Source organism: Chelonia mydas, chromosome 7 (genome assembly GCF_015237465.2).
Source record: "Chelonia mydas isolate rCheMyd1 chromosome 7, rCheMyd1.pri.v2, whole genome shotgun sequence".
Lineage (NCBI taxonomy): Eukaryota > Metazoa > Chordata > Testudines > Cheloniidae > Chelonia > Chelonia mydas.
In genome coordinates this window covers 83790486-83850187 of record NC_057853.1, presented here as the reverse complement: position 1 = coordinate 83850187, position 59702 = coordinate 83790486, and the positions used below count along the sequence as shown (strand labels likewise).

General features: G+C 43.5%; 1 protein-coding gene and 1 long non-coding RNA gene across 6 annotated transcripts; both read left to right on the top strand.

Moving 5' to 3' along the window:
- The first annotated feature begins 7589 nt into the window (after positions 1 to 7589).
- Positions 7590 to 34019, top strand: DNAJB12 (DnaJ heat shock protein family (Hsp40) member B12). 5 transcript variants are annotated; one of them, XR_003565752.3, is made up of 10 exons: positions 7673 to 7881; positions 16343 to 16517; positions 18025 to 18170; positions 23181 to 23366; positions 25190 to 25269; positions 27051 to 27160; positions 29071 to 29243; positions 30417 to 30568; positions 32007 to 32052; positions 32160 to 34019. XR_003565752.3 is itself a non-coding variant. In XM_037904219.2 (10 exons), the coding sequence occupies exons 2-9, from the start codon at positions 12664 to 12666 to the stop codon at positions 30536 to 30538; spliced, it is 1002 nt and encodes a 333-aa protein (XP_037760147.1). In that variant the 5' UTR covers positions 7744 to 7881; positions 12531 to 12663; the 3' UTR covers positions 30539 to 30568; positions 32007 to 34019. The 5 variants fall into 5 exon arrangements, 4 of the variants coding, with proteins under 4 accessions (XP_007066804.1, XP_043408053.1, XP_037760147.1 ...); XM_037904219.2 differs by adding an exon at positions 12531 to 12673 and having other exon boundaries at positions 7744 to 7881; positions 32007 to 34019; XM_007066742.4 differs by having other exon boundaries at positions 7590 to 7881; positions 32007 to 34019.
- Positions 34020 to 41347: 7328 nt separating this feature from the next.
- Positions 41348 to 50235, top strand: LOC122466733. Its single transcript, XR_006292486.1, has 3 exons — positions 41348 to 41887; positions 42102 to 42246; positions 50143 to 50235. It is a non-coding gene; the product is annotated as an uncharacterized LOC122466733 (long non-coding RNA).
- Positions 50236 to 59702: the final 9467 nt, after the last annotated feature.

Genomic DNA, 59702 nt, shown 5'->3' with positions numbered 1-59702 from the left:
ATGGAGACCATTTGACGCAAGCAGGGAAAAACAGTCAGTGCAGCATGCCACAAGAGGAAGGTGCTGGCCCGGCTGCTGTATGTTATCATCCCACTGTCCCAACTAGGGATGGGTCTGACAACCTTTCTATACACCTTTTTCCATTCCACCCACATACCTCTGGGACTGTATCTGATTAAGTCTCACCCCTGTTCATATTTGGTATTGCAGGAGACCAATTTTAGGGTTCTAACTCTCCATATAGTATTCCAGTTGACCATAATTACATTTCCAACAGTTAACCCACTCATTTGTATCAGTCCCTTTCCAAATAGTTCTGATATGTCAATGTGATTAGCTCGTATTGCAAAAAGCCCATAATATACTACCATATGTTCGTTTGTGGTTTACCTGTTTATCACAAGATGCATTACTAAACAATCACGAGATATATATTGCTAAATGATATAACTTTAGGTCAAACACCTACATTTTCATAGCCTTCAGATGAGTACATAATACTCATGATAGCTTATGCCAACTGCCAACTTCTACTGGGCCTCACTCTAAGGCCTTTATGCTTAAACCCAAGCCTATTTTTAATACATATATTTTGGTTCTTCTGATTGCTGTCACTGCTTCAATAACTTCCCTTATTATTTCTATAAGTACGCTTAGCAGATAGATTATATTTTACTCAAAAGTATAGAGCCTCCAAGATCAGGTCAGGGGTCAACAGTCAATAGTTGAGTAGCTAACAGGCTTAATATACTGCAAAGGGAATCAACAAACCTGCCCTTAAATAAAGAGCCAATGGGTAAGCAAAGTCTCTAAGGGGGAATACATCACTGGGGACAGTGACTGCCAAAAGCTGCATTCTGTACTCTCGAGGGAATTCTGCACCAAAAAAATAAAAATTATGCGCACAATATTTTAAAATTCTGCAAATTTTATTTGTCAATAAATAAATGTGGCTCCAGCATGGCAGTGGGGAGCACAGGCCACAGTTTGCATTGGGGTGGGAGATCACCCTGAAGCCTGCACCTCCCCCTGTACAGGGACTCGGCAGTGAGGCTGTACCTGACCCTGACACAGTGCAAGGACTGGGCCTGCCCCAGAAACCCTCTGGGGTCCTGCCCTTCTGCACCAAGTGAACCAGTGTGGGTGGGCAGGCTCAGCCCGGCAGGATCCAAGAGTGGAGGAGCTTACTGTGGGGGGATCCGGGTGTGGGGTGAGAGGTTTCTGTGTGGAGCAGTCCGGATACGGGTGGCTCAGTGGATGCACAAGGGCTCATTGGGGGGTTCTGGGTGCAGGGGCGATGGGACTTTGCAGAGGATCCAGATGAAGGTGGTTGGTGCTCAGCAGAGAGCTCTGGGTGTAGGGAGGTAGGGCTTGTCAGGGTGAGGGTTCAATGGGCCTGCTTAACAGGGGAGCCCTAGCTGTTGCTGAGGGGACGCCACATGCTGGGCTCCTGCTTCCCCCCACGATTCCCCTTTTCTACTCCATTCCCCTCCCCTCACTCCCACATTCCCCTTCCCTGCCCTATTCCACAACTATTCCACACGGATGTTTTTCAATGAACTTTTCCCATGCTTTCATCATGTGATGTCAACTTAATTGGGCAACAATCACACAGTGTAATATTTTGTTTATGTTTAAAAATAGACACCACAATGCTTTTATACCTTTCATCTAGCATTTTCCCTTTCTTAAGAATATAAGTGAAAAAACTTGTTAGATACTTGATGCCTTCCCTTCTCAAAGACTTCAACGCATCCACGAGTACTTCATCTGGCCAGGTGCTTTCTTTTCATTTTCCTAAGTACATCTGCTACAACCTCTTCCTCCTGCACGTAATCTATCACACCCAGGTTTGGCATACATGTTCTTAATTCTGCCCTTGCATTCTACTCATTCATCACTCTTTCAAAATAATTACTACAAACTTTGATTGATTCACCTTTTCTTTGCAATAGACCATATTCATTTCTAATGTAAGCATATTCATTCACATTCCTCATAATTTTCCCTCTTGCCGCTCTGGGGTTTCCGCCACCGGCTCCTGCCAGCCGGGGTCCCCCGCAGGTCCCACTCAGCGCCCACTGCTGGCCTGGGTGAAGGAACCCCAGGTGGGCAGCAGGCTGAGACCCCGGCTGGCAGGAGCCGGGGGCTGGAACCCCAGAGCAGGGATGGGCTGAGCCGCTCAGTCGCAGCTCTGGGGTTCCGGCTGCTGGCCCCTTGCCAGCAGGGGTCCCCAGCTGCAGCCCCACTCACCTTGCTTCCGGTTGGAGTTCAGGCCCCCTCCCAGAGAGGGTCCAGGCCTCCGGCCCTGCTCAGCCTGCTGCTGGTCTGGGGTACCAGCGGCCAGCTCCACTCACCTCAGCTGCCAATCTGGGGTTCCAGCCACTGACCTCCTGCCAGCAGGGGTCTGGATCTCCAGCCTTGCTCAGCCTGCTTTCCAGCCTGAAGTCCCAGCAAGCCACCCTGGGCTCTGCTCCTAGCCTTGGATCAGTGCTCTGCAGCCTCCCTGCTGTGGCCCACTGTCCCCAGTCTGGGACAGTGAGGGTTGCACACGAGGCAAGAGAGGGTGCAGCTCAGCACCCCCATCTTAAAATTGCTTATATCAGACCATGCTGTGTTTTGACCTTGTGCCTGCCTTCTATCACCATTTTTTTTCCCACTGAGAGTTGAAGGGAACACTTGACAAAATGGCAGCTCCTAAGAAAGCGAAGCTAGATGTCCGATCATTTCAGCCTGCTTGGACAGATGCATTTGGATTTATTGAAAAGAAGGACCGTGCTGTTTGTGCTTTCTGTTACGAAAGTGTTGTTTGTCGAACATCAAGCGTTCGACGACATTTTGAAATGAAGCATGAGAAAACCTTTCTTGACTAAGCAGACAAGACTGAATAGATCAAAAACGCAGGAGCAGGATATGAGAAGCAAAGCAGTGTTTTTAAAAGCTTAAGTGTAAGTAAAAATCAAGCTACAGAAGGAAGTTACAAGATTGCACAGTGCATTGCAAAAAACGGAAAGCCGTTTACAGATGGGGAATATATAAAAAGTTTTTCTCTGCAGTTTGGAGATTTTGTTCATTGATTTGTCAAATAAAGATACAATCATATCTAGAATAAAAGAACTGCCCATCTCTGCCAGAACAGTTGAGAGATGCATAAGTGAAATGGCAGAAAACATTAAGGAAAAGCAGACGACTGCATTGAAAGACACAGCAGTGTTTAGTGTTGCAGTTGATGAGAGCGTGGATATAAACGATATTCCACGTTTGGCAGTTGTTGCAAGATATTGTGCTTCCGATGAAATCCAGGAGGAACTTTGTTGCCTAAAACCCCTGCATGGCACAACAAAGGGGGAAGATATAGTGGAAAATTTTGTAAACCATTTTGAAGAACGAGGAGTTGACATCAGAAAAATATTTTGTGAGACAACAGATGGTGCTCCTGCCATGGTCGGAAAACAAGGGATTTGTAAAGTTACTTGAAGATCAAACTGGCCGCCCAACAGCCAAATTTCACTGTATCATCCATCAAGAAAACCTGTGCTAAAATTTCTAATTCAGAGCTTAATAATGTGATGAATACAGTGATGCGAATTGTAAATTTCCTTGTTGCTCAATCTGCTTTGCCTCACAGATAGTTTCAAGCGCTGCTAGAAGAGATGGACAGTGCTTATAACGACATCCCACTTCACAGCAACATTCGGTGGCTAAGTCGTGGCAAGGTTTTGGTGCGCTTTGTAAACTGTTTTGATGCAATCAAGGCCTTTTTGTCGGAAAAAAGACAAAACTACCCTGAACTGGATGATGACAAATGGCTGTGTAAGCTCATGTTTCTAAATGATATCACCACTCACCTAAACAAACTCAACCTCTGTCTCCAGGGTACAGGGCAAACAGTTCTGGATCTTTATGAAGCCTGGAAAGCATTTGTTGTAAAACTAGCAGTTTTTTCCAGGGATATTCAAACTTCTACTTTCCGCTACTTCCAACTCATAAAAGAGCTATCAACATGTTGCACTGTCAACGTCGATGAGATTGAAAAGTACATGCAAGAACTGGAATCAGAATTTTCTGACATATTTCAAGGTTTCCAGCAATTTGGCCCAGTGCTTTCTTTTCTAATTAAACCTGAAAAGTTCAATGAAAGCGACTTGGATGTGTCTGTATTTCAGTGGATGGGTGCTGAAGATTTTGAAATGCAACTCATTCAGTTAAAAAGCTCAGAATTGTGGACATCAAAGTTTGTGGATCTGCGGAATGCACTTGAAGCTACCGAGAGAGATCATGGGGCCTCTATTCTGACCTGCTGGACGTCCCTGCCAGTGAAATTTAACTGTTTGAAGAAAACTGCATTTGCAATGCTTTCAGCATTTGGATCTACAGACCTGTGTGAACAGGTATTTTCACACATGAAATCTGTCCTCTGTCCCTCTCAGAGCCGGTTAACAACTGATCACTCAGAAGCCTGTGTGCAGCTTAAAGTATCCAAATACGTGCCAGACACTGGAAAACTCAGCAAGGAAAAACAAGGGCAAGGATCAGATAAGGCAAACTGATAAGATCTGCATTTTAATTTAATTTTAAATAAAGCTTCTGAAACACTTTCAAAACCTTGTTTACTTTACATTTAACAGTTTACATATAACAGTAGTTTGGTTATATAATTAATATATAGACTTATAGAGAGACCTTCTAAAAAACGTTAAAATGTATTACTGGCACGCGAAGCCTTAAATTAGAGTGTATAAATGAAGACTCGGCACACCACTTCTGAAAGGTTGCCGATCCCTGCTATAGATGGTCTCCTCTCCCTTATATCCTCCTACTCAGTTATACAGCTTGACACGGGCCATACTTTTAGCTGTCACAACGCATCTTTTGGCCTCTTTTTTTGCCTCCATGTCTCCATCTTATCACTGCTGAAGCCATTTACCTGCCCCCTCTTTTTTTTAAGGTTACCTTTTATTTTGCTCAACAAATTCTTTAACTTCAGGATTCAAGCCCCAAGTCTCCCTTCTTATCCTGTTCAGCAATGGTTTCATCACTTCTACGACTTCATGTGCCGTTTCCAGCAAAGTTGACTTTATTTTGAATTAGCCAGTCTCTACACATCCCTGTGTAATCACAAAGTCTGTGCATTACTGCTTGTTTAAAGATTTTCCTCCAGTGTCCAGAGGTTCTGCTGCTTCTGAGGTCTCTGCATTCTGAAGTTCATAAGGAGAAGTCTGTGCTGTCTTACAAGGCACTTGCCAGGTATTACCTTACAGCTGATTATTCATGATCTCTCTCTTCCTCTTATTAAAAAATAAATCAATTTGGGACTTGAGAAGGCTTCCCTTCGTCTGAACGTGTGAGTTTGCAATCACAAAGTCCAGTACTAGACAAGTCTGTAGGACCATTTCCCCCTTGGAGTTTCTGGTTCCAATGCCATACCCTCCATGGACTGTTTCAGATCCAGTCTTCACAGTTAAACTTGTGCATTTCAATCTGCTCCAATAATTGTCTCCTTGTTGAAGGGTATGTTTCCAATAAGGCAAAACAACTAATTAAAAAAACTCTTACCTTTTGATCCTCTCCTAACTGTAATGCATACCTATTTACTATGTAGATAGTTACCTCTTGCCAACGCAATTTAACCCCCATCAGTTGGTCCAACCTTCTGGTAACTTCTACCACATGGCTTGGCATGGTTTCATCCAGAATAACTCCAACACCATCTGGAGAAGTTGAACTCCATAAGTTGTAGATTTTGTAACCTTCCACCAGTATCGTGGCTGTGCAACCTTTCCATTTGGTCTCTTATACCCATGCCACATTTACTCTTCTCTTTAAGTCCTCGCTTAGCTTCAGACTTCTTCCAGTTAGTGTTCTTACATTCCAACACACACTTCTCAACTTATTCACCCCTTTAACTGTAGCAGCCCTGGCCCAAGTACAACAGTCAGGCAAGGCTATTGTACATCACCTGCAGGGAATGCCCTCGCCCTCTCGGGAACACTTGGCATGGACATATGAACATATCTGACACCTTTGGCTTGAAATCAGAGTTTTCTTTCTCCTAATGTGACCTGGCTGCCAATGCTGACATGTCTCACCTGCAGCTGGCACAAATATTTTTCTTATCTTCATGCATCAATACACTTTAGTGGGAATAATATGATGCTAAATGTTAGGTTAACTTGAAGTCCTAAATTTGTAGGAATGTAGGGTAATGGCATACAGCAAAACAAAAAAGAGAATTTCTTATGAGGCCCTGCTCCTGCAAGTGCTAGTGCCCATGCTTAACTTTATGCATGTGAATAGTCCCATTGATTTAAATTAAGCGTATGTTTGAGGGACCTAAATTTCAAATAAGGGGAAAGGATCTGGCACAGCAGACAGTCTTAGTAGATTAGCTATTAGAACAGGTAACTTTATTAGTGTCTAATAACACATCAGTAAATCTGGGCTTATATAAAAGGATGGGCAGTTGAAAAGAAAGTCAGGACTATGAATGGAGAATAGCTAGAATGGTGTTTACAGCCTGCTGCGCAACATTTTAAGGGTTAGCAGAAAACAGTTGATGGGCTTCTACAGAAGCTTTTCTACAGTGTTCTTGTCTCAGTGAAGGATAAGAAGAAGATCAAAACACTTATTTTTAGAAAAATATGATTGCATTTAGTCTGACTAACAGGCATTGTTAGAAATGCAATGGTGGGAGCTGTTCAGCCATAAGCCCTGGCCCCGGGAGTCAGGATGGTTGGGTTCTGAGCCTTGCTCTATCAGTGACTCATTGTGCGGGTCTTAGCCCAGTCTCTGCAGAGCTCTAGAGAGGGAGGACGGTGACTGACATTACACAGGTTTCAGAGTGGTAGCCATGTTAGTCTGTATCAGCAAAAACAATGAGGAGTCCTTGTGGCACCTTAGAGACTAACAAATTTATTTGGGCATCAGCTTTCATGGGCTAGAACCCACTTCATCAGATGCTGACATTACACAGCAATGCAAAGTACAGCATGTCAGCGACAGCAGGATCTTCATGACAATAACGTATGGGGGGTGGGGTGGGCGTGAGTGTGTGTGTCTCTTGCCCCCAGCATTAATAACAACATAGCACTCAGGGCATGGCCCCTGAACAGTGAGAGCAGCAGCAGGGTTAGCGCTGCCCCAATGTGGTGATGAGAATTAAATTTTGACAAAACCAGAAATAAGTTTTGCCAAGAATGTTCATTACTTTTCTGTTCCTCTGCGGCCAGGGGGACCCAAGGCATAAGGCAGGGCAAGGATATGGGCCCAGTCCCATTGCAACGCATAGGGCGGCTCAGGCCCTGCAGCCTCCTGACTCCCAGCCCTTCCCTAGACATTGGAGACAACAAAAAGAAAAGGAGTACTTGTGGCACCTTAGAGACTAACCAATTTATTTGAGCATAAGCTTTTGTGAGCTACAGCTCAATAAATTGGTTAGTCTCTAAGGTGCCACAAGTACTCCTTTTCTTTTTGCGAATACAGACTAACACGGCTGCTACTCTGAAACCTGTCATTGGAGACAACGCGTCTCTTCAGTAGCGCCTATGGGGTGACCTAGCTTAAGAGTCTGCGCTGATATACCAGCCAATACGGTAACTCAGCCGCTACTCCTTTCCACACGGTAGCTCTGAGGACGTAGGTCTCCGGTCGCTCTTAGAACTTCCGGCAGGGGGCTGTTGCACGCACTCGGTGGGTGACGCCATCGCCGCGCGCCGGCCCCTCCTCCCGTCTCGGCCACTGCCGCCGCCATGGAGTCCAACAGGGACGAGGCGGAGCGCTGTATTGCCATCGCCGTGGCCGCCATCAAGGCCAGCCAGCCCGACAAGGCGCTCCGCTTCCTGGAGAAGGCCCAGCGCCTCTACCCATCCCAGCGAGTCCGCGGTGAGCGGGGTCCGGGGCGCGGGGGAGCCAGGGCCTGCGGCGCGAACGGTGGCGCTAGTGACCTCTCACCTGCACTGCGCCTGCGCACTGAGCCCCGCCGCGCTGGGACTCATGGGACATGGAGTCCTCGCTGGCCCGGCAGGAAGGGCGGCGGGGGTTCCACTGTGAGGCCCCCCCGTGGGTAAAGCTAGGTTGTGACCGCGGGGAGTCATGGGGGAGCTGGGACAGAAGCGAGACCCTCTGCATTGGGACAGGAGGCGGAACCCCACACTACTGGGGCTTGAGGGACTACAGCTCCCAGAGGGCACCGCGTCGTCAGGCTGGGGGGGCAATAGCCCCCCTCCCAGCGAGACACAGCCCCCCAGCAGAACACCCCCCCCCGTCTGCCTGACCCGCTCCCAGAGACTCCGTCGCTCCCCTGCCCCTAGGGAGCCCCCACCTGCTCAACTTCCTCCACCCCCCTAGCTCTCCCCCTGCCCCCAACCATCCTGCAGACCCATCTCACCCATCGACAGACCGCTCCCCATCGCTGCCCCTCCCCCTGGAAGTGCCCCTAAACCCTCGCAGCTCCTCCCACCCCAGCCTGCCAGGGGAAAAGGCCAGCCTGGCTAATGGGGTCGGGGGAAAGCTGCTGTCCTAGCCCTGTCTGTGTTGCCCTAGGCCTTTGCACCCAGGCATGGGGCAGCTCATCCTATGTCAGTACATGTTTCCCAATCCTGTACGTATTATTTTGCTGCACACTTTTGGGGTGATGTTGTCCTCTAACTGCCAAAGGTGTGACAGACCAAAACTGAACTTCTCAATCAGAAGTGAAGGAGGAAACAAGGCATTCTATTAGGGTCCTTTCCTCTATGTAAAATGTTCTGAAAATGTGGGTTTACTATGGACCTACAAAATGTGTAAACTTCTTTTAAAGCTGGACAGTGAAATAATACCAGATTTGGGTGTGCAGAAGTTTGAGTCTAGAACGAGGTGATGTTTCACATAATGAGGTATAATAGAGAAATAGGGAAGAGTCCTTCCTATGTGTAAAGGTCAACTCCTATTGAGATGATTCAGACTTCTTTAGGATGAGCATCTTTGCTCAATATAAGAGCCTTTATTGTAAAAAATGTTACGTGCTTAAGCTTCGTCCCTTTCTTAACAGTGAAAAGACAATATTTCTGCTGAAAAAGTCTAATTAATTCAGTTTGGTGAAGTATGAAAACAGACACTTGATAAGCTTCTGAGTGAAATTGTGCTTGGAAAATTATTGTGTCTTAAATATTGTGATGTTAGGCAGATTATATGTGGACATGAAGTTGTAGGTTTTGAGGGTGTAGCACTGGTGGCGTGTTATTTGGCAATATATAGGGCCTAGAATTGCTTCCCATCAAGCTCTCACTTGAGAATTGAGGATTAAATAACAAATAATGAAACTCTTCCTGAAAAGTGCAGAGAGAAAAACTGTGAAAGAAAGGAAAGAAAGAGCAGAAATGGCATCATGTTTCATAGAAGCTTCACTCAGGAATGGACTGTTCTCCACTGTTTCAGGAATAGGCAGTAATGTTAAATAATTACTGGAAATAAAAACACCAGACACTGTGAAGTTCTGTCCCAAGTAGATGCTATCTATCACTGACAGTTACCCGGGGGATCTTGTGCCTTCTACTTTTACAGCTTTCTACATAGGGAAAAAGCCCGGAATAACTAGTGCAGAAAAACTATTGCTGAACAGCTATTCCAGACTAGCTCCTTGTGTACATACTTTGGAATTGGATTAACCAAATCCACAAAAAGACATTCTTAGTGCAGAATAAGAGTGTCCACACAGGGAGCTAGTACTGAACAGCTATTGTGCTTTGAATTCACACCCTAGCTATTTCTTATGAACTTTGCTGTGACTTCCCCATGTAGACGAGACCTAAGTAACGCTTGCATAGCTTGTCATGCCATTGAAACATAATAAACTTGTAAACAGTGCTTTTTTTTTGATGGAGGTAGCGTAACCAGGTTGTAAGTTTTGTCTGGTTTTATTTATTTATTTTTTTAAGCAACTCAGAACAAAATACCCCAATCTTTTAAAAATCCATCTGTCCTGCCACTGTTTCATTGCAATATCTAGTCGGTCCCCCTCTCCCCCCAAACACACACAATTTAGAGGTTTTGTGGTCTTCAGGGAGCTCATTTTCAGCCTCCTTCTCCCCCCCCCCCCCCCCCCCCCCCCCCCGAAAGTAGATGACTAGGACAGAAGCAGAGTGTTAAATGAAAGGTTTGATAAAGTATCCCCTGCTCCTCACCCAAATTAGAGGCATGATTACATCCGGAGTATGACAGAACAAGTTCATGTTGAAATCTTTGGTAGGGTGGAGGAGGAAAACTTGTAGTACAGCTGCCTCCATCATAATCAGCATACATGGGTAAACTGGAATCCAATTCCTGCATTACCAGACCTTTCACCCAATCAGGGTAGATGCTTGGAATAAATTCTTAGGTTTAACACACACTAAAACAAAAATTCTACCTGCCCCCTCTGGTTCCGTCCTTGTTTTCCACCAGAGCTGCGAGGTGTGGTTCGCAGCTCAGGTAGACATATGCACTTGAGCCAGTGCACTAAAAATAGCAGTGCAGCCACAGCTGCCTGAATACATATCAAGGACCTCAGATGGGGTTGTACTTGGGCAGCTAGCTCCTGCTACCATAGCCACTTGGCAGTGTGCTAGCTCAAGCAGAGCTAGTGAGCGTATGTCTACCTGAGCTGGGTAGACATGTACCTAGAAGTACTGAAACCCAGCAGCAGACAGAGCCTACGTATTTTTCCCCGAGAGGAGTCCTTGTGCCTTTGACAGCCCAATGTGGCCACATTTCACACCTGCTTTACACCCTATCCTAAGGCTGAGGATGCTCTTTAATTGATGAGGGAGACTGAACCCTAGTCTGCTCTTAAAATGTATATCAAACCAGCCTTGTCACTCAGATGTGTGAAAAATTCACACCCCAGAGTGCTGTGGTTAAACCAAACTGATCCCTGGTCTAGTCATGTCTACACCATGTCTTCAGCTGACCTACCTACCGCTGCTCGGGGAGGTAGATTACCTACATCAATGGGAAAAATCCTATCTGTTGATGTAGGAAGCATCTACACTATGGCTCTGTAATGTCTGTAGTATAGACATGCCTGAAGATGGCATAGACTACTTAAGAGAGAGTGTTATGTAATGGTTAGAGTCAGGAATGAGAATTACTGGGTTCTATTTCTGGCCCTTTCAGTGACTCACAGTGAATGGCACTGAACAAGATGTTTTTTTCTCTGCTCCAGCTTCCCTATGTGTAAAACCAGGATAATACACTTCACAGAGGTTACACGGGACTTACTGTTTATAGAGTGCTTGGAAGGTGCTATGGAAGTGCACTTTATCATTCACTGGGAGCAAGTTATTAGTAACATGCCTGTTATTTCAGTGGCCAGGGTGGGCTTTGAGAGTTACGGAGAGGGATTTGCATGCAGGGAGAAGGTGGGATAAATGACATTACTCAGCTCTGTATTTTGCAACTAACTTTCCAAACTCCCATTGCTTTCTTTCTCCTGGCATCTCTTCTGGCTGTGAGGTCATCTCCCTGTGTTTATGATATTGTGGTCATGAAGATGACTGATGATGCATTCTGCATTATGATATCAGGAATAAGGTGACGAAGCCTGGGTAGGTGGGAGAAAACAGTCTACTTGCCCTTCCTAGTCTGCACTGCTAAGATTCCATAAAGTCCTCTATGATCTAGGCCTGAGGGTGCTATATACAAGTGATGGTCTGTCCCCTAATGTCTCTCTGGGGAAGTTGCAATAGACATAATTGCCTTTATTATTATCCTGAGATTCCATTAGCTGTTTTGCAAGTAGAACTTCCTTGGTTTACAGACCCAAGCTACAGAATTCCCTCATTGAGCATATGCACCAGAGTCCGTTCCTCTGTAGCTATCTTTAGGATTCTCTGCAAAGTCTATTCATCTCATTTCTACATTGTTGGGTTTAATTTGTTTTGTTTTTAAACAGCTCTTCCTTCTCACCTGCTTTATTTTGCAAGTGACTATCTGGCCCATTGAACTGATTTATTTGGGGATTGGTCCTGCTTTTTTGTGGTTTTTTTTTTCTGAGCAGGAGGTTGGACTAGATGACCGCCTGAGGTCCCTTTCAGCCCTGATATTCTATGATTCTATGAACTGGGTTTGTTTAACTATTTTGAACTATGCAGCATCCCAGATGTGTGTCTGTGTAAGATTTAGAAATAAAGAGTAAACACATGCCTTTGACATTTATCAAAAGTGACCAGGAAGTGAATAGTTAAAAAAAGAAAGAAAAAGAAAAGAGGAAAGAAATTATTTTATTGGTATATATTTATTGTCACTTGTGTGAATTCCTGCTCTAAATTTTTTAGACAGAACCAAAATTGGCTTTGATTTCTCAACTTTTTTTTGCGGGGGAGGGGGAAATCTTGGGGGGATCATTTGTTTTGGGAACTCTTTCCCAGTGGGGAGCTCTAGGCTGTTTGTATGCCTCTCTCTGGTCCTGTCTGGTTTCCTCCCACAACTGCAGACATGATGAATAGGCTTGTTCTGTTTCAGATGTGATTTTTGCCTTAAGGTTGGTGTTTAACCTTTCTTATCTAATTACCCAGGAAAAAGTGTAATCTTTTTGTGGAAAAACTCGTCCTAGAAACTGAGAAGCTCTATTCCAGCAAGAATGGATCACCCTCAGAGATGCCTTGGCTTTCTTGAAGAGTTTTGCTATGGTGCTGATCAGGAAAACAGATGCCGAAGGGTGAATAGATACCAGTTTGCTCACCATGTATGGGCATCCTTACCTGCACCTGGAGCAGTCATACTCAGGCCTAAATATCTGGCTTGGGTAGGGCAGAATAGACAGAAGACTTATTTAATGTGGAATAATGGATGGGTCAGTGGAAATGGGCAGATTAGAGTCCTAGGATGCAAGGAAAGAGGGGTCCATTAATTTTTTTTTTTAATGTGCCGCTTAAAAGTTCCTACCATAACCCCAACCATTCTATTATTATGTCTCTCACCTTCCCACAGCCCATATCTGAGTGTAAGCTCTATTTCTTTACATTCTGTGACATGCCTAGTAATATGCTGCTGGGGAGAAATCTTGAAGTCTCTGTAATTACATGATGTTAATTTAGACTTTGTATGGTTAATCTGATTCCTAAAAATCTCACTTACAACTCTGTTAGTGAAATCAGTGCTAGCAAAGATCAAAAAGTCATTTGTGTAGACCATGTGTGTACACTGCCTAGCACAATAATAACACTACCTAGCTCTTATATAGCTCAGATTCTGACGTGGTTCTCTATGTGCTATCACTATATAAATTAATGTCCACAATAGGGAATTTTACAAAAAAACACCACCCATGATGGAAGCCCTGGCATAGACAAAGTGTCAGTGGCTTATGGTAGTTTTACAACTGTTAGTTGCCTTTGCTAAAACAACTTAATTTGGAAAAATGCAAGCTAATACGTCTGAGGAAAAGTAATCTAAACACACATGCTAATGGGGAGGGAGAAAGCTGGGAAGTAATGCTGACCGAACTGCAGGGTTAATAATGGACAGCAAGTTTGACACGAGTTTGCGATGTGCTATGGCTGCATAAAAGGCCATTGTGATTTTTGGGATGCATATGGAAAGGAGCCATGTTATGAAGCAGAGAAGTAGTAGTCCCAGCATGTGACTCTGCTGCAGCTGAGCCTGGAATTTAACATTACTGGAAATATATTGACAAATTAAAGGGAATTCAGAGAACAACAACAAAAAATAAGGGGGAAGGAGGGATTGCCTTTTAAGACAATATTTAAAGAGCTAAATAGGTATAGTTTAGCTAAGGAGTAGCAGAGGACCATAGATCATAGATTCGACACTGGTGAGGCCTCATCTGGAGTACTGTGTCCAGTTTTGGGCCCCACACTACAAGAAGGATGTGGATAAATTGGAGAGAGTCCAGCGAAGGGCAACAAAAATGATTAGGGGTCTAGAGCACATGACTTATGAGGAGAGGCTGAGGGAGCTGGGATTGTTTAGTCTGCAGAAGAGAAGAATGAGGGGGGATTTGATAGCTGCTTTCAACTACCTGAAAGGGGGTTCCAAAGAGGATGGCTCTGGACTGTTCTCAATGGTAGCAGATGACAGAACGAGGAGTAATGGTCTCAAGTTGCAGTGGGGAAGGTTTAGATTGGATATTAGGAAAAACTTTTTCACTAAGAGGGTGGTGAAACACTGGAATGCGTTACCTAGGGAGGTGGTAGATTCTCCTTCCTTAGAGGTTTTTAAGGTCAGGCTTGACAAAGCCCTGGCTGGGATGATTTAACTGGGACTTGGTCCTGCTTCGAGCAGGGGGTTGGACTAGATGACCTTCTGGGGTCCCTTCCAACCCTGATATTCTATGATTCTATGATCTACAAATATTTGAGTACTGTAAATACTAAGGAGGAAGATAAATTTAATATCAAGTAGAATTCTAGGTATAAGAATAGCGAGATGAAGTTGAGAGAGAATTTAGACTGTGAAGAAATTTCTCCAGATATTCAACGAGGTGTATTAGACTAGAACAGTTTTCACAAAATACATTTTGGTAGCCCTCTTGCTTGGGACTTTAAAAACTAAACTGAACAACATATCTGAAAATGTAATATAAGAAACACTCCTGCTTTTGTAGAGAGGGGGACTGTCTAATCTAATTGAGATTTTCTGCATTTAACTGGTATGGGAAATGTGAAAAAGAATGAGGCAGCCTATCTGATGTCACCTATAAGGTTGAGAGAGGCAGCCTGTAAACTACAATCTATGGGGAGTTTTGTAACAGCCAGATCTATTTAACAACGATTTCTGAAAGAAGAAATATTTTAAGGTTCAGAATCTCAACAGGCAATTCAGCAAGGTACTTAGCCTTCAGTGTTCTTTGCTTTTTTATCCTTCATTCTGTGATGATTCTCTTTATTGGTTGTAGGATTATTGATCTGTTTCTTCTTGCCGAAACATAAACTCTGTGTAGCAGATATGATATCTTGGTTCAGCTGCTGGCTTGCATATGTTGTTTGCTGTTACATAAAGAAAGCAATATCCCTGTGGTAGAAGGTCTTAAATTTGCATTCAAGTAGACTCTTGGGCACTGCAATAGATGGAATGTCCTTCTCTGGTACAGATTCTGGATAAAGGATTGCAACCTCTTCAAGTTACTGATATGTCTGTAAATACTATTTTCCATTTCTAGTTTTATTAAGTGTGTATACTTTTTATACAGTAGGGACAAGCCTTATGAAATACGGAAACTACGGATTTGAAGAGTTGTCTGAAATTTAGTAAAAAGATACTTTGCAAAAAGGTGAACGTTGCAAAATTAGATGAAAAAGTGAATTTGTGTGGTGGTTTTATGTCTGCAGAGCACAATGATCTTCAGCTTCCTGCTCTGGCCAATTACGGAACTGCATTGTTGGGCTGTGGTCTAAATTATTATGTCTGCCATGCCCCAGTCTGAAAGGTGGTAGCCATAGCATGGAGTCCTGAGGATGGAAGGAGAGGTTTTAAAGCAGAAGAGCCTTAGAGCAATATACAGAAAATACTTGCACATCCCACTTAAAATGTGAATTTGAAAAACCTCTCTATATCTCATAGCTTTCCTGCAAATAAATGAGACACAGTACCCTAAACCAAAGTGCTCTGGATCTGATGTTGTTAGACTTTATAGTCACAACCCTACCACCGTTGCTGTGTACTGTGGCTGTCTGTGCTCAAAGGAAGTTATTCAGCACATACTGTATTTGAATCATTACAGTGTCTCTAGAACAGAGGAAAATTAGAAGGAAGCTTTATTTGTTTCCCCCTTTTAACAAATTTGTGACTATCCCATGGGATTGTTTTCTAAACCTCCTAGGTAGCAATATTGTATTGTAACTTATCAAGCGTTGTGGGACTGAAAGTCAGGAGGTTAGATGAGTTAAATGGACGGAGGTGAACTTGTTCCAAGGGTACCATTCTCTAAAGGTCATTCATTCCATGAAGATGGAATACAAACTGGGAAATATTTGTTCCTAAAGGAAAGGCAGGAAAACGTGAAAATGAGAAAACAAATGTCTAGTAATTTGGGGACCCTGGTGTGACTTCCAGACTCTTCTCTCCCAGGCTGGTAGGGCCTGGGATTGCTGTTGAGGATGTGTGCTTTGCCCCTGCTGAAGTAGTGGTATCTGGAATCAGTAAGCAGTGCCCCCCTATTTTTGGTTGAAAAGCAGTGGGAACACTGGCATTCCTGGGCTGAAAAGATGGCATCTCTGATGAAGGGGGAAGAACAAATGAAGGATCCTTATGGTTGTGACAGAGATGAAGTGGGCTCCCTCTTTCTCAGTGGGTAAAGGGGCAATGCAGCTTCTGTGATTTGGATGATCTCTAAACTTTTCTCTTTTTCAATTGTTTTTAATTTTAGTGCTGATCGAATCCCTCACCAAGAATGAACAATCAGCCAATGGCCAGTCCAAATCCAGAGAGTCCACAAATGCCCACTTTAGGAAAATGAGTGGAGACTTCCCATCAGCCAATGGGGAGGCAGGTGGGGAAACTAGCAAAGGTTACACCCAAGATCAGGTGGATGCAGTTAAGAGGTAGGCAGTCACTGCTTCATTTTTCATAGGACAGAATAGTTTGTTGTCCGGTGACATTAATGATCTACCCCAATGGTGTTTGGTTTTATTGCATAGTATCAGTCTGTTCTCCAGAGTGTTTCAAAGACATTTAAAACATGCAGAAACACAGATTTTTGAATACCTGGAGAAACTGTGTGTGATGTGTGCTGCTGTAATGACTGACTTTGAATTATCTGAGAATTTTGGGTAATTGGAGAGTTGTTAATGGGCTTATAACATAAAAGTGTTAGAGGGATTTAATAGCCCTGGCTGGAATTGGATGTCCTGTGCATAAGGTTCCCCCCCCCTCCCCCCCCGCCAATATGTATGCCTAGTACAGTGAGGCTCAAATTTCTAGGCACCTTAATACAGATAATTAATATTAAGTAAATTCTGCCAGTGCACATCAGGCCTGACCTGTAGTGCCTGCTGATATTCCAGTCCTGAGTCTCTCTTGATGAGAGCCTGATAGTGGTATTGTATGGTGGTTTCCCATTCTGTCACACTTTCATGTTGTGATATGCTTAGTAAAACTCCTGCTAAAATTGCCTGGAACAAGTTTACCTGGTATGTGCAGTATACTGTTTGAAAACAGGTTTTCAGCTGGCATTTATCCCGCACCCTGTAAATACTAAGAGCAGATAGACCTAACTAGGCATAATCAGTTGCTAAACTCTTTTTAAAGCTATGGTATGTTTGAATTGCACAAGAACACTCATCATCTTGAGCTGATTAGCTTCTGGATATTTTTACTACTTAATCCATTTTTTAAGAAGAGTCCATTCTGTGACCTATATCATATTTTAGCTCTGAATTTTTGCTGTATAGGTTGGGGGGAAAGAGAGAACTCCTTGTGGAACTGCTAATGTACCTTGAACAACAGTAGTATGAACCAGACCACTGTAACACAGGGCTGCATGCCCTGAACAGGCTTTTTTCCTTCCTGTGGAAATCTTCAACAGACTATTTCAAAAGTCAGTTTGGTCTGTGAATTAATTGAATCCGAGAGAACTGTTTTCCCCAGATCCTGTCCCAGTGTTTGAGGGATCACTCTTGCTATCTGTCCCTGTTGTTGGGGGGAGCTCTCAAACCATGGACTCAGCTTCCCTTAACCAGCCCCTAGAACCTGAATTTATTGAGTTTCAAAGCATGGTGTGATGTTTATTGGTTCTGTCAAACCTTTTCTTAAATTGCCTCCACACCAATGCAAGGTGACATTGGGCCACTTGAGGGCACAGTCATTTTACTGGGTTGAGTCTTTTGTTCTTTAAGGACTGTAGATACCTGGTAATAAAAGCAGAGGGCAAACAGATATGTGAAATAAACTGGTTCATACCGAGGAATCAAAATTGAGTAAACGAAAGTTCAGAGGACAATATTAACCAGAACTGGGATTAGGAATGCTGAAAAGTTGATGCATACAAAGGTAAGAAGCCTCCTTACCTCAAACTAACTGCCCCGTCATCTAATTTCTCTCAACTTCTAGGGTAAAGCAATGTAAAGATTACTATGAAATTCTAGGAGTGAACAGAGAGGCCTCTGACGAGGACCTGAAAAAGGCTTACCGGAAACTAGCACTGAAATTTCACCCAGATAAGAACCACGCGCCAGGTGCTACAGAAGCATTCAAAGGTAAAAACGTGTTTCCTGTTTCTTGAACTCAACTCCCTCACAAGCTGACGGTCGTGTATTGGGGTGACAGTCTAAGTGCAACCTCAGCTAAAAGATACTAAAATGATAAATGAAGTCTGATGGGTTGTTAATTTCTCTGTGTGTATTAAACAAAAATAAAGAGGGGACCCTGTAAGCCAGTGAACAAACTCGCCAGCCAGGGAAGTAGAATAAAGCGCCCAAAACAACTGAGTTCGTGTCCTTTTCCTCTGGGCTCATTTTATTAACAAAGCTCAAAATAATACAAACACTGGGGAAAAAAGGCCTCGTCCACTTTCCACCAACTAACTGCAAAGCAAGAGGACACAACTTTCCCCCTAAGTAGCCCTTCCTGGCTATCTCTTAGGCCTCCTGGAAGGAACTTTCCTCAACCTTCATGTTCAGCAGACTGAGCTAGAAGAAATCCTATACAGTTTTCAGCCAGCAGTTACATGATGCTTAGTCAGCTGACCCTTCTCCATCATGAATTCTTCCTGGAGACAATAACTTCCCTCAACCGTCCCGGTCTTAAAGGGCCAGGGCTTGGAACGGAGGGCAGGGATGTGCACTTGCACCTAAGGACCAGCAACCTGTTACAGACTCATTAGGGTGTGTAGCATAGGAGTCAGCAGTTGGGACAGTAACCCTTGTCTCTTATAACTGCAGGTATCAGAAAGTGCCTTAGTATAACTCTAAAAGGCACACCGTTTAACTGAATTTATCACAAGTGGGGCGGGGGAGAGGTTGGAAAAAAGTGTCTGGTGGAAAACTGCCCTCTTCTGAGCTGGCATCAGAGAAACCAATTACATAGTTTAAATTCTCCCACCCAATGAGCTTTCCAAGCAGTCCTCTAATAAGACTCCAGATTTCTCAGCAGACACATCAATATTGCAGTTAAACAAAAATATCATAAATGGAATTACTATATATAAACCCCAAATAACAAACTCAGTTGTGCACCTGAACCAATTATGTAACTAATGCCAGCCAAGATTTTTTTTTTTTAATCCCCAATAACTTAAAACAAAACATAACTAAATGTAAAGATCCTGATTCTCAGACCCTATGTCAACTATTGTAGGCACTGAAAAGGGAAATTTTCTTGGTAATGAGATCTATTAGGTTGTGGAATAGTTTACCAAAAGAAGCCCTGTCACTTGGAATATTTAAAACTAGACTTAAATGTAGCACTAGAGAACATAATATAGGGTGTAGTCCTGATTTTTAGGGATAAAGGCTAAATTACTGAACTTTCACCTCTAATTTCCGTGATTCTTAACATTTTCTTTTGTGTTAATGTTGCATCTTAATTTTATCTGAGCAGAAAGAACTAGAAAGCTTGCGTTGTCAATTTTCTTTCAGGGGACTTTGCAAAGTGAGCATCAATACTCAACAATTGATTGTGGCCCAGGTAAATACTTGGTGTCACTTTGGAAAAATCAGTAGCGTTACATGAGGAATGAGTTTAGCTCATTATGTTAAGGTCTGTAGAAAAAAGCAGTGTGCTAAGAAAAATAGGTTTATTTTTGTGTACGTTAAATACTTAATAATATCAAATTAGACAAGCCTGATAAAACAAACGCTTGAAAAGGTGGGCTCGCTGGCTTAAAAGTCTATTTACTAGAAAATATTCCCTCTAATATTAAGCCTTAAATTTAAGTGTAGGTCTACTCTGAAAAACATCTCTAGTAAAAGTTTCCTGGGGTTCTATGTTCATGGTGTTTCACTCATGCCATGTCAAAATGACATAGTGTACCAATAAAATAAGATTTTTCCAACTGATAACCTTCCTAACTTATCTTAGGGCTTGTACACACTAACACTTATGTCCCTCAGGGATGTGAATAAGCTACCCCCCGAGTAGTGTACGTTACACCGACCTAAGCACTAGTGTGGACAGTGCTATGTCAGCAGGAGAGCTTCTCCTACCAACATAGTTACTGCTAGTTCTGGATGTGGTTTTGTTATGCCAATGGGAGAGCTCTGTCCTGTCTGCATCAAGCGTCTTCACCAGACACGCTACAGTGGCACAGCTGCACTGATGTAGTGCTTATAGTGTAGACTAGCCCTCAGTCTTTTAGGGCCTGAGTTTTCCTATTCCAGAGGCACAGCTGGGTGTGGCCAAGGTCGTTTAGGATTCTGAGGTTGCTGGGGGCCATTTTGGCCTCTAGTGTAAAGTAGAGTAACCCCAAAGGCTACTAATTCGTGCCTGGGCAGCAGTTGCTAAAGGACTGTCCAGCAGCCCAGAATTGCCATCTGCACTCTGACCCTCCCTTCTTCCCCTGTACCACCCAGGGAACTCGCACCTGCCAGGGTAATATTTTCAGGGAGGTTGGGGTTGGCCTCCAGCTGTTTTCCTGTCCTTTTAACAGCACAAAAATTGCATAGAGGTGCCAGAACATTGCCTTGAATTGGGACCTGAGAGTCAAGTCCTATCCTCGGTGTCCTTCTCACTTATGACCACCAGTAATAAAGACTGTGCAAGCCAAATTATGTTCTTGGTGGCACCTGTTCAAATCAGAGTGAAGCCAGTGGGATTGTATAGGTGTCACTGAAGGCATAATTTGACCTGCAGAGTGTTTAATACTGGTGATGTTGGCTAAGAAGAAAGCCACCAAGCTTGATTCTGAGTTTAGGATGAGTTTCTAGGGGCGATGGTGAGAAAAAAGTATCATGTCCAGTTTCAACTAGCTAGCTTGTGAGTGAAATACATGAGGTTCCGGTGGGGGTTGGAAAGTCTATTTTCAAGTGTATACTGCTATGTTATTTGATATTAGGGTATGTTTTTTTTAAAAAATAGATAGGCATAAATTGAGGAGCAAAAGTCAGAGGCAGGGGTTGTTCAGGCCTATTAATTCTTAAGTCTGTGACTGATAAGTGTATTGCCATTAGCAAATAGTGGGCTGAGCCTCTAGCCACCTGGGAGAGACCTTTTATGCATTGGGTTCAGGTCAAATCTGCATGTGTATGCAGACATCCACATAGTGGCTATCATAAATCTTTCTTCAACAGTTTACTCTTCAATCCTTGAACAGTGGCAAAAGGCAGGTTTCTTCACCAGTAATCTTAAATAATCATATTTACTGAAGGCTTAGATGCAAGTTACATGTCAAAACTGCATTAAGCAAGGTGCACTTTATCCTCCATTACTGGGCTATCAGCTGTCAGGTTATCTCTCCTCAAAGCCATGTCTCATTGATTCTCCACTCTATTATGCCTCTGATGTTAACACTTTTCTCATAATGCCCATTAAAGCCCAGCTGTTTGCTTCCAGAGGATGAAGGGGAAAATATGTAGTGCAAATTTTAGTTTTTTTTTTCTTACACTGATGTATTAACTAATGCCTTAACATTCATCTTCCCAGTGACATCTGATAAAGTGCTATGTTTTGCCTTGAGACCTTGTCTTAATCAGTGTTGCAATAGCCCACACTGTCCCTTGGAGTTCCTATCACTAGATTTGGCAGACTTTGGGGGAAAAAATTTAAACCTGACCACTTTAGCTAAACTTCCGGTTTGGAGTGAGCTAGCAGCAATACAGTGCCAAATACTTATTGGGAACGCGACTGCTAATATCTCTTGAGTTTTAATGTCAATAAAAGTGCATACAGAAAACAAAACCTAGACCTCAGATTCTTCCATTTGAATTGCCTGCCAATGTTCCTTGCACCTTAACTCATACTGGCATAACTTTCCCATATAGATAAGCCCTCTTGCTGCTCTGGCTACATGTGCATCAACAGGAAAGGAGGAGTTAGATGAATCTGTCTGAAGGAGAAAGCCTTGCAAGGCTTATATTGAAAAATCCTCCATCAACTCCAGTACAATTAACTTGTATATATCCTCCTCACTCATAAGTTATGATATCACACTATGTAGTTGAGGATGATGAGAGAAAATGGACTCTTGCAGAGTCAGGGACAGAAACTCTCAGGTAGATGGGTAGGTAGATAAGGGAGTTGACAAATGGAGGTGTGTAAAGCAAAGAAAATGCAAATGTAGAAGCAAATGCAAATTTAGCAGCAGTAAGCTGCAAGTAAGCATTCTTGCAGGTTGGTTACAGTGAGGCAAGAGTGGAAGAAGGGAGTCATGAAGAAAGGAGACTAGGGTTTAGTTTCAGTACTTTTCCATTGTCACAATGCTGTGTAAGCTGTTCCTCTTAATTGTCCCCCTTCCCTCTGGCATGTGGAAATTTCTGAGACCTGTAACCTGCATGGACAAAACCTTTACCCAGAATTTCTTTAAGATGTTTTATTTATGTGCTTTGGCCTTTCAGTGATTTGAGCCATGTTGCGACTTCTGTGAAATTATGTTTTTGGACAATAAACTTGGAATCGCATAATGTCATTTTTAGAGTACATTTTCCAAGTAAAGCCATGCTTCAGTATATATTTTCGCATGGCTCAAGAAGTTAATTTGAAAATTAATCCTTACACATTAAAAAAAAAAATGTATTCAGCAGAGTCAGGAACAGAAACTTCTAGGTAGATAGGGGAGACCTGAAGAGGAGCTCTGTGTCGCTCAAAAGGTTGTCTCTTTCACCAGCAGTAGTTGGTCCAATAAAAATTACTACCTCACCCACCTTGTGTCTCAAGTAAAAAAACAACTTTTAAACTCAGTAAAATGTAGAGCCAGTATCCTTGACAGTATCCTTCCAGGAATTTCGAGTTTCTGATTCATCTGGAAGGATATCTCTGTCACCCCAGGATTTGAGCGAAGGAGCACTGTGTGTATTGATCCTGGTTTGAGTTAATCAAGGTCTCAATCATTTCATCAAATGACCTTGTTCTCTTCTTCTATTTGCATCCAGCTGAGAGATGCATTCCTCTAATGATCAGGGATGTTAAGTAACCTTTTAAAGAGGGTGGGTAGTTGACAATTGAATCTATGTAATGGGACCTGTCAGTTTGCAGGTTCAAAACTTCTTCAGAAGAGGGGAATGTATTACCAGGAGAAATAGGCTAACTGTGCTTCCTTTTTGCCAATATTTCAGCCATTGGTAATGCATATGCAGTATTGAGCAACCCAGAGAAGCGGAAGCAATATGACCAGTTTGGAGATGAGAAAGTCAACCCTTCAAGACATGGACACAGTCATACAGACTTCCACCGTGGATTCGAAGCAGACATCTCACCCGAGGATCTCTTCAACATGTTCTTTGGTGGTGGATTTCCTTCTAGTAAGCCTGTCAAGTTTTAATCTTCTCTGTGGGCAGGGGTAATTCCATTCAGCTATCTTTGCTGCCACTCTTGTGACAGAACAATAATGCAGTAATGGTTTATTTGGCAGCCTGTGGTGATACTGAAAGCTGTGTTCCTCTCAACAGCTGAAGTACATGAGAGTTCTCCTTCACAAGTGACTGTCCATTACTGATGTAAACATCTCAGTTTCCTAAATGGTTAAAATTAGAGCTCTGAGAACTCAACCCACAGGACAAATAGCTTGTTGAACCAGCAGGTAGTATCATCAGAGCTGGAATTCTTAGGACCCTCAAATGGATGTTTGCATACTGGTCATATTCACCTTTTTTAATTTGTCTTGAACATTTTTAAGTCACTTTTTTACGTTAGCTTTACAAGCCTGTTTTGAGGAAGTATTAAAACCCTCTTCATCAGAATAAATATACTAACTTCTAGGCCACTAAACACCAAGAAGAGATCTCTTACCCACATTGCGTCTTCAACATCTGCTGTGCTGCACAACTAAGACACTAAAAGTAGCAGGTATCAATCTCCAGTTCTTTCACCCTACTTTCCTATCTCTCCCTTCAGAAAAATCAATCAAAAATATTTATTTCTGTATATACGTCAAGGAGGTGTTGAGTAGTCATGGCCTCCCCCGCTAGCCAAATCTGACCGAAGTGAACTTTTAGGGACTTCTGTAGAACATGATTTAAATTTGTTCAGATTGAAAGTAAATCTGTATCTTGTCTATATAAATTGATCAGGGCAAGAAGTTGTCTCCTAATTTCCTTTGTACACATTTTAGTGGTCACCATTAAAAAATTTACTGTTTTCCTTTTACAAGCACGTAAAGTTACTGTGTTATTCCCTCTCCTAAGTAGAGGAATTACCTAGGAATAGCACAATAACATTAAGTACTTGCAGAAGCATTGGTAAGGCTTTTACTAGTATTCATTATGCTAGCTGTAATGGACTAGGTGTTTGAGTGAAGAAACCACTGAGACAACTGAGAAAGATGACTATTGGGGTTGGTTATAATTTCTTCTTCCCCATTACCTTGTGAATTCATAAACAGGTTAATAGTAAGGTTATTTCTATTATTCAAAATTACAGCTAAGTAAAGATGACAGCTGTAGGAACTCTACACTTAATTATAAAAGAGAGCAGGTTTTTTTCTGATCAGGAAACTAGGAAAAAATTATTATTTTATTAAAAACTTCTTAGTTCTATAATCTAAAATTCAACACTACACAGTATTGAAGAGACTTGCACAATGTCTCCACCCACCCTGAAGTCCTCCAGTTTGGCTACACAAATAGTATGGACCATCCACCAATTACCCTTCAGGCAGGTCTGCTTGGCACTCTCCCACCTTGGGACTAAGTCTTTTCTGGTAGTAACATTGTTCATTTTAGGGCTCACCACTCATTTCCTAAATGCTTACCAGGCAGTGAATCCAAATTCTTCCTTTAAAAAATCTTTTTATCATCCCTGCTGAGTTGGCGTTCACCCTCACAGCCCACCTGGTCAGATACACTTTTTAAAGATGCCTCCATTATTATTTTCTAGAGTGATGCTGCAATGTCATTACTTGGTGACACCTGGCTAAAACTCCAACCAACATCACAGGGCGGCTTAGGTGAAAATTTCTGAATTTAATTGTGATATGTCTATGCCTAATCTGCCCATGTGTTGCATTCTTAATCAGGTAGGATGATGTGGCGTGTGCACAATTCTTCTGATCTCATCATCTGCCAGGCTAGCTGTCGGAAAGTCCCCGTGTTCTGGATTCTTTTTAATGGATTTCTGTTGCCCACAGGTAATGTTCACGTATACAGCAATGGCAGGATGCGATATACCTACCATCAGAGGCATGACAGACGAGAACATCAGGGTGATGTAAGTGGAGACAAGAGCAAGGGGAAAGTAAAAAGGCTTTAATGTGTGCAACCCAAAAAACAGGTTGCTGTTGTAGCCATTGTATGAAATTGGCCACCTAGTTTTCCATTTTCCTAGATAAGTGGAGTGCTTTTCTATTGTAATCTCAAGTGAGTTTATTTTTTTTCTAGAAGAGTTGCCTGTTTAACTTACTTACAGTTGAATTCCCATGACTTTCATACATATGCAGATGCAGCTTATCAGACTGGATCCCATTTACACAGTGGGAAAATAAATGTCATTTTCTTTTTGGCATAGCGTCATATTGAAATAAAATTATAGCATCAGCCAAATGCAGCATGAACTGAAGTTTCTTTCTTTACCTAAACACTTAATTCCAAAAGTCAGATTTCTCTTGAAACAATGAGCAGAAATTAACTGAATAGTGGAGGGTTTACCCACCTTATATGTGAGTCCTCATAACATCTACACCCATTCCTCCTTATTTTGCTACCCAGGATGTGCTGCTTGTTGCATGATACCACAGTGTTAACTTCAGGCCCATTTGAAGCTGTTATAATCTAAGAATGCCGGAAAAATAACCAGGGTGTTGTGATCATTTTCTTAGAGGGGGATGGTTAGTCAAAACATCTGACTTATTCAATGACTTTCCTATACCCAGATCTTCTCAGGGACACTTTGTGAACCAGGCCTGTTCAACGCATGGACTCTCACAAAATACAAAACCAGAGTGGTAGAGAAGGGACCTCCAGACTTGATGAAGCCAAGAGACAGAAAATTTAAAGATTTAAACATCTACCAATTTTTCTTTTCTGTCCCCAACCTCTCTCTGAACTCTGAGATTTCTTGCTCCTGAATCTCAAATTACCATGCCACTACCTTTCCACTGAGCACTGGACAGGGCAGGACTACCAATCTGTTCCTCTCTCTAATTAGTCAAGGAAGACACTTTTATAGTGACAGGAGGCATTTCTGTGCCTCCTTTTGTCACAGAGGCCAAATATACTGCTTCTACAATGCTCCCAGCCCCATCTGGTTAGGGAAATGAGACAGAGGGGCCATAGAGCTAATCCAGATCTCTTTCGCAGCAGTATAGACCATTAATCTCTGGGCTGATCTACAGTATATTTTAAAAAATGGTATTGGGTGTTTTTTCTTAGGTCTTTGGGGCCAGATGTTCTGCACTAGAGTGGGGAGGGAATTTAAGAGATGAGACAGAAAAGGAGGCAAACTCATCTTGCATATCATTGTAAAGGGGGAGCACTTTCTAAGGAATCTATCTAGTGCTGTGGTACTAGTCTCTGCAGACTGACATGGATATGAAATACGCATTAGCAACTGTCCTAGAAATCTTTAAATATAACAATGTCATGAGTCCTTCCAAACTCACATTCGAGGCTTTTTTTTTTTCCACCCCCCAAAAAACGTGATGGTTGTTTGGGATGTGTAGGAAGGCTTAAGCACTTTCAGGTATGCTTTCAAAGTAATGCTCAGGGATTTAACCCCATGACTGCCATCATTGTTGGAGGGAATCACTGGGCAGCGAAATCCCCACAAGCTGCTTTGGAAGTGTTCTCTTTACTCTTATTTTTAAACCTCATTGAACAGTCAGTCCTGTTGCGTCTTTGACTAATGCAAAATGCAAAACACATTTCCCTCTCACATCAGTGGGATCAAGGACACAGTATGATTGGGTTTGCAAGGGAGGGTGAAATGCTAAATAGTCTTATGCATGTGAACTTACTGATGACATTCCATTGTATATTTCTGTTCCCCCTTAGGGTGGCCTTGGGTTGTTTGTCCAGCTGATGCCTATTCTCATCCTGATCATTGTTTCAGCTCTCAGCCAGATGATGGTCTCCAGTCCACCTTACAGTTTGAGCCACAGGCCGTTAGTACCCATAACTCTCATATATATTTAGCTGGGGGGTGGGCTGGGAGCAGGGGGAGCAATTGGAAACAAGAATTGGTATGTTAGTGGTTGGGATCTTTGTGTTTTATTTTCACTTTTTGGTATGTTTTGTTGCCTTTCCTAATGTTCCTCTTGCTTTCACATGCCCCATAACATTATGTAACACCTGTAGTTGTTGAGAAGGATGACTTGGAAATCTGCCAGCACCCATTATCAATGAGCAAAAATAAACCCCTTTAATCCCATTTTTCTTCTTTGAGTGGCTGTGCATATTCCCACTTATGGATATTGTGCCACCTCATGGTGCCTAACAGTAGAACCTTCTCCAAGAAGCAGCCATTAGAGCACTCACGCACCCCCTCCTACCTCTGCTGTTGGTGTCTCTGAATGTTCTGAGGATATATAAGAAGGTGCAGTGCCCTCTACCACCTCAGTTCCTTCCAACTGCTGTGCCAGATGGATGTGAACTACTTCAGTCCGTTCAGATCCAGTTTTTTTCCATTCTTGCTGTCACGATAATTTAGTTAAGTGATAAATATAGATAGTTTAGTTATTTAGTAGCCCAGTTCCGGGTTATGTTGGGACTGAAGAAAAAGAAGAAGCTGGGATTCAAGAGATGTTCTTCGTGCCCGGCTGTCTTCCTGGCCTTGAACAGCCACGTTAGGAGACTGAAATGCCTGGTGGCATGTGTCTGAATTGTATTGCTCGTCTAACTCGGTTATAGGCTCCTCAGGTCATGTTCCTCCTCTGGTTTTTACAGTCAAATGATATATGCTTTGATTCTCTTCACATGTGCCCAAAATGTCATCTCCTTTCTTGACATAACACACAGGGATGGGATTCAAGCTTGTGAAGAACCTAGGGCTCTGTTTTGAGTGGCAAGAAGGGTATGCTTAGGTTTCCCATTTTTCAAATTACATTAAACTAAACAGGAACAAGGCACTCTTGTTCTGAAATAAGTGTGCCAACGCATTAAGTTAATCAGGATCAATCTCATGTTTAGACAAGCCCTTGCTTAGTATATCTGGGTGACCCTACTGAGGGATGTATTTGTACATCTGCACTGTCTGAAGTGTCTGGTCAGTGAATCAGAAGAGAATACCTTTTGGAGGTATTCTCTGTCCTGGCTCTGTCTTGAATAAAGAGGGAAGGAATTGGAGAGGAGGAGGGTACGGGGAGAGGGGAACCTAGCTCCTTTCCTGCAGCAATAGTGGATACTGCAGCATGTTGCTAGGTAGAGCAATGTGTCACTCTTGGGTTAACAGTAATCTGCAGTGAGAGGAGCTGAGGGTCTGTATTCATCAAGCAGACAGCCCTATTGAGCAAGCTTAGCTATCAGCAGTGTCTTTGTTCTACTTTGACCTACATTCTGACTTCATGCTGTGTACAAATATATTTCTGAAATACTGGTTTGTCTTAGTCTTCAGCTCGAGATCCATCAGCTTCAGAGATTCATAACCAGACACACACAGCATCTTTGGGGCACATCCTGAAGGAGAAGGGCTGTGTGTTTGGGAAGGAAGTAGCAAAATGTATTTCAAACACTAGCTGCTGAGGAGCTGCTGAAGATTGTAATGAGCACTTAATTCTAAAGCATATATGGAGTTCTCTGGCAGTCAACACCCAAGATACCCCAGTGTTCTGAAGCACACCTATGTAGCTCAGGGAAGAATTGATTGGTTGGGTAGGTAGGTTTTATTTCCACCTGGTAGAATGTTCCACTATGTCCGTTTCACCAGAGATAAAACTCTCCTTACCAAAACAGCAAGTGTACAGGAAGGATATGTCCTTTGAGTAGATTAATAATGCTTATTAGTTGTTGCTTGTCCACAAATTTCTACTCTGTGTTTGAATAACATTTATTATTTTGGCTTTTCTCCCTGGACTAGGTCTGTGGGTCACATACACAGGAGAGTGACGGAGCACTTGAAAGTAGCTTACTATGTAGCTGAGAACTTTGTAGAAGAGTACACTGGTACAAACCTGAAAAATGTTGAGAGGAGCGTGGAAGACGATTACATTGCAAACCTTAGAAATAACTGCTGGAAGGAAAAGCAACAAAGTGAGTGGCATGGTGGGAGGAATGGAAACCTTTTGAGGACACTTTCTTAAAAGTCTGATTTGTTTTAGAAAAAAGTCCTTAAAGAGGAACTGAGGTACATAAATCTCCGATAGCTCAATCATAATTTCATTGCTGTGTAGGACCTGAGGCAGCCCATCGGCCCTGTGTCTTCAACGGTTTGATGACAAATCGGTCACCTCTGTCCCGTATAATTTTTTTAAACAATAATATTCTAGAAATGATCAGTGTAGCAGCTCCATTCTGTGGAGCTCCTTTGCCATGTCAGTGGGATATGAACAGAATTCTCTGATTTCCTGAGGGATCAGGAAGGTAGGGCCAGGAGACTCTCAGGAGTTTCCTGATGTTTCCTTATTGCCCTGGGGTTATCATTTCATTTTAGAATAAAGAGATTTAGTGCTTACGAAGTGTATATCTTTACAGCCCCGTTATGTCTAACAAGCCATATCAGAGAGTCTACAAAGTGAAAAATGGAATCCTCTTCATTTTCAAGGTTTTTTTATGACTGTTTAACTCTAAAGAGTTATCATCAAAGATAACATTTTATTGACTCCACCCTCAATTGGCCCCTTTCTCAAATGCCTGTATGATAGGTGATTACAGCTGCTTTGAACTAATGCCCAGTTTGGGATTTGTGTGTAAATACATTGGCATTGTTGTTTGTGTGGGATAAAAAAAGATTCCAGAGCTTTCTTGGATCCCCACAACATGCGAATTATCTTTCTCACCAAGAAGTGCTGAATGTGACACCCTGACATTGCTATTCTGAGTCAGCCAAAGTTGTTGCTGCAGAGCAATGCAACGGACCAAGCTAGAGTGATAAACTCTGATCCTCCATATTTCTTCTTTCCCACACTACCAGGCTATCCTTTACGTTACTCATTTAATTCACACTAGGGCTACTTGCAGTTCCCAGCACATATCTAAAACTTCGCTTAGGATGAGCCATTGAAGGCCTGCTGACAAAGATCACTTTTGTTCTGTTCCAAAGGACATCAGGTATTCCGTACCCTCTCACTGTACTTCATCTGGCCTTGAAGAACTTGGGGACAGATCCTTTTCCTATTGAAATCAATGGGATATTGAGGAGTTGAGACATCACACTTCACATCTTGGTGAATGATTGTTTTTAATGTTGGAATTTTTCCTTTTCAGAGGAAGGCTTGCTTTATCGAGCACGTTACTTTGGAGATTCAGATCTGTATCAAAGAGCACAGAGGATGGGCACCCCAAGCTGTAGCAGACTGTCTGAAGTTCAAGCCTCTATGCATGGATAGTCACTACTAGACCACTCAGCGGAGGTCTAAGTACGAGCTGGTGATTTTCCTGTGACACTGAAGCATGACACATCAATGATTTTCATACTTATTTAAATGTCTAATTGAGATCTAGATCTCCATGTGTCTCTCCTCTCAATGTGCATGTGTAACAAGGAAAAAGCATAACCCTCTGTCAAGCATATACACCTTCACTGGGATGGTTGGTTTAATTTGCATGCCAGCACCTCAAATGCTCTTCCAGTTCACATCTGTTTCTTAGCATTGCTGGTGTCAGCTCTTTGGGAGCAAAGTGAAAGGCCTAGCTATGTTTGCGAGTCAGCTGAGTTCTTGTCAAGCATCCATTTGAGACAGTGTCACTTTTTGCTTTGGCTGGTCAGAAGTTGTTCCCCTTATCAAGCATTTATCAGATTGGGCAACTGGCAGTCACATTTCTATTGCCAGTTTTTGTTGCTCTATGCCCTATTTTATTGTACCATGGCACTTGAAGAAATACGATAACAGGGAAGAGATTTCTGTAAGATAGATGTTTCTTGTCCCTCTGTCGTCTTCCCTAGACACTCAGTGAAACCAAACCAAACTCTCACTCTATGCAGCAGGTTGTAAAGGTAACTCACTTCATTGAACTGGGAGTCAGGGAGAAGCCAGCTGAGAGTGCTGGAGACTCATGGTGTCTTCGCAGCACAATAACGTGGTAAACCTGATGAACCAGAGTGGTATGGTGGCAGTTCAAATGGCATAAATGAAAGTAGCACTAGATTACTCACAGGAGCGCAGTGTGCAAATAAATTAAAATTTGGCCCAGGGTGTGGAGTCTCTTCCCTCGGTCATTATTAGGTCTGATTTTTTGCAAAGGCAGGAGGCTTCACCCATCAGCAACTAACAGGATGAATGTAAAACACACAGGCTTTCCCCATCTCTCACAAATTTAATTAAAAGCAGGGGCTTGTTACTGGGGAACAAAATGACACTTAGCACCATATTTTCAGATGCACGCACACCCATTACACCTTAGTTATCTTGTATGTCAGACATCTGGTCACCTAAGTTGTGTACCCAAGTAAGTTAGGAGGGCTAGGGTTGGGTTTTTTGTTTTGTTTTTCGGCAGGTGGCGCACATTTGAAAATTTGGTCCTTAAAGTCAGTTCTGAGCTCAGGTGTCTGCCATTTTTGAGTGTGTCTTGCATTTGGGATTTTTCTTTTTTTGATATGCCCTGTACCCTGTTTTGATAACTGTTCCTCTTATTAAATGGAAATATTTTAATTAACTTTGTCACTCTCTCTCTAACTCAGCATATCTCTGTGTATCCATGGTCTAATGAAGAGTGTAGCTGTAAAATAAAGAACTACTTTAGCATTTTTCAGTTAGACATGTTACCTGTAATTTGGGGAGGTGGGTGGGGAAGGTGTTTTCTGTTAAATGGTTATCATGGATTGGAGACTGACACAGTTACCACTTTTATTCCCAGACTCTTGAAATGCCTGAAGACTTTTGGCGAAGTGCACTGAGCCAAGGTGACAGACTTTATATTTAAAGAATCAAACCTTAAATTAAAATGGAATTGGAGAATTAGCAACGCACAACTGCCCTCTCTCTTCTCTCTCTCTCTCTCCAATGTTAGATGCAGCAGGCAGCAGTTAGGAAATAAAGCTGCCTGTCTTCTCCCCTTCTTTCCAACACCACTAGAGTGCGACAGTCTAGTCTCTCCTAGGATACAGCAACCATGAGAACAAGTGTAGAATATAAAAAACAAACTGCAGCAAGCCATGAAGCAGAAGGAGACCCTTCCATGATTGCACTGGTCACTTCGAACGGAGAGAGAAATTGGAAGATTTTTTTAGGACTAAAAACCAATTAATAAGAAAAGAATCTATTTAGAATTAATTTATAGCTGTATGTATGTTGTACTTTTAAACTATGCAGGGATTGGATTAAATTATTTAGTTTTCTGCCCAATTTAGTAAACTGTAAAGTGTGAACTCTAACCTGTTTTGGGGGGCCATCCAGCCCTGCAGAACTATCCAATTTCAGGTTGTCATTTGATGACACTTTACATTTATTTTATTTTTTTTTATGTTGTTGAGGAAAATATAATTTTGTGACTGAGTTTTTTTATAAAAGAATCTCAAAATCTGTAGAAAGAAGATTTCTTAAAATTGACCAGACTTCTGATTTGTTTTTGCTATATTAATTTAATTGGTGGCAGTCAACTGAGTGCTGGATTCTTGTACGGCAAGGAGAGGATTATCGTAAATGGTCTTAGCTCATCAGTGTTCAGTTTGGTTTGTGTGCGTGTAACTTTTTTTTCCAGAGTCTGCTTTATTTCTGCCTTGTAATCAGTGTGCAGCATTAGTTCTGTAAACAGGGCCTGCCACGAGCTATATCCTTTTGTTCTTCTCGTTCCTGAATTCAGAGTTCCTCATCCAGCAGACTGCTAACTGTAATATGGCTGTTACCTTGCCATAACACTTCCGATGTTTCAACCTGTATTGACATCCCAAAAAAACAGAGTCTTTGATTCTTGTGAAAGAAGTTTTGGTGGGGAGATCAGAAAGGGGGATGATTAATTTTCAGTTGCTTAATTGGGCTTTGACTTATCTGACAGTGTAGTGTAGATCACACTACATTTTACCCATTTTACAGCAATGGTTTTGCCCATCATTCATTTTAGAAGAAGAAATTATGCTGCTAAAAGCCTTAGGTTTACTTGCTTGAGCAAGCAGGACCTGGATTAGAGCAACAGGATAGCGCTCAAGGTTATTCTAAACCCAGCGTATCTCTTTGACACGTGAAGTGAGAGAGGCAAAAGTTGAATGAGCTAAGTTACCATTAATGGCATAAACTGGATTCTTCTCTACCCTGATGTTAATTTTTGCCTAAAGACATTTCCTATAAGAACAGTTTTCAGAGTTCCCTTATGGTGGAATTTATCAAAATAGCAATGGCTGCCAAGTAAGGTGGTAAAGGGCTGGGAGAAAAGTGAAAGGCGAGATGGGTTTATTTCTCTTTGTTTGAAATTGACCAGCTCTATTTTTTAACTGGATATTTATGTAGCAAAAAGGTTCTGAGCCCTCCTGTTCATTGCAAGCCTTACTATCCACGACTGTGGTGTATCTGATCTGATTTCAAGTGTTAAAAGATATCCCCCAGATTTTTGGAGAGGGGTATGGTGGAAATAAAATATTTTGGAATAAGTGCTGTTTACAGAGGCACAAGAGCTACGCAGCATTAAGAGATGTTGGAGAGGAAATGTGAGAGACAACTCATGTTTGCAAAAGGTGCTGACATCTTGTAAAAATGGCACTCCTGCTCCAGTGCCCATCCAACCAAATCTTTTGATTTCTCAAGTAGATATCCATGGATGGTAAGCGCTATGTGCAATAAAGCATAGATCCTAAAGGATACTCACAGAATCTGTATTTCTTGATTTAGAATTAATTATACAATTGTACATCTATAAATAAATGTTTATTATGTGAGAGACTCTGACTGTGTTTGTGCCCCTCAGGGTCTGCTGTGTTGTGTGCTGACAGAAGTAATGAGTGGGGAAACAAGTCAGAGATGAGGCCAGTTACCGTTTCTGACATGTCACCTGTGAGACTGAGGAATGCCCCCTAACGATGAATTATGCTGAGTTGATGCAAGATGTTTTTTTCTGCTGACCACACTGCTACCTTCCACGGTTGGCAAAGTCCAGTCGGCAGTGGCAATGAGATTAAGCATTCTGCAGGCACAAACAGCGTGAGCTGGAGAGCTTTCTAGTATTGTGTGTGGAAAGCTACTGTATACTAAAAATTAGAATTTAAATCATCCACTCTATCTAGTTTGTGGGGAATTATACTGTGAATTTGAATATGCCAGTTTTCCATACAAAGTCCAGTTCTGCCATTAGCAATTTCATCCTCCCTCAATGGTTTTCTGTTAGTGATAAATGTGGTTTTAAAAAACAAAAAAACCCCACCATGTAGATTCCCCAAAAGGAGGCAGGAATTTGTGAATATTAAGTCAAGCTGTAATATTTAAAGATCAGGACTGAGATTTTTCAAAGCTGACTCTGGCATTTAGATACAACTACCATTAACTTCAATGGGAATTGGCTGTTCAGATTCCATAGTTGGCTTTGAAAATCTCAACCCAGAGCTCCTATAAGTAGCAGAGGGAAATGTATGACCTTTGGTAGAGAAGGGACCATTGTAGTTCTGGGTTATAACTTGTTTCAACACTTCTGATCCACCCATTACAGTATCTTGCTGCTGAATGACTAGTTAGTTTGCAGGAGAAGAAACTCCCTCAGTAAGATACTGCTCTTTTGCCTTGGGCTACAGCATTTTACTAGTGCTATTATATTCAATAACAGTGAGCACTTTAAAGAACAAATATTTAATTCTCAGCAGTTCAGCATTCATGAACAACCTGACAATAACAAATCAGTACCACTATATGATAGAGGAAAACTAATTCATTAAGGAAAGAGTCATTAGTTTCACACTTTCAAGGAGCTGACCTCTTGCAACAGAATGACACCTCTGATGTTGTTTGTTTCAAACATTACAGCTAGGCCCAAGGAATCAAAATCCATCCTAGCATAACTCCATTAACTTCACTGGAGTTACACCGGGAACAATTTGATCCATGGTTAAGCAATAAGTTGAATGTGGTTATATGGAACTGTAGTGCTGGACACTGCATCACTTGCACAACCATAAGAGAGTTCCCATTCTACAAAAGATGGGATTTACTCCCTTTCTGTTTGTACAAGAAGAAAAAACTGCCCCTGTTCTCTTAAAATGTTGTTCCCCTGTTTAAAGCCTTTAGGATCTACATAGGAAAATTGAAATTGCAGGTTACTGACATGCTGTTCACTGACATACCAACATAGTGTTCCCAACTAATCAGAACATAATCAACGGCGTGATTTAAAAATAATGAATAGTATCCTGTAAAATGTTTGCATTTGTGCAGACATATTGGTGCTCATGGGCCTGACCAAGCTTCCACTGAAATCAGTAGGTGTCTGTCTATTGACTTCAGAGGGAGTTGGATCAGGCCCTAAGTCCTTTGTAATAATAATAATACCTAGCTCTTATATAGTAAAGCTCTTTACAAAGGAAATAAAAAGGTATCATCAGGCTGCAGCCACTGGAGGGTGACATGACTACATGCATCTGAATAAAACTCAATCCATCTATTAGGGTGATGGATAAACATACAGATAGTGGTAAGATGTGTACACACACACAGGTTGCATTTGGCTTTTGATGTAAAGCAATCCAATCCACACAGATTGGAACAAATTGGGCTGGATGGGGTTGTGATGAGAGAGTTTAACCTTTATTTCCACAGACCAAGTTGTAGCTGTCATTCAAAGACCATTCTTTCACCACTTTTAAAATCTGCAAAGAAAGGTTGCTTTGTTACTTTCTTCTTTAGCTCCCAAACTGACTACTTGTATGAGGCATCTCACTAAGCTTTCTGTTCTAGTTAGGTTTTTAGGGTACTCCCATCACCATGGTATCTGAGCTGGCCCTTAGTATGGGATTATAAACAGCACACTAGTATACACACCTTTCTTATATGAAGACTAGAGGAAAAAGTAGACTGACCAAAGCACATTAAAGGTCAAAAGGGACATTGAGAGCGGGGGCGGGGGGGGTGACGTTGGTAGTCAGAAGAGTGACTAAGCAATGTTAATGTACCTTCTCCCTTTCAATCTTGTCTTTTTCTGCTTAGCAAATTTTTCTTTTACTGTTTAAATGGAGTTGAACTTTACTGTGTCTATTTTGTTAAATTCAAAAGTACCTAATCTCTTTTGTCTGTGTCATATCTTTAATACAGGTCTGGGAGTAGTACTTGTTACTGAACTCCTGTGGCTGAAGCACAACCATTGCTCTTTGTAGACGCTACAGAAATAATGGGCTCTGTTTAATTTCCAGGTGATGAGTTTATAGATTTTTAAAATGTCTCTTAGGATTTATCTCTCTCACCATGTACTTGAAAAGAAACTTTAAACAAGTTTAAAGACTTTTGTACATGAAATTGCCAAAGGCTGGCAAATATTGAGTGTCTAATGTCTGAACTGTACCAACTAGAGATGGAAGACCTAGCATGTCATTCAGCTCATCGCCCTGCTAATGCAGTTTGGTCCCATGATACATGCTCAAGTGCTATGTTCAGTCCAGCTTTAAAAGACTTAAACTCACACTTACTTCCCTGAGGAGACTATTCCACGGCATAAAGCAGGGAACTTCTCCCTGATGCTCAACATATGTCTCTTGTTGCCAAAGTTCATTCTAGAACTCCTAATCCTAGTTGTTTGTTTACTTATTTAGTTATTATTTGTATTACAAGGGTGCCTTGTTCTGCCCTGAACTATTCCTCTCCCTCCATGGTGTTGATATACTTGTAGAAAGTTAGCGTTTGGAGCTGAGTTAAATTTTATTGTGGGTTGAGTGAAAACCTCATTGAAACTGATGTGTGAATGTACCTTTCTCTCAAGATAGTTGTGAGACAGTTAAGGGACCACTCCTAAAACAAGCCCTACCAGCGCCAGCCCAAGAGACAGGCAGAGGCAAGAAGCAAGAAAACCAAGCAGTAACCAGTGAGCACAATGCAACCCGGGAAAAAAGCTAGTGAGAAATCTGGCTAAAGAGGCTTGGGGCTATAAACTAAGAAAATGCTCCTTTTGTTCTTGGTTTTTCCTCCTGTGTTCAGAGAAGCAGGACTTTGTACATTCCTTGTAAATAAACAAGATTTCATCAAAGTATCAGACTCCATCAATCTCTGCTTCAAACTGGAATATCCCCAGAAGGCAGAACTGAATTGTGACTAGCTACTCAGGTCAAAAAAAGGCAACTTTATCATCTCTCCTCCACCATATAGCTAAGATCTACATATTCAGTTATTTTAATTAATAATCCAGTCCACTTCCCCACACACACACACACACCCCATTCTCTGAATTCTTTCCTACTTATTAACATCTTTCTGTCTCACACTGTAGTATTCTATATGCAGTGTCAGTACAGCCCTGATCTGTGAGGCCTTAATGTGTACTGCCCAAAATTACATTGCCTTATTTTGCCACCATATTATGCTGTAAAATAACCTGCTTTGCTATCTGATTTACTTTCCGCTTTACTATTTTCCAGGTGTCACCCTTCTATTGTGTATTGTCTTCAATAATTATTACACTGATGTGTGTTTGCATTTTTCTAGGCTGACTCTCTCTATTTTTGCCTGTATATCCCTCCTGTTGTTTCTCTGTACTCTTGGTGTTAATCACCCCTCCCAATTTAGTGTTCTTTGAGAACTTCATGTGCTGTTTGTTTATCCTATCTTTCAAAACATTAACAAAGATATAAATGCAAGTGCTGGGAGGCTGGGAAGAATGTATATTTCCTGGTATGCCTAAGGCCTGGAGCCAATGCTGTAGTTAGCTACAGTGAATGGTGGTTGAAAAACAGGAGAAAGTTACAGAATATAAAAAAGGGGGCTTGAGATTTGCCTTTTGTTAAATTGACCAAAAGATGTGGAGGAAACTAGCAATTTTGAAAGCTGCCTCCTTTCATGCAATCAATTCCCTGGCTGCATTTCCTGTTCCCAGGACGGCAAAATGACAGCTCTGTCTTAAAAATTATATTTGACACTTTTTCAAGGTATGGTGAGTGATTTATTATATTCCTTGTAATGCGATGCAGCGATAAGAGTACTCAACAGTCTTCCTTTAAAGCTGCTTCTAAAGTCTAAACCATGGGTAATCAATTGTTTTTTGTCAAGGTCTAAATTTCTCGGTCAAGGTCCAGACTCCAGAGAAAATAATACAATAATAATGATACATAAATAAAAAGATTTTTCAGTCCCTTCAAAAGTGTGTGGCAGTCTGGATTTGGCCCATGATCTGCCTATTGACTACACCAGCTCTAAAGGCTGCTGATTGGATGTATTAACATCCTGAGCTCTGTGCCTGATGTGAAGTGTTAACATGCATTTTTGTAGTTTACTTCATTTTATATTTTAAATGAAAAGTTTTATGCAATGTTAACACCTAACTAAAGTGTGTGCATGCATGCACACGTGCAGAAACTAATTTTAATCTGTCCTTTCTGCAGTATAGTGGGGGGATGAATAAATGGCAGTAATCTAGTGACTTGCATTATTACTTAACGCACTACAATTTGTGAGACCCAGGTCAAGGAAGGCAGTCGCCCTGTGAATTGTGTCTGATTGGACCTGGAAGGGTGGAGAAGCAGAGGCTCTTGACCTGCCTTTGTTATGAGGGGAAATTAGTTAGCTGTGAATAAGACGCACTTCCTCCTGGTGGTGTGAGCTTGCTGTAAACTGTAGCAAAGAGACAGCAGAAGGAGTAGTGGGAGGCGAGGAACTAGGGATTGCTGGGATTAAGGGTTCAGTGAAATGATCCAAACCTAGCTCAAGAGTCTTCCTATTTTCCATGCCTTTTTATGGATCTCATTGCTGAACTTCTTGCCTCCCACCTAATAGAAGCCCTGCAAGCTCATTCAGGCTTGTCATATGCTGATTTGATATGACCCATGCCCAGGGCAGATAACACTAAAATACACACCCAACAAAAAGACTTCTGGCCATTTTCCTGTCGCTAGTAGTAATGAATAATAAAAAAAAAATAATCAGCAGAAGAAATTTAGTCATAGAATAAACTCAAATTAGTTCCATAAGACGGCTCAGTCTTTGTGTAATTCTATTGACTACAATGGCGTTAAGCTTTCTTACCTGGGGCTGAATGTGCCCTGTGAATGTGTCTGAATCAGTCTATTTCTTCTCTATGAGGACTGGTAGAACTTCCGGGAGCAGTCAGTTTATTGCAAGGCTTTTCTTGAGCTTCTGTAGCCAGACAATGGTGCTATGATATCTTTTCCCACCCCCTTTTTCCTATGATGGGGTCCTGTAGTGTGTCCTAGATGCCTTGACAGAATGTGAAATCACTTTGTTTGCCTTTTGGTTTTTATTTGTTTGAGGGCTTAATCCACTGATAACCTTATCTGGCTCACCTGAAGTCAGGTTTGTGTGTTCAGGGCTTTTTGTTTGAATATGAAAGTCTGTGGCCTTTTTCCCACCCCTTTTCTTTGTCCATAAGGGATGCCCTCATTTGACCTGTCTCATGCTTTGTCTTGGGTTTCCCTGAGACAAGAATTCTACTCAGTTACATTGGGAATCATAGAATATTAGGGTTGGAAAAGACCTAAGGAGGTCATCTAGTCCAACCCCCTGCTCAAATCAGGACCAACACCAACTAAATCATCCCAGCCAAGGCATTGTCAAGCCGGGCCTTAAAAATCTCTAAGGATGGAGATTACACCACCTCCTTAGGTAACCCATTCCAGTGCTTCACCACCCTCCTAGTGAAACAGTATTTCCTAAATCAATGGTAACAACAAGGAGTCCGGTAGCACCTTAAAGACTAACAGATTTATTTAGGCATAAGCTTTTGTGGGTAAAAACCCCACTTCTTCTGATGCATGTTAAATCAATGGTGTTACTCTAGGCTTAGAGGGGTGTGGGTGAGAGCAAGAATGGTCTAATGGTTAGGGCATCAGCCTAGGACTTTAGAGAGAGGGGTTCAGTTCCTTGCTCTCTGCAGGCCTCGGGAGTGACCTTGGGCAGTTCACTTCATCTCTCTGCTGTGGATCCCCACGAGAAAAATAGCACTTCCCTGTCTCACAGGGGTGTTGTGAGGACAAATATGTTAGATGGTGGGACAGTCAGATACTACAGTAATGGGGCCATACATACACATTTGCCTGCTGCCTTCTCTGGCATTACTTTTTCTCTTCAGTGCTCCTACCCATCTGAACAACTGTTTAACCATCCGTTGGACTACAGTTCTTGGATGGCCTTATGGAACTCTAGATCTATGATTAATAGACTTCAGGGGGTCATGGATCTATGCTGAACTTCTTTCACAGCACTGTCACCTGGCACGGAGGTGGCAGATACATCCCAAGGTTTTTCCAACAGTTACTATTTTTCCAACTGTTGTCCAGCTTTTTGTTCACACGGCATAGATAGGTTCTTTGCTGGTTCAGGGTGGTCCACTGTAGCACTTGGCCTATATTGTGTACTGTCTCACCGATCAGCTTTTGTAGCTAGGAAACTTCAGTAGTGCAATTCAGCCCTGAAGACACTAGTGTTACCAATCCCAAATGTCCAAAAGTTAAGTCAAACCACCAAAATCATGAGATTTTTTAAAAAATTAAAAAAAAAAAAATCAGTGTCTTGTAGGTCCTTTATCTTTGCCTTTGGTTAAACTCCGCTCCCGTTTTAAGCTCTTCTACGGACCAATGAAGAAACTTGCTTTTTTTTTAAATGAAAGCTGGCATTCTCATGAAATATCATGCCTCCAGGAACTAAGGCTTTTAACAAAACACTCACTATCATAAGACTCTCAGTCAAATCAGGAGAGTTGGTAATATTGAAGTACATGGAATGAGCCTGGATTTTCAGACTTCCTTCAGTGACATAGGCTTCAGGTTTTATTCACTCAGTCCCTCCCAGTGGTAAAGTACCTGCAGTTAACTTGTTCCTCTGTGTAGCAAAAGCAGATAAGGAGCTTTATAGACTAGCCCCTGTGGTAGCCTGAGGTAAAATTGGTAGGCCCCAATGCTCATGATAATAGTGTTTCTTATGGCTCAGTATAACCCTGTTCAAGTAGCAAGGCATTCAGGAGTTCATAGCTCCCAGGTGTCAATGGGAAGAGAAGGCTGCTGGGAAGGGGGAAGCAGGATATAAATAAGCATCCTTCCATCATGAAGAGGAGAGATTAGTAACTGCTGGTGGGGGCTCGTTGAAGTGGAAGTGAGCAGGGACTAAGAATAAGTGTGGAGAACAGCCTAGGAGGGAAACTGATAGAAGGCAGGAGACTAGAGGTGTGAGAGCTATGTGGGGGAAGGGAAGCAGTGGTGGTTTTTATTTGGAGTATAGAGCTGCTTCATAGTCTAGAGCTCCAGGGTTTGAACTTGTGGTAGAGGAAGAATAAGGCTGTCTCATGTAACTCGGGGTGGGATGGTGATATCTCTGACTGCAAGAAGGACTTTGTTGTGTGAACCCATGCAAACAAAGGGAAAACATCATGCTGGCCCTAGAGATGGGATTGTGGTCTAGGTAAGGTAAATAACTTTAGACCCCTGCAACCAAGCAAAGAAGATTGTATGGATCTGACAGACAGAATTGGGGCTGGGGAAGGTAAAGGACTGTCTTCCTGTTTCATGTGGACTCTTTAGTCTGGCAGGAGGGCTAATTTATACACAGCAAGAGGGGGAACTACCCCATGGAGACAGGAGAAAGTGAGGCAGTGGTCACATCTGACAGTGAGAGGTAAGTCATTTGCCTATGATAGACCTATAAATATGCTTGGTGCTCTACGAACATATGAGATTACAGGTACCTAGTCAAGAGAGCTTAAAACATATGTGCACAAAAAAGAAGGGTTAGAGCATTTTAAAATGAATAGAGCACACTTACAAGTGCCATATCTTACTGCTTCTTTACCCTTGCCTGTTCCTCTTTCATGTTAACCCTTGCCTACAAGGTGCCTGGAAACCATAGAAGCTTATTGTTCCGGAATAGCAGAAGAAAAAATCCAGAGATGCTCAAAGAGTGGCATTTCAAGAATGACCCTCCAGGCTGGACCTAAGAACCCTTAAAAACACTGCATTTGGATCATTTGAAGCTAGGTTTGTCTACTTACTCTTTTTGTGGGCTCGCTTTTGTTTGTCTTCTAAACAAGTAAGAAGTTCAATCCAAATATGACCTATGGTAAAACTGATATAGTCTTGTGGGGAGTGGACTCTGGAGTCTAAATGTGTATGTGGAAGAGGACTAGGTGTGCGTGCTTGCTTTTGCTAAGCAAACTTCAATACCCCATGTTCATGAATAACCTATGATTATTATTCCTTATTTGTATAGTGCCAGCCAGCAATGAGCCAGGCACTTCAGACATGTATACAAGACAAAGTTCCTGCTCCAAACAACTTATTTGCCTGCTGAGGTTGTAGCAGATAAGGGATGGGAGAAGGAATACCAAAAAAATGAAAAAAGATAGAGCAGGGAAGGTGACCAACCGTGTGAGTTCTACAATCTCCATCTTCTACAGTCTAACTTGTTGAGTCTTCAATCTGTGCAGAGCAAACTAAGAAGTTTTAGGCCTTTCAAAGGTATTGGGTTTGGGGAAGGGACTTGGAGGGGTGCTTGTCAGGGTGGGTAAGGAAGGGACTTCCAGGCCTGAGGGCTGCATGGGAGACCACCCAGGCACAACTAGGAGAAGGACACAAAGGACTCAGTGATGTCCACACCACACCCCTTCACTGAGATGACTAGTAAAACATATTCAGTCAGCAGCAGGGAGGGCAGCTTAACAAACTGTGTTCAGAGCTCTGCTGATGAATGCAATCCCAGTGGTGATGAGTAGGAAGGAGACCAGTCAAAGCCACGTTGCATCATGTTTCCTAAAAGGTGTAGATGGCCCTGAGACAGCTAAAAAGCTGGTGCTTCTGGTCATGCTAACGCTGCCACTCACTCTGTCTGAGGTTGGTCAAAGTTCTCTCTTGGAGTGAAACCTGCCACTCCTCACACATTTGCAAAAGATGCTCTCATTTTGGATACCTTTTAAATCAATTAAAGAATTTCCCCTTCTATCAATTAGGGTGACCATATGTCCCATTTTGGCCAGGACAGTCCCTGTTTTAAGCCCTATCACAACTGTCCCAACGTTTAAGGCAAAAGTGGGCATTTGTCCCATTTGCTTTTGCCAATTTGATCAGTTGGCAACAGCAAATGGGACAAATGACCAAGGGGAGTGGTGATGCCAGCCCCGCGCAGCAAGGGGAGGCAAGGCTCTGGCGGAGGGCAGGCAGGGCTCAAGAGAACAGCGACACCAGCCCCACCCAGGGAGGAGGGGGCAGGGCTCGGGTGAGCAGCTTGGGACAGCCCCACATGGTGGGGTGAGGAGGGAGGCTCAGACAAGCGGCTCGGGGCTGCTGCCTCGGGGTAGCCCCACATGGTGTCCCATTTTCCCTTTGGGGAAATATGGCCACCCTAGCTATGTGGTTCAATGCAATATTTTAAAATTTCCCTCATTAAAATGGCCCTAGCTTAAAAGCCTTGTCTGAGAAATTCAAAATCGTCTCTCGTTAAAACAAAACAATAAAACAAAATTGTTTTAACAAATACCGTGATCAAGCTGGCAATATTAGAAATGTTTTCAACAGCGTTCTTCTCATCATTTACTGATGAACAATCTGCTGCTGAGTGAAATTGATTTCTCTCTTGCCTGTACTTAATAGCTTGCTGCTATTCTTTACTATAATTACAATTTACCATCTGAGGAATGGGTAGACAGTGTATACAAGGCACTATTTAAAAGCTGAGTTCCAGCAATTGTTTATCCTTTTAAATGAATACAATTCTAACAGACAATTGGTTTGCTATACCTATACATTGGTTTGCTGTTACATCTCCTTTGCAGGAGACTATTAAAACAGTCATGATAGTGTAGTCTGAGATCTAATCTGAGACAGGCTTTGGAAAACTGCCTTTCCAATGCAATGACATCCGTTTCATCCACACCTGGACTTCATCCTTCTGCACTTCTTTTCTTTCACTGACTACCCCATTGCTATTAGTTTATATTTCACCGATAAACCCCTGATTCTAAAAAAAAAAAAAAATGGGAGCCTGATTTTGGTCCTTGTTGAAGCTCTTTTACACTGTTCTGGTGGAAAGGAGCTGCAATGGCCCCAGGGGAATACCCTATCACTTCTCTGCTCCAGATTAGGGGTATGCTCAGAAAGTGGCTGGAGTATTCTATGCTCTAGCAATTCTGGGCTGCAGTCTAGGTAAAGCTGCTGGCAGCTGCAGCAGACCCAGGTTACAGTGGGGGGACACACCAACCCCTGGATCAGCCCAAAGCCCAAGAAAGGCAAAGGGGTCATAAAACTTCCTTTGTCCTCTGATCCTGTCCCTACTCTTGAAAGGTGCAGCACAGACTCAGCCCTACAGCCTTCTGCTCTTTGTTGTACATCTATACTTAGGGTTTGTCTACACTTGAAATGCTACAGCTGCACTGCTATCATGCTTCAAGTGTAGACATGCTGCGTAGGTAATCCCCCTCCCTCAGATGCAGTAGCTAGGTCAAGGGCAGAATCCTTCTGGCAACCTAGCACTGTCTACAGAGGGACTCAGGGCATGGCTACACTTGCAGTTGTAGAGCGCTTTGGGTTAAACCAGCCTTCGTACAGCGCAGTAGGGAAAGTGCTGCAATCTGTCCACACTGACAACTGACAGCGCAGTGGCGTGGCCACATTTGCGGCACTTGCAGCTGCATTGGGAGCGGTGCATTATGGGCAGCTACCCCAGCGTTCAAGTGGCTGCAACATACTTTTCAAATAGGGAGTGGGTGGGGTGGAGTGTGTTGTGTGTATGTGGGGGGAGAGGGAGTGGGGGTTTTGGGGCGCTGAGCGTGTGTCAGCGTGCCATCTTGTAAGTTCAGACACCCCCACCCCCCTCTCACTCACTCAAAGCAAACAGTAACTGTTTGTTTTTTCTCGGACCAGATAAGCAGCCGGGGTCTGAAACGGAGCTTTGAAAGGGCACTTCTGCATACCTGCCGATTTCACAACAATGAGGAGAGGCCACTTGATTTCAGGGGATTATGGAACGTTTCCGGAGGTCAATCAGAGCGCTGTAACCTAACTCCTCGTTCACACTGAGGCGTCTCACCCAATACTCCACCCTCCTACTCTGGGGAAGGTGGAGTACCAGCAGTGCTCTAGCCCGGGAGTCAGAGCGCTCTACATGCCTTGCCAGTGTGGACGGGGAGTGAGGTAGAGCGCTCTGGGCAGCTTTATTGCGGTATAACATGCAAGTGTCGCCAAGCCCTCAGACCAGCTCAACTACGCTGCTCAGCGGTGTGGATTTTTCACACCCTGAGTGATGTAGTTAAGCCGAGTACTAATTACTAAACTTCTAATTTTCTAGTATAGACCAGGCCCCGGTCTGCGTGTGAGACCCAACCAAGCTGCCCACGAAGAGCTAGCACGTGCAGCCCTTACTCATGTTGCTGGGCATCTGTTCACATGAGAATCCCCCAGGGGCTACTCACATAAGGGCTGCACCATCTAGCCCAGAGTGAGGGTTGGTCTAAACCAGGGGTCAGCAACCTATGGCACGCATTGATTTTCAGTGGCACTCTGCTGCTGGCCTGGGGTTCCGGCCGCCGGCCCCGCTCAGCCTGCTGCCTGCCTGGATGGACAGAACCCCAGGCCAGCAGAGGGCTGAGCCGCTCAGCCTGCTGCCGATCTGGGGTCCCAGCCGCTGGCCCTGCTCAGCCTGCTGCTGGCCTGGGGTACCAGCCGCTGGCCTGGTGCTCTGATCCTGGCCTTGGCCCGGCACTCTGCAGCTGCTCCCAGCTGTGGCCCACTGGCCCCAGCCTGGGGCAGTGAGGGGTACAGACAGAGGCAAGAGGGGGCGCAGCTCAGCACCCCCACCTTTAAAATTGTTTCAGGCCACTGGGATATTTGTAAGTCCTGGTTTGCTGCTTATATCAGACCACATGGAACAGCGTACTGCGTTTGACCTTGTGCATGCCCTCTGTCACCATTTTTTTTCCCACTGTGAGTTGTACATTTGACAAAATGTCAGCTCCTAAGAAAGCAAAGTTAGATGTCCGTTCATTTCAACCTTCTTGGACAGACACATTTGGATTTATTCAAAAGAAGGACCGTGCTGTTTGTGCTCTCTGTTGTGAAAGTGTTGTTTGTCACACATCAAGCGTTTGATGACATTTTGAAACGAAGCACGAGAAAACCTATCTTGACGAAGCAGACAAGACTGAATCAATCAAAAAGGCAGGAGCAGGATATGAGAAGCAAAGCAGTGTTTTTAAAAGCTTAAGTATAAGTAAAAATCAAGCTACAGAAGGAAGTTACAAGATTGCACGGTGCATTGCAAAAAACAGAAAACCATTTACAGATGGGGAATATATAAAAGAAGTTTTTTGTCAGCAGTTCGGAGGTTTTGTTCAATGATTTACCAAATAAAGATACAATCATATCTAGAATAAAAGAACTCCCTGTCTCTGCCAGAACAGCTGAGAGACGCATAAGCGAAATGGCAGAAAACATTAATGAAAAGCAGACGACTGCATTAAAAGACACAGCAGTGTTTAGCGTTGCAGTTGATGAGAGCATGGATATAAACAACATTCCACATTTGGCAGTTGTTGCAAGATATTGTGCTTCCGATGAAATCCAAGAGGAACTTTGTTGCCTAAAACCCCTGCATGGCACAACAAAGGGGGAAGATATAGTGGAAAGTTTTGTAAACCATTTTGAAGAATGAGGAGTTGACACCAGAAAAATATTTTGTGAGACAACAGATGGTGCTCCTGCATCTTGGAAAACAGAAGGGATTTGTAAAGTTGCTTGAAAATCAGATTGGCCACCCGACAGTCAAATTTCACTGTATCACCCATCAAGAAAACCTGTGCTAAAATTTCTAATTCAGAGCTTAATAATGTGATGAATACAGTGGTGCGAATTGTGAATTTCCTTGTTGCTCGATCTGCTTTGCCTCACAGATAGTTTCAAGCACTGCTAGAAGAGATGGACAGTGCTTATAACGACATCCCACTTCACAGCAACATTCGGTGGCTAAGTCGTAGCAAGGTTTTGGTGCGCTTTGTAAACTGTTTTGATGCAATCAAGGCCTTTTTGTCGGAAAAAGACAAAACTACCCTGAACTGGATGATGACAAATGGCTGTGTAAGCTCATGTTTCTAACTGACATCACTGCTCACCTAAACAAACTCAACCTCTGTCTCCAGGGTACTGGTCAAACGGTTCTGGATTTTTATAAAGTCTGGAAGACATTTGTTGTAAAAGTAGCAGTTTTTTCTCAGATAGTCGAAGTTCTACTTTCCACTACTTCCAACACATAAAAGAGCTATGGACACATTGCACTGTCAGTGTTGATGAGATTGGAATGTACATGCAAGAACTGGAATCAGAATTTTCTGACTTATTTCAAGATTTCCAGTGATTTGGCCCAGTGCTTTCTTTTCTAATTAAACCTGAAAATGTCAACAAAAACAACTTGGATGTGTCTGTATTTCAGTGGATGGGTGGTGAAGATTTCAAAATGCAGTTTATTCAGTTAAAAAGCTCAGAATTGTGGGCATCAAGGTTTGTAGATCTGCGGAGTGCACTTTAAGCTACAGAGAGAGAGCATGGGGCCTCTATTCTGACCTGCTGGACATCCCTGCCAGTGAAATTTAACTGTTTGAAGAAAATTGAGTTTGCAATGCTTTCAGCATTTGGATCCACATACCTGTGTGAACAGGTATTTTCACACATGAAATCTGTCCTCTGTCCCTCTCGGAGCCGGTTAACAACTGATCACTCAGAAGCCTGTGTGCAGCTTAAAGTATCCAAAAACGTGCCAGCCATTGGAAAACGCAGCAGGGAAAAGCAAGGGCAAGGATCACACTAAACTGATAAGATCTGCATTTTAATTTGATTTTAAATGAAGTTTTTTAAACATTTTAAAAACCTTATTTACTTTACATACAACAATAGTTTAGTTATATAATATAGACTTAGAGAGAGAGACTTTCTAAAAACGTATTACTGGCACACGAAACCTTAAATTACAGTGAATAAATGAAGACTTGGCACACCACTTCTGAAAGGTTGCCAACCCCTGGTCTAAACACATCAGTGTACTGCTTTAATGATCCCCATGTAGGTATACCGGTACACTCCTACTGTGGGCAGTTTTATATTGGTATAAGGGTACTTCTACTGATATAGCTTATTCCTGTATGGAAAAGGAACAAAATATGTTGGAATAAGGCATCTTTTATACCAATATAACTGCATCTACACAAGGTATTTTACTGGCATAATTCATTTGGAAGGGGGGGAGGGAAGTGTCTTTTTTTCTTTTCCTTTCTTTTCTTTATTTTTTTAAATGGAAATAATTACACTGGTACTAAATCTGGGTGCAGACCAGGCCTCAGGCAAGGGAATGAAAGACTGATTGAAGCACTGAGCAGGTGTAAACCCTGCTCCCGCTAGGACCCTGTGTGAGGAATCTAGCTGCCTTTTGCCTTTCCCACTGTAGGTGCAGAATGTGCTGACTCTGATTTTTGCCAGCTGCTGCAGAGCTCTTAGTTCTGTTCTGGGCTTTGTCATTCTTTACTGCCTACCGCCCCTCCCCCACTCCAAGCCTTTCTGTATGGGACAGGAGCCAAGTGTCCTCTCAGAAACCCTGTGGTCATCTGCATCAAACCCCACTAATAACTCACTTCTTTCCAGATCTCCACGCAGCCCTAAGCTGCAGCAGCAGGAATACCAACTCTCCCAGGAAAGCCTAGGGTTGCCGAATTCTGAGCACTTCTTGGGCTTCCACACTTCATTGTGTGGGGTTTTGTTCCTTTTAGGTTTTAGAAAATCGCTCAGTATTTGTCCTTGAGAGATGGTCTTTTTACTCTTCATTGGTGTGATTTTAATTCCCCGGTGGAAGGGAGCATCTGGGTTCCACTTAAGCCTGCCTTATTTTGCTACCATCTGATGCTGTATAAACAATCTTTAAAAATTATATTGATAGTCTGGCTTTTAAAGGAATGTCATGTTTGGTGGCTAAAATTCCCACCCTGTCCTTAAACTTCAAATTGTTTAACACATTTGTGCTTTTTCATCCATTCTCTCGAAATCGGAGGTTTTCAAACTGGGGGGCATGCCCCCATAGTGGGCCATGGAGGGAAGTTCTGGGGGGCAAGCAGCAAGGCCAGGCGGCTTATGCTAGCTCCGCACAGCAGGGCCTAGGCCAAGCCCGCACCCCATGACTGACCTCAGTGGGCCAACCAGCCTGTGGGTCAATGTCAACATTCACCATGGCTCTGCTGATTTCCACTCCCAGCAGCCCCAGCACTGGCTGCGCCTTCAGAGACTGTTGCATGCGCCTTCCCCCACCCTGAAAACCTGAGGAGGGAGGAGCAAATAGTGGCTCTGCCCTAGCAGTGCACCCTGTCTGCAAGGTAGAAGCAGCCCGTTGCTGAGAAAGCCTTGGTAAGTATCTGTGTATTTGAAACGTAAAGGTGTAGGTAATGTAATTAAAGTTGTGTTAAGGTCTCTGTTAGGTTTATGGGTAGGCTAACAAGCATACTTTTGCATGTGTCTGTTTTTTTCTGGGTTGGGGAGAGCACAACCAAAAATTGTAATTCAAAGGAGGGTGGGGGAGGCTCAGTTCAAAAAGTTTGCAAACCACTGCTCTAAATCAACTTTCAACTCTTTTTCACTTGGCTTCAATGTAACAGCCTCACCTCCAGGAGGAATTGCCCAGTTCTGTGTTGCCCTAAGGAATAGGGGAACACGAAGGCAATTGAAAATTACCTGAGCCTTTGGGCTCTTTACATTTTAACATGTTCCTACAGTGCCCTGCATAAGTGCCCTCAGCTCATCCTGATTGGGACCTCTGGTTGCTACCCTCATACAAATAATTAACAGGTGGAAAGGGTCTGCTGCTAGCTCTGTACGCTTATTGGTAAGAGCAGCTCTCTGTTTGTCTTGCAGGCTATTCACCATTGCCAGTCTTCCATCTAGTCCAGCTTTCAGCTCTCCTTTCCTGTTCCTTAAAGTCCCTCCCTACACATGCATACACAGCCCTGTTTGCTTCCTGAAATGGATTCTGAAAAGCTGCTATCAGATTTCAGTCTCCTGACTTGCAGTACAGTGACCAGTGGAATTATGCCAGGATGGAGCCCCAGTAGGTCAAGAAGGAACTTCATGACGGGGGATTAAATGCAAGAGCCCTGTTGGCTCATACGGAAACCTTAAGCCCCCTCAATTCAAATCAATATTTTGGAGGGAGGGGACACTTGTTTTAGCAACTGAATTGTAAACACTGGCCATAACGGGGAAGAGGAATGTCCCACCTGGACATAAGGAGCTGTCTGACCTTGCCCTGCATGTGCCATAGCAGGGGCTGCAATTTCTGATAGTTCATAGGCTCTAGGTTGCCTGCTATGACTCAGGAGTCTAACTGCAGGTGGGAGTACTGGGAAAACAAGAGAGAGATTTACCATTTGTGTGGTGCATGTTTTCACTGTCCAAGGACTAATACTAATAACTGGAAGAGTGGGTGCCAGTGCCCAAACCATGTACCTACCAAAAAGGTTCACTGACCAATTCTTGCGGGCACACTTCCCCACCCACCCACATTCTAAGGAAAATGCCTCTAATACCTTAAAGAATGGAGGTGCCAAAATACTATTCCAAGCAAGTTTTAGGGTTACTTGTTACTAGTTCACTCTCTCCAGCATTACAAATGGTACTGGAGTCTAAGAGCAGCCATTTTATTGATTGACTGCAGCTCCCATTTAAATGCACTGGAAATAACAGACTTGCAAAGCTGCATGATAAGCTCATATAGAAATTGTGGATTGCTTTAAAGGTGGAAACTGCATTCCTGGAGTCCTATTTTCCACTATTAGGGAGTCAGATAGCATCTTCCTTCAAGATTATTAAATATAACTGTAACAAGGATTAATTAAGACCCATTTATAAAACAGCTGTAATGACTCAATTTTCCTTGCACTGTAGGTGCAGTGAGCAGAATATCTTGTACTACACTGGTGTTTCCTTTAAACAGAACAAACTCTTGGCAGCTCACCCTGCTGACTCCAATAGTTGTTCTGAATCCTTGGAACAAAGGGAGCTGCCCGAGTTTTGAATCCACCCGTCCAATGTATTTCCATTGCTTGTTTGACTCCCATGGTGACCCTGCCTCTGACGCTCCTGATGTGTTCCTGAGAGGGTGACTTTTGATGTCAGTAAGCTGCAGGAAGCAGCTGTCCTCAAAGCCACAGGTAGCCACAGTTTAAAAAAACCCAACCTATGGACATCTGGTCAGAAAGTCAGATGAATGCAACTGCCTAATATAGACCATGAGAAACATGGCACTGGCAACTCTGGAATATGTTTTTGTTGCATAGCACCCAGACCCTGGCTCAGTCACCTCTGACAATTGCCTGATCTCCTTTCTCTCGCTCAGAATCAGGAGTCAGGAATTTACACACAAGCCCAGCTCTCTTATTGCCAAGAGGCACTAAGAACTACTGCCAACAAACAGCAATCCAACCAAAGCCCATCGCTCTCTTTTCCTGGAGCTAGGATCATGTTACATGACCTCAATATTATCTTAATTCTAAGAAGGATCTGTAAATATGGCTGACATAATTCAGAGCAAACTGTTTGTTTCATGCTTCCAATTCAGGGAGAGAAGGAAAGACAATTCCTTTGACAGTTAAAGCAGCCAAAATTTGTCTTCATAAAAACATTTTGGATGCAGGGGATAAAGAATTACAAGGAACTCAAAGCACTCTTTAAACACTAATTATTTTCTCTCAGCAGCCTGAGCAGTGGTCCATTTTGCAGATGGGAAACTGAGACACAGATTAAGTGGTTTCCCTAAGGTGACAACGTCCATAACAGACTGGTAGGCTTGGAGGTAGGAGTCTGGGTTCTGTGTTTTGGCCCTAAGCCCACCATTTATGCTCCCTCCTTTAAAGTTCATAGGACTGTGTTGGCTCAAAACAGGAGTTTTACTATTAATAACGTTTGAGACTTAAGGGCAGTCTCTGCTGTTCAGTGCAATGGCCCATGGCCTCATCTCCAGTATGGTCATGACATTCACAGAGCCAGTAGGCCTGCTTCTCCTCACACTGCCATAGCTCTGTTATCTGCTGACTCTTCATGGGACTCACCTAGGTTGGCCATTGGAGCACCGTACTCTGGCAACTCTGATCAAGATAGAAAACTATAAGCTGGGAGCTCGCTGCAGGAATGCTGGGAATTACCATTCTAGCAGATCATGCCTCTCTCCCTATTAAAGACACACATGCTGCCCTGGCGCACCTGGCAAGATGCCAATGCAGGAAACAGCCTTCAGTTGGGTAATTTGACCAACTCCTGAACTAAAAGCAGCGGCCAGGGAGGTGTTGTTTTCAACCCTGACAAAGAGGATTGCAAAAAGAAAAGGAGTACTTGTGGCACCCTAGAGACTAACCAATTTATTTGAGCATAAGCTTTCGTGCTCACGAAAGCTTATGCTCAAATAAATTGGTTAGTCTCTAGGGTGCCACAAGTACTCCTTTTCTTTTTGCGAATACAGACTAACACGGCTGTTACTCTGAAAAGAGGATTGTGCACCTCTTTTCCACCCCCTCCTTCTGTGTATGTGTTTGGTTATAATTGCTGTGAATATGTTTGCCTGCTATAGGTACCTCATTGTACAATACTACTAAGCTACTGTTCAGAGCAGTGAGCACTCGTTGTTCTTGTCTTGTGTCTTGGCAGCAGGGACACATTAGTTCTTTCTTTCTCAGAAAGCTTTGGGAACAGCTCCACCCCTACACTCCGCTCCACATAAAGAGGCAAGTAAAGAAATAAACACACATCAGAGTGCAGCAGGAGATGCCACAGTGCGTCATGCCGCCTCTGTGCTTTGTGAACCCAGCTGGGCAGGCTCTGGGATGAGAACACTGGTTTTAAATTGCATTGGAACTGCAGATACAAATTCCAATTGGAGCAGTGGGGCCTCTGCACAGCTAATGAACCAGGAGCCCCACACGCTTTGTCTCATCGTCATTTGTTTTCCCCTGCAAGTTTTCCAGGGTACACCGGGTGTGGGGGGGACACCAGAGAGGTGCCGTTGACAATCACCTAGTCAGAATAGGATAACAAAACAAAGCCGTGTGTCTCCCTGTTTCCTCCAGGCTGATCCCAGAGAATTCACGAAGGTTGATGCCTTCAGTTTTCTTAATCACTCCCCCTAGTAGGGGTTTTGTGTGGATCAACTAGTTAATAGTCAAATACGATGGGTCAAAATTAGAAAACATAGAATTCAAACCCAGCATGTGAATCTTGGAGGTGTTTGATGCCGTCTCTAATGAGGGCTAAGTGTTCAATTGTTTTGTTTGTTGAATAGGATTTCAAGAAGCAAGTGAGGGAGTATGAGGGGAAAATAGGTAGAGCCCCGCAAATCTGTGGATATCCACGGACCATGTTTGCAGATTACGGCTCAGATGCGGATACAAATTTTTTATCCACACAGGGCTCTAAAAATAGGGTTGCCCGACCCTCTAGGATTGTCCTGGAATCCCCAGGAATTAAAGATTAATCTTTGATTTTCAAGATTGTCATCTGATTAAACCTCCAGGAATCCATCCAACCAGAGTTGGCAACCTGCCGTTCCCCACCCCCTGCTTATGCTGCCAGCATCTCCCTGGATTTGGCTGAATGCACGTCACCATTCCTTAATAACCTGGCTGAGTTTGTGCTCTGAGGGATGCTGATTCCTTCAGTCAGTGATGATCTCCTATTCCACCTTTGCTTGTTCCCGCTCTTGTTCAGCGGCTTCTACTACTGGTCAGTCAAAACACAGTACAGAACTTTTAGTGTGTGGCAGCAGGGTCCACATGCTGAGTTAGTGTATTGCAGGTCAGTGCAGTGTAGATTTATACCCCAACTTGCCATGTGCTAAGAAACCATGTAGCCAAACCCTTAAACTTGAAAGCCTTTGTTAACAAATATGGTAGAACATGCTGATCAAATCCATTCTGCTTAGCAGGCAGGAAGAACTCATGCCCTCCATACCTTTTGAAATGAGTTGGTGCACTTTTGGGGGGTCTGGTTCTTGGCAACGAAGTGTCTGAAAACCATTCCAAATTATAGGGTCTCCTATCACAATCACAGGCGTGACACATGTACAACAGGGGGGAAATAAATTCCCCATGTCTTCCTAAGCTCTTGTTTGTGTGACCAACCTAATATCCTACTTTGACAAGGTAACAAGCCTTGTGGATGGGGGGAGATGACTGCCTAGGTAGGAGTACTGCAGAAAATAATCTGGGGGTTATAGTGGATCACAAACTAAATATGGGTCAACAATATAATAGCTTTTTTTGCAACAGTAACTTCATTCTGGGATTTATTAGCAGAGTGTTGTAAGCCAGACACAAGAAGTAATTCTACTTCACTCAGCACTAATAAGGCCTCAACTGGAGAATTGTGTCCAGTTCTGGGCACCACACTTCAGAAAAGATGAGGACAAATTGGAGAAAAGCCAGAGGAGAGCAACAAAAATTATTAAAGGTCTAGAAAACATGACCTACAAGGAATGATTGAAAAAATTGGGTTGGTTTAGTCTGAAGAAGAGACTGAGAGGTGCCATGATAACAGTCTTCAAGTATATAAACAGGGCGGATTTACACCTTCTGTGCCCCTAGGCATAGCATCTTCATCCTCCCCTCCCCACCACCCCGCCTACAGCTGACCTTCGTGTTGCACATAGTTTTAGAGAGTTTTAGAGAATGCAGCGCCCCTAGGCACATGCCTACTGTGCCTAATTGGAAATCCAGCACTGTGTATAAAAGGTTGTTATAAAGAGGAGAGTGATAAATTGTTCTCTTTAACCACTGAGGACAGGACATGAAGTAATGGGCTTAAATTGCAAGGGAGATTGAGGTTAGACATTATGAAAAACTTCCTAATGTCAGGGTGGTTAAGCACTGGAACAAATTACCTAGGGAGAGTGGGGAATTTCTGTCACTGGAGGATTTTAAGAGCAGGTTAGACAAACACCTGTCAAGAATGGTCTAGATAATACTTAGTCCTGCCTCAGTGCAAGGGACCTATCAAGGCCCCATCTGATTCTACATTTCTATGGTTCTAAACTACTCTTGTGTGCAGTGTTTTAGGTCAGGTTATATTTCATGCAAACATCTTATATTTATCTGGGGCCTTTAATCTCAGAGTATTGTGTATGTATGCCACAGATACAGATGACTCATCACCCATCTCTGAAATGCTGCCACTTCTGGGGTGAGCCACAGCAACACTATATCAGCACTTCACACAGGAAATGAAGAACCACCTACAGGAAGAATGTAGGCAGTTAGAAGTAATTAGCTAGATATCTGGAGTCAACACCCCACTGGTGCTAATTGGAAAAAATAGGATCTTTAATGATGGAAAGCGCTTATGTGACCTCTGACCCATCTCAAAGATGGTGCCCTTAGCAGCAGGTTGAGACATTACTTCAGCACTGCCTCAGAGGGAAAAGTGCCACCTTATGAATCACCAGCGCATGTGCTGAAATACCTAGATGTTTCCTGAACATCTCCCATTCTAGGAGTGACCCAGTATGATCTTTCTGAATGTGTAAGAGATGATCCTAGCCTGAGGTGACATAGCAAATGTACAAATGGTGAAGTACTTTTTATATTAATAACATAAGACAGGTCACCTTCTGAGCAGCTTTCTCAAAGTCACAAATAAAGCAGCAGAAACTCAAGATTTAATTATTTGACACAGTGCATAAAGGGGAATGATGACACAGAAGCAATTTATTTGAGTCTGGGCAAATATGGAGAGCGTGCATGGTGGAGGATGCCTGTTCTGCCCTCTTTCACCCCCTCTCTGTGGCTGCATGCACACTCCTCACTCTTCTCTAGAGCTAATATAGCTCATCCATAAATGGAACCTGCTGAGTGCCCTCATGACCCGTGGTTTACCTATGGAGCAAGGGCGAGAGGGGAGAGAGAGTAGAGCAAAGCAACCTTACTTCAACTGGAATATTCTGAAAAATTGCAACAAGTCATGGATCAAATGAAGGAGCTCTGACTCACGTTGAGGTTGGGGTAGGTTGCATATCACCTGTCCCTCATCTCCTAAACTTGGGGGACTGACTTGCTCCCTACTTCCCCCCACCCTCTGGCCTGGTCACACTCCTTCTCCTGGCTCTCTTTAAGGTCAGGCAAGATCTCTCTCTTCCCTCCTCCCCTTCCTCACTCTCCCCAGATAGTCAGGTGTGTGAGGGGGCAGGGGATGTCTCAATGTCTGAGGCCACTGGCTTCTGGTTTCCCATCATGGGTCTTTCAAGCCCTTCTCAGCTCTTTCACCTTTCTTCCTGCCCCCATCCCTCCAGGGAGAGGGTTGGGCATCCAGAACCCATCAATGCTGCTCCTTACTTGGCCAGTGGAATTGCCATGGACTGAGGCGAGGTGCTTCCTTCTCCAAGGATCTGAGCACTCCACCTTTGCAGCCCTTCAGGCCCAGGAGCTAGAGCAGTGGTGAGCTGGAGCCGGTTCACACCGGTTTGCTAGAACCAGTTGTTAAATTTAGAAGCCCTTTTAGGACCGGTTGTTCCGCGAGGGACAACTGGTTCTAAAAGGGCTTCTAAATTTAACCGGCCAAAAGTGGCGCCTTAGGCACCGACTCCCCGGGTGCTCCAGTCCTGGAGCACCCAAGGGGAAAATTTGGTGGGTGCAGAGCACCCACCGGCAGCTCCCCACCCCCGGCCCCAGGTCACCTCCACTCCACCTCCTCCCCTGAACGCGCCGCCCCACTCTGCTTCTCCGCCCCCTTCCCCAGGCTTCCCGCGAATCAGCTGTTCGGTGGGAAGCTGGGGCGAGCTGAGAAGCAAGCAGAGGCTTCCCGCTCAGGCCCAGGGAGGCGGAGGTGAGCTCGGGCAGGGGGGGCGAGGAGGGCCGCCTGCAGCGCAGCAGGTAACCCGGGGGGAGGGGAAGGGGAACTGCTCCCCGCCCCAGCTCACCTCCACCACCCTCGGCCTGAGTGGGAAGCCGTGGCCTGCTTCTCAGTCCTCCCCTGCTTCCCGCCGAACAGCTGATTCGCGGGAAGCCGGTGGGGGGGGGCACGGAGAAGCAGAGCGGGGTGGTTCAGGGGAGGAGGTGGAGGCAGAGTGGAGGTGAGCTGGGGCCGGGCGCGGAGCGGGGAGCTGCCGGTGGGGGCTCTGCACCCACCAATTTTCCCTGTGGGTGCTCCAGCCCTGGAGCACCCAGGGAGTCGGCGTCTAAGGCGCCACTTTTGATGTGATCAGTGGGGGAGCGGCCGCTCCCCCTGCTCCCTCCAACCCCCCCCAGCTCCACTCCCCTGCCCCTAGGAGCCAGAGGCACCTGCCGGATGCTTCCTGGGAGCTGCCCCAGGTAAGCACCACCGGGCCTCCCCACCTCACCCCAACAGGTCCCTCTGGCTCTTAGGGGTGGGGTGGGCACCCACTACGGTGGCCCACGAGACCCTCCTGCCCGGTTCTGGGGACAGTCAGGGAACAGGGGTGGATGGGGCAGGGGTCCTGGGGGGGGGCGTCAAGGAACGCGGGGGGGTTGGATGGGGCAGGAGTCCCGGAGGGGCGGGGGGGGTGGGCAACGACCCCCTCGTGGGGTGAGGAGGGAACCCGTTGTTAAGATTTTGGCAGCTCATCACTGAGCTAGAGTCCTTATGTGATAAAACTTCAGACATTATCACATCCCACACAAGCGACTGAATATAGTTTACTAAACCCTTCATTCTGAAGGACCTAAAGCACTTTACAGATGTACGTACAGCATCACTGAAATGTAGCTACCTCTGGGGCAGAGGGCAGCTGTCAAGATTGAAAATTTGAGCTCTAGTTTTAAAGCAAAAGAGTCAAATCTAGAATTCTGTTGGAATGATGTTTTCACCAATCCGAGGAACGCTGAGTCTTTCTCTCGCAGTGTAAATGCATTGCATGAATGTGTTGTCAGTCTATTTACACATACTGCCCAAGTAAGAAGGGCTTAGACAAGCGCTGCTCAGAGGCTATGGTAAAATGTTCTGGAAGAGGGGCCAGGAAAAACAGGAGTGAGGGACAACAATCACTGTACTAGTAGCATTTGAGACCAATCTATCTGCTGGTCGACCTCTATTAGACTAATGGCATTGTCACAGTGAGCTGACATGCAATAGGGGGCTCCCCTGATTAGGCATGATTTCTCAGGTTGCAGGAGCAGGGTCACTGGAGATCAGTCTCACTGAGGTTGTGATGTGCTCAGTTACTCTGAAGTAGAGACCACACAGCCACATGGCCATAGATCAGCCTTTAGCAGGTGACTTCACACATATGGGGCATAACAGCCATCCCCTGTTCAGAGGACAGTTGTTATATTTTGAGCAATACGGGTGCCATTTTTCCACTGTGTTTCTAAAAAGCTCTGCTAGTTCAGTGCACTCTGAATGGAGGGAAGGGTACAGCAGCAGAGACACAGCCTTGGTTTACTCCACTGCTGTCCCTAGTTAGTCTTGCAGATTCTGAGACATATGAACAGCAACATCACCAATCCCCGAACAGACTGCACGGGTATAATACACTCCAAGATTTAAGGGAAACGTAGGCTTTGATACCCTAATAGCCTTCAGCAGACAGAACAGTCTCACTGTGCTTGGTGCCTCCCTGACACTGGAATGCCATAAAAAACTACCATATGCCAGGCTAGATTCAAAGCAGTATCCTCTACTGTCAGCCCCTGGATTGTTCGCTGGCTGGGATCTTGGAGAGCCTTCCTGGGGAGTAGCTATGAAAGGGCACAAGTGAATTAACTTATTCCGTGATCACCTATTCAGAATTTCAGTAGTGTAGTATTCACTAATATCCTTGTAGTGATTGGCCACTCCCTGGCAAGAGGAAAACAATGTTTTGCCTAAAAATAGACTCTTTTAGTGTGGCGCACAGTCTGACTCCCAGCTAACCACGTTTTCTCCTGAAGCAGCCACATCCCGTGGCTCAGAGCACTTGTGATTGTTTTTCATTAAGATGACTTTAGTGTCGGTGAAAGGTACCGGATCAGCCACCCTGGAGACTGAAGTCGTTTAGCCATAGAATAGGTATCCAAGTCAACGATGTCCCACCAATGTGATTCAACCCAGAACTGGAGGGGCTATCTCTATAGGTGACGAGTGGTTCAGTCTTGGGTGTCTGTAAAGACAAGTACCAGGTGTGTCTGTAAGTCTTAAATGATAAAAACTGGACAGTCATCCTCTCATCTCATATTAACCACCAAGCAGCTATCAGGTGGGAACCGCTTTCAGTGACTATCAACCTCTGCTGGGTTGGAACCAGTGACCCCGTTGTGAAACGCTCTTTTTTTCCATTTAATATTATTTTTAGTTTTCTAGGTGTCTATTGGCAGTTGTCCCTCTATTAGGTTGTCCATGGAAACTGACAACCTGTGGGTAGGATTTTCCCTACTTTTTAAAACTGTAAATCCCCATTGAAAATGCATAATTTGACTAGCAGACCAGATAAACCCTAATTG

Bases quoted from the DNA above. Each gene is read 5' to 3' on its own strand.
- DNAJB12 (XM_007066742.4), top strand. From the start codon at position 7,749: ATGGAGTCCAACAGGGACGAGGCGGAGCGCTGTATTGCCATCGCCGTG. The intron at 18,171-23,180 runs GTAAAAACGTGT...CCAATATTTCAG, and splicing joins TGCTACAGAAGCATTCAAAG to CCATTGGTAATGCATATGCA. The intron at 23,367-25,189 runs GTAAGCCTGTCA...TGTTGCCCACAG, and splicing joins TGGTGGTGGATTTCCTTCTA to GTAATGTTCACGTATACAGC.